Source organism: Rhinolophus ferrumequinum, chromosome 18 (assembly GCF_004115265.2).
Source record: "Rhinolophus ferrumequinum isolate MPI-CBG mRhiFer1 chromosome 18, mRhiFer1_v1.p, whole genome shotgun sequence".
NCBI classification, from domain to species: domain Eukaryota; kingdom Metazoa; phylum Chordata; class Mammalia; order Chiroptera; family Rhinolophidae; genus Rhinolophus; species Rhinolophus ferrumequinum.
The window spans coordinates 42,024,468-42,096,556 of NC_046301.1; the positions used below are offsets into that span (position 1 = coordinate 42,024,468).

General features: G+C 41.6%; 2 protein-coding genes across 2 annotated transcripts; one reads left to right on the plus strand and one right to left on the minus strand.

The window, feature by feature from the left end:
- The first annotated feature begins 36,153 nt into the window (after positions 1–36,153).
- Positions 36,154–40,242, plus strand: NEFL (neurofilament light chain). The gene is made up of 4 exons (XM_033134887.1): positions 36,154–37,325; positions 38,274–38,398; positions 38,814–39,112; positions 39,675–40,242. The coding sequence occupies exons 1-4, from the start codon at positions 36,279–36,281 to the stop codon at positions 39,809–39,811; spliced, it is 1,608 nt and encodes a 535-aa protein (XP_032990778.1). The 5' UTR covers positions 36,154–36,278; the 3' UTR covers positions 39,812–40,242.
- A 25,167-nt stretch (positions 40,243–65,409) lies between these two features.
- NEFM (neurofilament medium chain) lies at positions 65,410–70,715 on the minus strand. Its single transcript, XM_033134391.1, has 3 exons — positions 69,527–70,715; positions 68,668–68,792; positions 65,410–67,250 (listed from the first exon to the last, which is right to left on the minus strand). The coding sequence occupies exons 1-3, from the start codon at positions 70,604–70,606 to the stop codon at positions 65,909–65,911; spliced, it is 2,547 nt and encodes an 848-aa protein (XP_032990282.1). The 5' UTR covers positions 70,607–70,715; the 3' UTR covers positions 65,410–65,908.
- Positions 70,716–72,089: the final 1,374 nt, after the last annotated feature.

Below are 72,089 nucleotides of genomic sequence, written 5' to 3' on the forward strand. Positions count from 1 at the left end.
TTAGTTTCTTAAAAGCCAAACCATTAAGAGGTTCAAAAAGGTGTGTGTGTGTGTGTGTGTGTATTGGGGGGGGGTGCATGCCAACAGCATTCTGGGCTGGTTGATGCAGCATTTTGCACAAAACTGGACACGTTTTCCAGGGTGTTGTTGGTGCCCATGGCAGTAATCCAGGGCCTGAACTGGTGTGGTGAAAGGTGGGGTGCCCTGAAGAAAAGAGAGGAACTCAGAATGGGCAACGGAATTCTCTATGGGGAAATCGCAAAATTAAGCTTTAAAAATCGACAGAGATCCAAGATGGCAGAGTAGATAAACACTGTGCTTGCTTTCTTCTATGAACACATTAAAATTACAACTAAATTATAGAACAATCAACCTGGAGAACCATCTGAAGTCTAGCTGAACAGAAGTTTTAAAACCAAGGATATAAAGAAGCCACATTGAGACTGGTAGGAGGAGCAAAGATGTGAAATGGGCTGGCCTCAAACTTCCATGTGGCTGTTGAGAACTGGGAGGGATATCTCAGCCACAGAGGTTCCCTGCAGAGGAGCAAGAGACCCCAGCTCCACACTGGCCTCCCACACCCAGAGTACCGGTGCCAGGAAGAGGAGCCCCAGCAACACCTGGCTGTAAACAACAGTGGGAATTTTGACCATCCAGATGGAACTGAGGCCTGTGGGAAACCCAGATACCCTCTTAAATGGCCTCGCTCACTCGCAGGCATTCATCTTGGGCTGCAGTGGAGGGTAACTCTGGGAGCATCGGAGGCATATGGGGGACAGACTGAAGTGTGTGGCTTCAAAGTGAAGGCTGAAGGACATTTGCCATTTTCCCTGTGTGGGGTCCTGTGCAGCCGGCAGGAGGACGCCATCTTTCCTGTGTTGAGCCTTCCCCAACAGGCCAAATCTAAATCTGATTGGCCTGGTGCGTTCTGCTGCTTCAATCTGCTGACTCTTTGAGACCTTGCCCCACTCAAGTTGCCCAACACCAGAGGCACTTTTTTCCACGAGCATCCAACCCTGCCTGCCTTACAGTCTTTCTTGAAAAACTATTGGAGTCCACAGTATCCAGGTGGTTGGCAGCTGGCCTCAGTGTGCTCTCAGACTTTTGCTGAGTAGCTCCAGGCTCAGCACTGACACCAAACCAGAGTCTATATTAATTTGTTGACCACAATTCTTCCACTCTAGTGACCCCCTGAGACCCTGCCTCACCCAACTTGTGTACTACACAAGGCTTTATCAGGGGCTGAACCTTAGGCAAGCCAGCAAGTGGCAGCAGGACTCTGAGTGTCCTGGCTTTTTGTGGCACTACCCCAGGCCTGGTACTGGTAGTAGCTCTCCTCCAGTACCAGTTCACAGATGGCCTCTCCCACACATCTCCAGGTTTAGCAAAGGTAGTGAACAACTGTGGATCACTTTGTAGCTCCTACCAAGTAGCCCCCAGCCAGTCACAGGCAGTGGGTGACCTGGACCTGCACTGGAGCCCTCTCTAGAGGCCCCAGAACCAACATACTTGGATGTTGGCTTTAAATCACAGCAGAGCACAACCCAATTAGCCCCATAAGTGGCACACACAAAGGGCGGTCTCAATAGGTCCCAGAGTCCACTGAGATGAATCCCATTCAGTAGGGTAAGCCTCCTGCACAGCAGCCTGTAAGCTGTTGACATGGCCAAACCCCACAGCCAATCAGCCCAAGGGTCAATCTCACAACTGACATGCCAAAAGTAATTAAGGCTCAACTATATCAAGAGGGGACACACAACCCACACAAGGGACACTCCTGGAACACCTGGAACAGGTAACCAGGGAGACTGTGCCAGGGCCCAACAGGGCACCTACTATATAAAGCCATTCAGCCAAGACTGGGAGACATAGCAAATATACCTAATACACAGAAACAAACACAGTGAGGCAGCCAAAATTAGAAAACAAAGAAATATGTCCCAAATGAAAGAACAGGAGAAAAGTTCAGAAAACAAAAAATAAAACAAAACAAAAAAACTAAATGAAATGGAGGCAAGCAACCTATGAGACACAGAGTTCAAAAGAATGGTTATAAGGATGTTCAAGGAACTTGTGAAAATTCCAACAACAAAAAGCAAGCACAGAAAAAGACATAGAAACCATAAAAAAGAATCAGTCAGAAGTGAAGAAACGATAACTTAAATGAAGAATGCACTAGAAGGAATCACCAGCAGCCTAGATGAAGCAGAAGATCAAGTTGGTGATTTGGAAGACAAGGTAGGATAAAACACCCAAACGGAACAGCAAAAAGGAAAAAACATCCAAAAAATGAGGAAAGCTTAAGAGACCTCTGGGACAACATCAAGCATAACAACATTTGCATCATAGGGGTACCAGAAGGAAAAGAGAAAGCAAGGCATTGAGAACCTATTTGAAGAAATAATGACTGAAAGCTTTCCTGACCTGGTGAAGAAAATAGACCGACAAGTCCAGGAAGCACAGAGTCCCAAACAAGATGAACCCAAACAGGCCCACACCAAGACACATTATAATTAGAAATGGCAAAGATTAAAGACAAAGAGAAAATAATAAAAGCTGCAAGAGAAAGGGAACTAGCAACTTATAAGGGAGCTCCCATATTATTGTCAGCTGATTTCTCAATAGCAACTTTGCAGGCCAGAAGGGATTGGCAGGAAATAGTCAAAGTGACGAAGGAGTACTCTACTCAGCAAAGCTATCATTTAGAATCGAAGGACAGATAAAGCGCTTCCCAGACAAGGAAAAGTTAAGGGAGTTCCTCACAACCAAGCCAGTATTACAAAGAATGTTAGAGGGCCTCGTATAAGATGGGAAAAAAAGATGAAAATTCTGAATAAAATGGCAATAACTACATATCTATCAACAATTACTTTCAATGTAAATGTATCAAATGCTCCACTAAAAAGACATAGGAGGGATGAATGAATAAGAAAAGAAAACGGTTACATATGCTGCCTAGAAGAAAATCACTTCAGATTGAAAGACACACACAGAGTATAAATGGATGGAAAAAGTTATTTCATGAAAAAGGAAATAAAAACAATTTTATACCAGACAAAATAGACTTCAAAACAAAGGCTATAACAAGATATAAAGAAGGATCTGGCAATCCCACTTCAGGGCATTTATCTGAAGAAACCCAAATGATACTGTGATGCTGCAATGCTTCATTGGCCAAGATGTGGAGGCAGCCTTGGTGTCCATCGATGGATGAATGGATAAAGAGGAGGTGATACATACATACAGTGGAATATTGCTCAGCCATGGAAGGGAATGGGTTCTTGCCTTCTGCAGAGTCATGGATGGACCTGGAGGGTATTGTGCTGAGTGGAGTATGTCAGACAGAGAAAGACATATGAGTATGCAATGTGATTTTGGTTATATGTGGACACTAAAGAACAAAATAAACAAACAAAATAGAAACAAACTCATAGATACAGAGAACGTATGAGAAGGGGTTTGGGGGTGAGTAAAAGAGGGGAAGGGATTAGGAAGTACACATTTGTTGTTACACAGTAATCATGGGGATATAGGATAGACCATAAGGAATACAGTCAATAGTACTGTAATAACTACGTATGGTGACAGATGGGTACTAGATTTGTTGAGATGATAGATGGGAGGGGGTTGGTGGGCAGGGTGAAACAGGTGAAGGGATTAAGAAGTACAAACTGGTGGTTACAAAATAATCACTGGGATTTAATGTAAAGCATAGTCAACAATATTGTAATAACTGTGTATTGTGCCAGGAGAGTACTAGACTAGTCAGGGGTATCATTTCTTAAATTATATAAATATCTAACCACTTTGCTGTACACCTGAAATAATATTGACTGGCAACTGTAATTGAAAAATATTTAAAAAGGGAGGGAACTGTGAAAGGGAATAAGAGGTTCAAATTTCCAGGTGCAAAGCAAATAAGTCATGGGGGTTGTAACGTACAGAATAGGGAATATAATCAGTAATATTGTGACAGCGTGGTACAGCATCAAACGGTTGCTAGACATACCATGGTGATCACTTCTTTAGGTCTATAAATGTTGACTGACTATGGTGTGCAGCTGAAACTTATATAATATTGTACGTTAGCTATATTTTAATAAAAATCTTTAAAAAATAAAGTACTGATACAGGGAAGGGCATGGATGAATCTTGAACATTAGGCTAACTGAAAGAAGCTTGTCATAAAAGACCACATATGAGTTCATTCATATGAAAGTCTACAATAGGGAAATGTATAGAGACACAAAATAGATTAACGGTTACTCAGGGCTGGAGTTGGGGGCTAGAAAGTGGCTAAAGGATAAAGTGTTTCTTACTGAGGTGGTGAAAATGTTCTACAATTGACTGTGGTGATGGTTGTTCTGTGACTAGACTAAAATCCACTGAATTATACATTTTAAATGGGTGAACTGTACGGTATGTGAATTATAGCTCAACCAAGCTTGAAAAAAAACTTTAAAATGAACAGGGAAGGTGCTTCTGACACACAGTGGAGGGGAGTAATTAGATGGGAAGATGGACAGAAGCTCAGGGACCATCTCGATGTTAACATTCAAAAGCTAGAGTACAAAAGTGAGCTAGCCTAAGGTGTCCGAGAGGCCATGGACTCGGGAAACCCTTTCCCCTCTGCACACCCTTTCCCAACTGTAAAACAGAGGGGCAAGTCTGAATCCAGATTTGAGTCAATAGCACCTTTAGAATGCGATGAAAGTTTGGTGTCCTTTCCCTGGAAAAACGCGCCCGCGCACGAATACACATCAAGTACCGAGCCTTTTCAGGGGGTTCCCGCCCAGACCCCAGGCTGGCCTAAGGTGCATAGTTGGGGCCCGGACTGCTAGCTGGGGCTCCTTCCCTCTTCCAGCAGAAGAGAAGCCCGACAACCATGCTGCGGAGGGGACGGAATGACTTAACATCTTCCTGCGGCAGGGAACGGGGAGGGGACCGGCACCGCCCCGAGCCAGCGCTCCCTGAGCGTGGCGTTTTGGGATGTCACCCTCACCCAGTGTCTCCTTTGACCAAGAAACTTCCCTTCTCTCTCTGACCCTCCATGCCGCCGGCTTTGAGTGCAGGGTCGTCCTCGCAGCGCCCCTGGATCTGGGCAGGTCCAGGGCACCCTTTCACCCCAGCAGCTGCCTTGCCCCACCGGCAGCAGCCCCAACAGCCTGAATCACGGGGAGGCAGAAAGTACAGCTGCCCCTCCTGTCCGCCGCATTGCCCTTCATCCCTTTGCGGTGACTTATGGCTTGCTCTCCATTCCACCCGTTCAGTATCATCTCTCTTTTTTCCCCCAGAAAACTTGCAGCAAGCAGTATCTAACTTCTGCCAGACAGAATGCTGCAGTGGCCACTCCCAGGACTTGGCGCAGGGGGAGAAGGCTTGCGGGCTAGCGCAGCCTCCCACCACCAGGGGAGGGAGAGATGATGTAAAACAAAGATTTTATCTATCTATCTATCTATCTATCTATCTATCTATCTATCTATCTATCTATAAGTATCTATCTATCTCTGTCTCTATAAGAGACAGAGATAGAGATAGAGACAGAGATAGAGATAGAGATATATACGGTCAAATAGAACAGTTATGGTGACTCCAACTCTGCACAAACCGAAGGCAACGCCCTGATGGCCAGTCCGGGCTCTGGCCCTTACTCTCTCACTGCGCAGTACTGCGTCTCACCTACAGAGGTGCTGTCGGAGCGCGCAAAGTGCGGTCCTACCCAGCAGGGGGCTGTGGCGATTCTTCCAAAGAACCCAGGCGCCTGGCCTTTTACAATGGAGGCAGTGCCCAGCCCAGAACGTTCTTTGTTTGCACAGCTGCAGGAGTTCAGGGAAGAGGGAACTCGATAAGCTTAACTCTCTCTTGGTCTCCCTTTGGTTGTCAGGCTGTACGTCCAATTATCAGCTTAGTTAATAGACGGTATTATATATAAGTAAGAGCCACTTCTTTCCTTCTAACTAATGTCACTTTCTAGCCAAGCTGCTTCCATTTTTCCTCAGGGCCTGCTTTGGTGCAGCCAAGAATTCATAGAAAAAAATCGACGACCATCTTTCCTATCCTGATCCTCGTCCCCACAGATTCCTGACTTGTTCTTCCTTTGTTTTAGGGTGGGGTCCCAAGCTTCATAACCCACCCCCGACTTGTCTTTTAATGTTTTGTATTGCTTCTTTTCCCCTACACTTTGCTCAGAAAGGGCAATTCATTTATTCATTCTTACACACACCAGCATCCCTTTGCAACCCGTATCCTCAAGCTGCCTTTCAACATAGAAGTTTGGATCTTTCCATTTCTGTCCCTAACTTGGACCTTCTATAGTTCTATGATTCTTTTCATTCCTTTCTGTCTTGAATGTTTAATCGCAGCCTCTTCTTTCTTGTGTCCCAACGAAAAGGTTGCCTAATGACATAGCAGAACTATAAACTAAATGGGTGTCAATGACAAAGCAGAATCTCAGAGCCTGAGAGACTCTTAATGAGACATAACTTCAGCCTCTGGCGAGACCTGCGGATGAGATCATGTCTCTGGAGGAAAAGATGAACTCCGGCTGTAAGCTGTTAATGGCCAGACCAATCTCAGATCGCTCTGTGGACTCTCCCTGGCACAACTTTGAAGCACGCTGGTGTCTGCTTTCTTCTGCTGCATTTCTGATCAAAACGTGTCATTTCAGGACAGCACAGTCAGGTTGCAAATTCAACCCACTAGGTATGCACAGGTCAAGAGAGAAAGGCAAAGACACTGCTGAAAGGACTCTGTGCTTCTGACGCTCTTCCTGTTAACCTGAAATATGCCCGAAGACCTTGGAGACTGGTCCAGCTGTCTCTTTTCCTGAATAGGAAACTGGCCTTTTAGAGCCCCAGGGAAGTTAGGGCGCTTGCTAACTTTATTTATTTATTGATGTCTAACTGACATATGTATGACATTATATTAGTTTCAGGTGTATAACATAATGGTTCAATATTTGTATATCTTGCCAAGTTAAGAGGCTTGCTAACTTTAGAAACCAAGACTTGATTCTCTGTGTTGTGTCCTTTCTACTATTCAATTTTTTCTTTCCCAATTATGGCCTGGGATATTCTTTTATCACACACACACACACACACACACACACACACACACCCCTTTGGGAGGACTGATGCACTAATATCTTTGAGTACTATCTTTTAATACATTTAATAGCAAAAGAATGTGAATTTTTTTTAGCATTACAGGTTAGTAAGTTAATCATGGGGAAATGTTTTATTTTGGGAGGGAGTCAGTGCATGTAAAAATTTATTTTAGGAAAGTATAGTTGGCATGCAATGTTATATTCATTTCAGGTGTACAACATAGTGACTCGATATTTATATAACTTACAATGTGATCACCACAATAAGTCTAGTACCCATCTGTCACTATGCAAAGTTATTATGATATTATTAACTATTTTCCCTGTGCTGTATATTACATCATGGAGAAATGTCTTGAAGGAAGGAAAGAGTTGGATGGAGAAATGGGTGGTGAAAAAGTTGGTACAGTGGAGTGTCTTGCGTATTCAGTTGGCACATGGGGGCAGCTGAGGTTCGCAGGTAGGCTGAGAAGCAGGAAAGCAAGAGAATATGAAAAACAGCACCCTGCCGATCATGCAGATTGACGGAAAACAGACACAAAGCAGTCGTCCTTCCAGTCTGTGTATGGCTCAATTGCTTTCAACAGGCTGAGATGTATTGTTTAGGATCCTTCAGCTACTTTGTCTCCCTTCTTGCTGCTGAGGAGTGGAGTGGTGGGGGGTTGGGGGTGTGTCGTTATGCAGCAGGGAGCTACGCACTTAGGAAGACACCCCTGGCTCTCAATTTAAACTGACTGAGTGTCTGACATTTTAATCCATCTAAAAGCTTTCTTCATAAATGAGCTGGCTGCAGGCGGTCACTTGTCAGCATTAAGAAGGTGAGCTCAGCTAAGAGGCACCACAGGAATAAAAGCAGTGGCGTCTCGATTTGCTAAGTGGGAGCTATGCAGAGCAGCTGCAGTGGGCTGTTGGGGAACATGGTAGTTGGGCTTCAAGGCTAAATTTTCTTGCTGACTTTTTCCTCAGAAATTTACCTACTCCTTTGTGTATTCTTACATTGCTTCAATGAATTGGAATTTTATGGGCAATGATGCTCTGCTCCTCTCAGCCAGCAGGCCTTATGGAATCAAAAAGGGACTGGAAGAGGCATGTATGTAATTTCAGAAATATGGGCGCCCTGACCACCACTTACTTTTTTGATAATAAACATAAAGACAGCACACCAATCATTCAAAGATATTTATCCCGTAATCAGTGCTTCTGCTGTCCCCTTGGGTATTGTAATGTCATCCCTTTGACTAAAAGCATACATTTGCCTCTGCAGGATGTCTTAAATTTTACTATAATTCCATGCTCTGTGATACACATATGTATTACAGGGTAAAGGGGGCGTATTAATGTACAATATGGCCATTGAGGTAGTTCAGACTTTGTTTTGGCTAGGAATGTGGTTAAACATAAAGGCCATTTGATGATTTTGTGTTTTCAAACATAGAATGAGGTCTTAATATACTTAATCATGACAGTTTCAGAAAGAACATTAAGAAATGAAGAGTATGCGGGATCAGTAGCAGTACAAAGAGGAGAGAGTATTCAAATAACAAAATCCTTTTTCTGTATGTTTCCATTTTCGTAAAAACACCAAAAAGAAGAAACAAAAAAATTTAACTAAACAATTTGGATATCCTATTAGGAGGAAAAATGAAAGCCATTCAAGTAAGCTCGACATAAGTTTTCACTTCCCTATTAATTCTTATACAGTAAATTGCTAATTTGGTTCTGATAATTCTAAAAAATGATGTATCCTACTCAGTTTAAAACAAGCTCGTGGAATCTTCAAAATTTTTTATTTTTGGAGTTCCGTGGCGCCTCCAATCTGTCCTTCTGCTGCCCTTCATTCCCTCACATTCTCTTCCTCTCACTCAGCCAAACCTTTTCTCAGGAAACAATCTGATATACACCTTCATGGGAACATACAGCAAAGTAGAAACTCGAACAGAGCCAATAATGTTTCAAGACGTATCTAAGTTTGAAATAAAAAGGTTTGGATTCCCGGATATAAAATATTTTGAATCATAAGAGGAAATGGAGAAGGTATTTGGGAGGCAGAAGTTCCTTCCGGAACATCTTGGAAATCATCCTGCTGCGGATCAGCTCACGGATGGCTGGACATGTTATGGAGGTGTGGTCTTGTCTGATCACGGCTCACACGCCCCTTCAGGATGCACAGCTATATTGGCATGGCTGTCAGGCGCCTGGATACTGGTGTCAGAACTGCACAGACTCCCCATTCTATCACTTACTAGTTGTTTGCCTTTGGGAAGGACTCCATCTTCTCACTGTAATACAGTGTTTGTAACCCAACTGACCCCACCCAGGCTGGGGGAGGCTGATAAAGTATCCTGTGTGCTTAGCCCAGTGTCTAACACACGCTTAGCCCTTGATGAATCTTGACCATCATTATTTTTCTGTGACAAGTGAGCACACGTCTTGGTGTTAGGAGACCAGGCTTCCTGGTAATATACTGATATTGCCTGGTTTTTATTTCTCTAAGAATCTTCTTCTTAAAAAGTTTTCAAGTCATTTGGTAAACATATTATTCCAGGACCCCCAGTTCTTGTGCCAGTGAATTACACTCTAGGGAAGGACCTTAAGACTCAGAAGGAGCAAAAGGCCTCCATTTTGCCAGAATATAAAGGTGCCATTACTTTTATTCCCTCTCTCTTAAATTCAAATCCAACATACATTTATTGGGTGCTTATTTACTGAGGCCCTGGGCTAGGAACATTATCTGGTTTAACCATCAAGGCAGTCATGCAAAGTAAGGTTTATTGTCTGGATTTTATGAATGAGGAAACTGAAGCTTAAAGAGGTGAGGGCCTTGTCTAAAAATCACACTGTAGTATTTGGTTAAGACAGAGAATTTAGGCATAGTTTTCTTGAGATTTAAATTTGGGTTTTAATTTTTTAGGGTTCTCTTGGAAGACCAGTTCTGAGTTTAGACTAAATGAGTTTCCCTTCATCTCTTAGTTCTCAAAAGAATAAAAATGATGTCCCCTTCTATCATAGCTCAACCAAGCGCAAGGGAGAATAGATGGCAAAATGAGGCATCCTATTAGGTTGGCCCCAGATGGTTTAATAGAATGGACATGCCCGCTGACTGAGCTGCACAGTTAACAGTGGGGAGGGAAAACACGTGTCCATTTATAAGTTAATTATTTGCCACACATGTAAGAGAAACATTTGATTAGAAATTTAAAGACCTAAAACTGCCAATCCAAAAGAAAAGAAGGGAAAGGACATACACAAATTTCCAGAAAAAAAAGGTACAATGGCCCTTAAGCAAATTAAACAAAATTAAAACAAAGCAAATTAAAACAGAATAAAACAAAACACAACTGTTTAGCTCCCTAGTAATCAGACAACAATATGTATTTTGCCTACCAAATAACAACGATTAAATAATGATTATGTTCACGATATTAGTGAGAATTTGGAGAATTGGGTGTTTTTATACTTTGCTGGAGGGAACGTGAGCTTAAAAATTGATCAAAATAAGGTCTAGGGACATACCCTAAGGAAATAGTACAATATGGGACAAAAATGTATGTTGTTAAAATCAAAAGCAAATGGAGGCCAACCTTAAAGTTTCCCTGAGCAGATAAAACAGTTGTCATTAATTTAGTTTAATTGCCAACTGCTGTGAAGACACTGCTTTCTCACTACTGTATATAAACTGCTTTGTGAGGTTATACCCCTGAGCCTCAGTCCATGTTTTGGCTTGAATGCTCCCAGTTTGCAACCTGTCTTTTTGGTGTGTGCACAATACATTTTTACCAATTACTTCTCCAGTGGTTCATTGGTTTTACTTAGGCTATTTCTGAACCTTTGACAATGTATAGGAATATTTATTGCCACATTATTATTATCAATATTAGTAAGAAAAGTGGAATTTATTTGCATGTCCAACAAGAGGAGATACGTTAAACACATTATGATTCATACATGTGGAAGATATTAAGAAGCTTTTCAAATGAATCGTGGAGTACTTAATGACTTGAAAGTATGCTTTTAAAATATGTAATATTAAAAATTTAAAAAGCAGGGTATATTATAGAGACCATGATCCCAATTTAGGTAACATTTCATTTAAACACGTATGTATGTGTTGAAAAATCTGGAAGGAAATATGCTGAGATAATTAACAGTGATTTTCTGTAGGCAGTACGATTTTTCACTTGTATTCATTTTGAATTTTCTACACTACGCACGTGTGATTCTTAAACTACCTCCTTACTCATTCCTCACCTCCCACCCATTATAAATTTAAAAGAGTCTGGAAAGATCATCATGATCGTTTACTTAGTTAGTATTTATGAATCATGTGTCTGTGTGTGACATCAAAACTAGCTTCTGCTCCAGGGCTTTTTCTCTGTCAGAGAGCTGGCTGCCTGTCTTTTGTTGTTGCTGGTGTTGGTGGTGGTTTTGTTGGTTTTCTTAGTTTTGTGCCTCAGTGGGGCATTTATGTGTTCCAGATTTTTAATATTGGGCTTCCTAGACAAGAGGCCTGATGAAATCTTCAGTTACTGGGGTTGTCTGTGGGTTATGTATTTCCTTTGTCCAGAGTCTCTGCTGACAGAAAATAAATGGTAATTTGAGCTACAGCACATACAACTAAATGTCTGCCATCACTGAACGCTTCCCTAATATCGTCCTGTGATTAGAAGTGTTGTGATCTGCTTGCTTTCAGCCCCAGTTGTTCTGTATATTTTGCTGCATTGACTGTGGATTTAAAGACATTCTTGGGACATTATAGAATATCAGAAACTGCAGCAAAGTACATGCGATGAAACAGTCTATACAAAACACATCTATATAAAAGGTATACAAATCTAGAGTGAGATCTTTACTGAGAACCATTCTCAGCCTAGAAAAAATTACTTTGATGGAAAGATAAAAATATAATATCTACCTCCTCCTTCTCCTCTCACCCCCAGTTTTAGCACCCTTTGAATAGATGGAAACAGGAGGGGCTCAAATATAATTACTTTATAAATAATTAATAAGGTACTATTATTACTTTAAAAAATCCTATTTTGGAATGAGTCTCTTGATAGTTGCTGAAGTTTAATTTGGCCAAATAACTGTTCTGCGTTAGCTAATGTGGCCCATTATTTTTAGGTTCAGAAGATATTTCTAGATGTACTGAGACAGTGGTGATCTATCACTCTTTCTGAAGGCCACTTTCTTGGCATGCCAGTTAATGTATCTAGGTGTATTACTTTCCACTGGTAGTACTGGTAAAATTGGTTTCATACTGCTTTATCCAAGTATCTATACTAGAGCCTATGTAATTAATTTCAGTGCTATCTGCTCTTTATAGAGTTCAAGTTCAAAATATAAACACTTTTTAATACTTTTGATATGAAGGTAAGTGAAAAGACCACATACAGATAAATAGTATAGACTTAGTTATATAAATATCTCTAGCTGATAATAATGTACATGTATTTAAAGAAAATCAACCAAAATAACTGATTATTTGAGTGAAGATTTATTAACTGTACTATTTATTTTCTTCTATATACATTTCTGCAACTTCTACAATAGGCGTATATAATTTTTATAACCAGAAAACAAGAGTTGGTTAAAAAATAGTACGTCTTTTTGAGGCCTTTGCCTTGATCACAGAATGTATTATGAGACATTTCCATTGTGTCCAGAGGGATTTCAATTTGATGACCTGGTTCCTAGCATATCATCAAAAATAATTGACTGAAAATGCAATCCTTGGAGCTTTATTACCTCTATCCTGGCATCTGTGGTTCACAGCAGGAAAACTGGTCGTAGGTAATTAGAGGGCACCCAATACTCTGATCCCAGGTACTCGATAAGACTCATTACGCTGTAAGCAAGAGCCTATATAATAATACCAACGCAGCCAGAAGACGTAAGATTTACTTGAGTCTAAATAAATAACACCCTTTTTAATTTTTCTCAGAAGTATCTTTAGTATTTAGTATTTACCGGAGATAGTAAACCCTATGCTGAAAAATACCAAGACTCTGCTTCCATATTGCCCATCAATTCAGAAGCAGACGCCCTAGAAGTGGCCCACCACCATCCACTAATGTGGTCTGCAGCCACAGAGCAGTGACGTGGTTTCGATTAAAATGTCACCTTTCCCCTAAGCCAGATTGTTTTGTTCCTGGGCACTTATGGTGTGAGGACTCTTAGATGTCAGAAGCCCTTAGGACCAGGAGCAAATCCCTTAGGATCTGGTCTGGAAGATTTCCTGGACTTTCTCTGTACCTCCCCTTGCACCATTCCCATCACTGGCACTGATGCCCAGGCAGTATTTTTCTCCCAGTTGGAAACATGGACTCTGTTCTTTCTAGTCACTTTGTTAACTGATGGAATTCCAGCAAGGCCTGATACTTCCAATGCGTTTTTACTCTAGCCCTCCAAAGCTCCACCCCCAAGCTCCTACATAACCCTCTTAGTGTTAGAAAGCCTATCTAGAACTGGCCTCCTCTGTGGCCTTGATCTCTGACACTCAGGGCCGTGGCTTCTGCTCTCGTTTTGACTCATGATCCTGTTAGATTCAACCTCCAAGAGTGATCTCTTTTATTTTACTTTTAAAAAGCATTCTTTCTGGCACTCTTCCTAAAAATAACATCTAGTACAACCTTGCCTGCCTTTTTACTATTCATTCACTTAAAAGGTGAAAACCTATCACCTCTAAAGCTAGCACAGATGTTCAATATAATGCGAGAATCCGGCAGGATGAGGAAACAGATGGGTCAGGTACTCATGTCTGCCTTGCTCTTTCATTGTGCCACACTGTATAAAGTGCTCCTTGACACTGATGCTAATCTCGAAATGTGACTATCAAAAATAGAATTATTGGTGCAACAGAAAGCAGCTGCAGTGAAGAGCACAGCACACCCTTGAGCTACTGAACTCAGCATATAATAGACTGATTGTAGCTGGGGTTGGGGAGAGTGACAGTTATGCTGTCTCTTCTCCCCAGAGAAGTGCCTTGTGATGCAGGTTTGGGGCTGGGGCCATTTTTTGGAGCTGATATTCTCTATGGAGCTGCTATTTCACAGTCATGGTATGTTCTGTGGGGTTTGGGAATCCAGACTGTAACTGAGGCCTCATGGTTTCGTCATCATTATATTTGTCATTAATTACAACGGGTACTGTGCTGGGTGTTCTGTGCACAGTGGGCTCTCCCAGCCACCCTCTGAGGGAGGCATTACAGTGAGCTCCGGTTGTGGACCAGGAAACAAAGGCTGATGGCTGTTAAGCGACCCGGACTGGGTCACAGCGAGGGCAGTGGGAGAGGCCAACTGTGAGCCAGGCTGGCTGCCTCCAAAGCCCAGGCTTCTTTCTCATCAGCATGCTATACTCCCGGCCATGAAAAGCCCTAGACTGAGGGTCAGGACACTGGCGTCTACCAGCTTGGCTGAGGAGTGGAAAAACGCATTAACAGAGAAACCTGTCAAAAGTTCTGTTCTCAAAACTAATGTTTCAGTAATCCAATATTTCATTTTATTATTATGCCTGCAATTTCGCAACTTGTATGTTTGGCTCCGATTGATCTTTCATACCATAATTGGTTCAAGTGACTGCTTTAATATTCTAAGGCCCTGGAGGAGAGAAATAGACCGGGAGTCCTGCTAATTCTCTTCTGTTCAGGGATACCAGCACCTTTTTGTGAGCAAAGTCTGTTGACTTATCTACCAAAAGTACTGAGTCATCTACTTCATCTCATTTCTTCTTGAGAACCCAGCATATTCTAAATGAGCCCTCAGAAAGGCTGGGGTTCATAGCTTTAAAGGGGGCTTTCACAGTCAGGCGTCCACTTAATCTTCACTCCCCACCTTTCCCAAACACATCTCATGCTGCTGCCACACTGAGTTTCAAATCCTCCCTACTTTTAGGTCCATGCTTTGGTGCATGCTGTTCTTTCTATCCACCCTCAAGCTGAAGAAGCTGCCCCTCATTTGTGATCTAATTGCATGTGTGTTGCCTCTGGTATAGCCATTACTGTGCTGGTTATTGTCAGTTTGTCTTTCTCTTTCTTTACACTCTTCAAGGACAGGGATTGTGAACCTAAATTCTTCACTTCAAACGCCTGGTACGGTACCTACCAAACAGGCATTTAATAAATACAGGAATGATTGAAATTTTATAGTTCACTTATTCCTTTATTTTATGACCCTTTATTTACTGTGATCTCAATTGAATGTCTCATGAGATAGGCATGGCAGAAAACCAGTTTTTATAGCTAATGAACTAAAATGAGCTTTCAGGGGACAAGAGCAAATCAGTGGCAGTTTGGGCTTAATTGCAGGTGCCCCGACTCTGCCTGGTGTATCTTCGGGAAGGGCTAAGGAGTGCACCGATTAAGAGCGTAAGCTTTGGAAGAAGCCAGACTTGATTTCAAAATCTACTTCTCCTACTCAAAGCTGTGACATGGGCCAAGTTATTTCATGCCCCAAAGATCCATTTCCTAGTCCTTAAATGCTGGTGACCACTGTAGCTATTTCATGGAACAGCCCAGAACCAGACTTGCAGTGAGAGCTCAGTACATCGTAGCCGTTATTATGCAGATACAATTGTAGTCTCCCATTACAATACAGCCGCCAAATCCTACAGAATGCATCTAATCCTAAAAGAGCCAATCTAATAGAGCAAGGTAAGTCTCAAGTGGGTGCCAGACCTGTCCCCTAATCTGCATCTCGGGGTGCTTGGCTGTGGAGAAAGAAAAGGACAGTCTGTGATACTCTCCACTGCCTTCCCGCTCTCTCTCATCAGTCTATTGCTGAGCTCACTGACACAAGAGTTCTGTTCATCTGCAGTGCAGCATCTTTCACTGTCCTAACAATTGAATGTATGCCAGCCACAGACTGTTTCACCAAAAGATCTCAAGTTCGGCTCTTACTGTTACATTTTAACTTGGAAAGGGAGTGGATGGTGGGAATCATTTGTCAAGACAGAGGAGAATGAGACATCATACATTCTCCAATGAAGAGGATGAAGCACTCTGTTTTGCTTCCATACTGCAGACAAGGATTCAAAGTGGACATATGCCCTGTAAGAGGTTCCAAAAATTAAAGTCGATGGACCTCTGCATTTTTTAAAAGATGTGTGGCTCATTGAGTCAACATTTGTTCAGCTCCTAGTAAGTACCAGGCTTGGTGGGGAATCAGAGGCGAAAAGGGTAAACTATATATAACCCTAAAGCAAAGAGCTCTAGGAAAGGAAAATCCGACATGTAAGAAAATTATTCTAAGACAATAGAAGCTGTGGGAGCTGAGTTAGTGTGGCTCAGAGGAAAGAAAGGAGCAGACGTTTGAATTCAGTCTTGAAGGATGGGGAAAAGGCATCCCAGGGAAAGGGGATGGTGTTGGTGACAGCACAGGACAGAGAAAGCTGGAGCACAAAGCTAATCTGGGTGGGGCAAAGGGAGGTTTGGGGCAGCTAATGAATGGGGGTGAGACAGGCAATGAAGAGCTAAGAACTATGCTGATTAGGGACTGATGACAATGTCAGATCTGTGCTCCAGGGAGTTCTGCAACAGCGGGTAGGTGGACTGAGGCACAGAGACCTTTGGACAAGTGTTTTTGCTTTAAGAATCAAGGACCATAGACGCCTGTTCTCTCATTAGTAGTTTGTACTCAGTTATGGAGCTGGCTTCGTAACTCCACCGTCGGTTCTTTCATTGGACAATCCTGAATTCTGGTGCTAATTTTAACATCCAAATACAACAGTTTCTCGAATAACATTGTTTTGTTTAATGTCATTTTGTTAATGAGATGCTGTAGGAACTTGACTCTTGTCTATATCAATTAGCCTATGGTCAAATTGGTTTCATGACACATCGTTTTGCTTAAAGTCGCAGAACCTATAGACGACATTAAGGGAAGACTTACTGCACAGAACATTATTAGAGAAGTGGCGCCAAACCATGTGATGGCTAGATCACTGCTCGTCTGCTCTTGAGTAATCAAAGCCAAAGGTATCAAGCCAATAAATCACATAACCTCGTGTAAAGAGCCATTTGTTTAAAATGCCCCCATTTCTTTCTTGATATATGAGCTGAACAAGGCACATGTAAAAAAAAAAAAAGGCACATGTAATGAAGGCTGAAGAGGTCTCACTAAACAGCAACCCTTGAACATTACCCAGCACTCTTGGATAAGGAGTGTCACATTCTTATTCTTGATTTTGAGAAGGGCACTTTGAGACAGGGCAATGGAGGCAACCTGCTCAGGTCAGAGGCAACATCAGGACCAGAGCCTAGAACCCCACTGAGTGTACTTAGTGGATGCTTTTAGCCTGTTCCTGGGATGACTGGGCAGAAATATACATCTGGAGGAAATGATGCTTTCTTCACAGGAAACCAGCTACAGCAGACCAAGTGGAAGATGAAGCTCATGTTTTATAAGGCAAGAAGAGATGGTCTGACATCCCAGTGCTATTTAAAGTGGCTTGGGATCATGTGAAAGTCTAGCTCTGACTGTTTTTGTCTATATTTATGGCCATGAGAGAATGGGGCCTCAGGCAGCCCAGCAAAAAGAAGGAGTCTGAAAATCCAGGTGAAAGAGGAATGAGAAGGTAGCCAGAGATCACAGAGAACATTCTGGCATGACTGGGCTCCTTCAGATGGCTTCAGAGTTATTGTCTTTAGCCTAACCTTCCATGGCCCCCCTAGAGCAATTTCATGCATCAGAATAATAATGATCCTGAGATATAAATTATAAAGAATACACTGCATAGTGCTTCTAATGAATTTTATGGGTTCGGTAGAAACAGATTTATTTACTATGGCAGTCTGGTTGTAAAAATAATATATGAAGCAATTAACTACCTGATTAGAAGCTAACTTTTACATTAGGACTTTATTTAAAGCATTAACGATTCTACTGCATGCTAGGAGCATCAGTACACATTATAAATGATATCCAAACTGTACCTTCTACCCTGGATATAAAATTCCTCTAAAATTTGGTAGAGCAACTTTCACTCTGGAGAACTCTTAAAAATAAGCTGGCTAATCATTTGTTTTACCATATAAATTAAGTGGCACTAAAAGACCACCCTTATTATGTCCCCCTAAATTTCCCCTGTTTAACAGTCAAATATCTGGAAATCTACCACTAACAATTCAGTCTTTTGGGGTGACTCTCTAAGAATCTTGGGCTTTGAAAACAAATACCTCTTTCAGGAAGAATTGGGTATATTCATATTGCTAATATTTACAAGCCAGAATTCATCCTGCAGTGTACTTATTTCACCACTAGATGTTGGTCTTGCTGTTTTCTTTACTTTAAAAAGTTGTTTTGCCCTTTAGAAATAATGTTCAACGTACTTTTTAAGATATATAAGACTTCTTTAAAAGATTCAAAAAATCTGACTAGTTCTTCATAAAATAGCATATAGAATATAAACAAATAGAAAACTGTATAAAAATCAACCCAACAATTTCAAGCCAAGGCTCTTCTGTTTAGTGCTTATGAAAGCTGTACTTAGATCTTCAATCAGAATCCTGTACCTAAGTTCCTTGGATGACGTACTGTGGGTTTAACAGAATCTGGGCTTCTGATTTTAAAATCCTACTGAGTCTTTCCAGTTTGCTCTGAAGCTAATGTCTTCTGATTTATCAGCTTGGGGTTTGCAATGAGCTAATTGGTATTTATTATCTGTCTTAAATTGTTCTCAATTTATTCATTTAATAAGCCTGCCTTTTGAATGTTTTACTACTTCCCTCCAGCAACCAAGTTGAACTATTTGCGGTTGAATAATTGCGGTTTTTGCAATTATTTTTAACCTTTTAAACCACAATTACTTTTGCACCAACCTAATAAAAATAATAATAATAATAATAATGCAAACTAGAAAATGGATCAGTCTCTTGCTTATAATTTGGCCTGAATGTTTAGCCCATCAGGATCATGACTGAGCAATTACTTCTGTGTAACTCCAGGAAAACGTAACAAGCTGAGGGAAAGCTGAGGAAAAGTTTAGCAGTGTAGTTTAGAAGAAGAGAGCATTGATTAAGCATAAACCTCCATTCCTTTAGAAGATAACAGACAAGTTTGTAGCTTGGACTAGGACTGATTTCTTAAAACCATAATAAAGATAAATGATATGGAGTACACAAAATAAGCAACATGTACTCTTGCTTACAAAGGAATCAAAACATAAAGTCATTTAGACCTAAAGGCTCTTTTGGAAACCAAGATCAGGACTTTGAAAAGAAAACAAACCGACAGAGAAACTGCCAAATATTAATGATTGGCTTATTACTACCCAAGTAATGTAACTGATACTTTACATACATTATCTTATAACCCCACCCTACATATCTATAGACATACTTGACTCTGTGTACAGATAATAAATTAAAACTAAGAAAAATTATTTGTTCGAGACCTTCCGTTTAGTAAGCCACAGAACTTGGATATGAATGCAAGGTTTTGGACTTAAAATCCAAGGTCCTTTCCCCACATCACAACTGATTACATGGGAATTTTTATTGAGGAAATGATGCAAATGGGAACACAAATGGGTGGGATGGTGGAAAGTGTGCATTGATGAGCGACACTGGGGATTTTGCAGTGACTAAATTTAGACATTACTAACTCTCCTGTCTGTTAGGTCTTAGCCACCAAATGATAGAAATATGCATACAACATTTAAATTTTTCAAAATGAAAGAGATAATAAAAGGAAATAAAGAAAACTTGACCAATCTGAATAAAGCCAGAGAGAGAGAGAAAAAAGAGTATGGAAAAAGCAGGGTAAACAGAAAGCATAAAACAAGATGGTAGAAATAAATCAAGTATATTAGCAATTGTTACAACTGTGAATAGATTTAACTTCCCAATTAAAAGGCAAAGATTGTTAGGCTGGATAAAAGGAACAAAATCCAGCTATCTGCTGTTTACTAGAGATTTCCAAGGAGTAAAGATTATAAATACACAATGAAAAAAGCAACTGTTTACCAGAAAGATGTAACAATTTTACACCTACATGCACTTATTAACATAGGTTGAAATACATATAAGCAGAAGTTGGAAATCGATAAAAAGAAAGTAGCAATCCCAATCTTTAACACTTACTTGTCTCTTTCTTATTGGTTTGATTTGAAAATCCAATTACCAAGCTTGGCCCAATCGATATATACCCAACGGAGGTATACTCACCAAATAGAGGATAGACAACCTTTCCAAGGGTCATTGCAACATTTATAGCCAAATTTATTGACCAAATACCAGTTCATAATGAAATTCTTAACAACAACAAAAAAAATCACACACACCACATTTTCTGGCCACAATGTAAGGAAGTTAGAAATCACTGACCAAAAGGTAAATTAAAAAACCTATATGTTCAGAAACTTAAAGATATAGTTCTAACTTATTTTGGAGTCAAAGAATAAATTACACTGGCCCTTAGAATGCATTTGAACTGAATGATAATGAAAATTCCACAAAACTCACCTTGAATAATGCAGCTAAGGGGTACCTAAAAGGAAATTTGTAGTAATAATTTCTTACATTAGAAAAGATAAAAGGTGGAAAATCAACAAGCTAAAAATTCAGTTCAAGAGGGTAGAAAAAGAATAAAAGTAAAATTTCCAAAAATAGAGGAAATGAAATAATAATAAACAGATTCATGAAATAAAAAGTCCAAGAAAAAAATTAGATCACAAAGTGAAAATTCATTTCATTGAAAAGAATAACATTAAAGATAAACCTTCCATAGAAGTCCAGAAAAAAGAGAAACTGTATGGCCAACAAGCATATGAAAAGATGTTCAATGTCACTAATTATTACAGAAATGCAAATCAAAATCACAATAAGGTATCACCTCACACTCACTAGGATGATCACTATTAAGAAAAGAGAAAAGAAGTAGTATTGGAGAGAATATGGAGAAGTTGGAACCCTGTGCACTGTTGGTGGGAATGCAAAATGGTGCAGCTGCTATGGAAAACAATTTGAAAATACCTTTAAAAATTAAAAATAGAATTACCATTTGACCCAGCAATCTGACTCCTGGGTATACCCAAAACTATTGAAAGCAAGGTCTTGAAGAGATATTTACACACCCATGTTTATTGCAGCATTATTCACAATTACCAAGAGGTGAAAGCATTACATGTATTCATCTATGGATGAATAAACAAAATGTGGCATACCCATACAATGGAATATTATTCAGCTTTAGAAAAGAAGAAAATGCTGTCATGTGTTACAGCATAGAAAAATCTGGAGGACATTGTGCTAAGTGAAATAAACCAGTCAGAAAAAGACAAATATTGTACGATTCCACTTATATGAGGTATCTAAAGTTGTCAAACTCACAGAAACAGAAAGTAGAATGGTGACTGCCAGAGGATAGGGAGAGGAGGAAATGGGGAGTTATTGTTTCATGGGTATAGAGTTTCAGTTTTGCAAGGTGAAAAAGTTCTAGAGATTGATTCTACAGCAATATGAATATATTTAACACCAGTAAACTCTACACTTAAAAATGGTTAAGATGGTAAATTTTATGTTATGTAATTTTTCACCACAATTTAAAAAAAGAGAAGACACAAATAAATAATACGAGTAATGAAAGAGGAGACATACAAAAACATAATATTGAGGTGATCATTTTGCAATGTATACAAATATCAAGTCATTGTGTTGTACGCCTGAAACTAATATAATGTTACATGGCAATTATAAAAAAATAAAAAAAAATAAAGCAAAATGGGACCTGAAGAACAGAAATAACCATCTATGAAAAGAGTTGGAGGAGAAGCATTTCAGGCAGAGAGAACAGAACATGCTAAGGTTATATAAATAGAATGTGAGGCCAAGAGAGGTGTACAGGCTTCTTTCTTTTTTTAAATGGGTTCATAGAGCTTTATAACTTCAAAAAACCTACAAAGATGTGAAAATAATAAGGGAATATTACCAACACCAATAATTTTATGTTAAAATAATCGAAAATTTACAATGTACAATTTTTTGTAAAGGTATAGAATTCTAATATTTACTCAAGAAGAAATGGAGAGAGATCCAAGATGGCAGAGTAAATAAACACCGTGCCTACCTCCTTCCATGAACACATTAAAATTACAACTAAATTGTATAACAATCAACCTGGAGAACCATCTGAAGTCTAGCTGAACAGAAGTCCTATAACTGAAAATGTAAAGAAGAAGCCACGTCGAGACTGGTAGGAAGGGTGGAGATGCGGAACAGGCCCCAAACCGCCCTGTGGTGGTTGAGAATCAGGAGGGATATCTCAGCCCCAGGGGCTTCCCCTGGGGGAGCGAAGCTTGACAGCCCAGAGTACTGGTGCCTGGAAGACGAGCCCCCACAACTGGCTGTGAAAAACAGTGGGGATTTCAACTGTTCGGGTGAGCAGAAGGCTGTGGGAAACCCAGACGTCCTCTTACACGGCTTTTACACAGACTCACTCGCTCACAGGCACTTACCTTGGGATCCAGCGGAGGACGGTGACTCAGGGAGCCTTGGTGACAAACAGGGGCAGACTGAAGTGTGTGGTTCACTCTGCCACACACTGGAGGACAGTCAACATTTTCCCTGTGAAGAGTCCTCTTCCGGTGCAGCCAGCAGGCAGGCACCATCTTTCCTATGTTGGGCCCACCCCCACAGGCCAAATCTGAATCTGATTGGCCTGTTGCTTCTCCCTGCTGACTCTGCTGGGACCCACCCCACATGAGCAGTCAGCCCCTCCCACACTGCACTCTTTCTAGGAAAACTATCACAGTCCATTGGTAACAGGCAGGTGGTGATTGGCCTCGGTAGGCGCTGAGACTTATGCTGAGTAGCTCCAGGCTCAGCACTGGCACCACACCAGAGTGTACATTAACTTTTTGACCACAACTCTTCGCACTCTACAAGACCAGTGCTCTAACCCCTGAGCTATAGGGCCAGCTCTAGTGACTCCCTGAGACCCTGCTTCACCCAACTTGAGTACCGCACGAGGCTTTATCAGGAGCTGAAGCTTAAAGGAGCTGGCAGGTGGCAGCAGGCATCCAGGTGTCTTGGCGTTTTGTGAAGCTACTCCAGGCCTGGTATTGATGGCAGCTGTTTGCGGTTTGCAGTGTGGCCTCTCCTATGTGCCTCCAGGTTTAGCATAGGAAGTGAAAAACTGTGGATCACTTTGTAGCTCCTACCAGGTAGCCCCTGGCCAGTCACAGGCAGTGGCTGACCTGGGCCTGCACCAGAGACCCACCCAAGAGGCTCAAGAACCAACATACTTGGAAGTTGTCTTCAGACCACAGCAGAGCACCACCCAATTAGCTCCACAAGGTCAGTCTCCACAGGCACCAGAGCCCACTGGGGTGAATCCGGCTCCACAGGGTAAGCACCCTACAGAGCAGCCCATAAGCTGTGGACGTTGCCAAACCCCCCAGCCAGTCACCCTGAGGGTCAATCCCCCTACTTATGAGCCAATAGAAATCAAGACTAAACTATAACAGGGGTCACTCCTGGAGCACCTGGTACAGGTGAACAGGGAGACTGTGCTAGGGGTAGCTCTCCTTCCTACCGCTGATAACCTGGTAGTCTATTGATGGAGGGAAACAGAAAGAAATTGTACAAATTCCTTCATACACAAGGGACTGTGCAAATCTTTGTGTGGAGGCAGGTTTTCATTTCATTTGAGTAGATTCCTAGGAGTAGAATTGCTCTATCATATAGTAACTGTTTAATATTTTGAGAAACAACCAAACTTTTCCAAGTTAGCTGCACTATTTAACACTCCTACGAACTGTTTCAAGGTTCCAATTTCTCCACATCTTTGCCAACACTTGTTATTGTTTTTCTTTTTCATTATATCCATTCGAATGGGTATGGATTGATATCTCATTGTGGTTTTGATTTACATTTTGCTAATGAGCAATGTTGTTGAGCATCTTTTCATGTGCTTATCAGCCACATATATCTTCTTTGGGGAAATGTTTATTCAAATCTTTTGATCAAGTGAGTGTTCTTTAAATATTATTTTGCTTACACATGCCCTAGAAGAATTTTGGAAATCTATGTAATTTTTATTTTTCTTTTAAATTGATATCTAAATCTGTCATCATAAGTTTAAATAGTTGCTAGTTGTAAAAGATGTAATTTTCAGTTTTTTAAAATATAGACATTTAAAAATAAAATTGTTACTCTTTTAAATATATCAAGTAGATTCTAAATACAAAACCAACATGTCACCCATTATCATTCATTTAAAAAAAAACGCACGAACAAGCTCTTCTTTACGCTTCACCAATTTTATAGTTCCTTTTCCCCCTTTGAACTCTTATATCCATTACTCTTTCCCACATTAGTTGATCCCTAGTATGATATATCTTAAGCTTGTAATTCTTGTATTATAATTCTATAATTCTTCTCTGCAACAAAAACAAGTACAACAATTATAACTTAAATATTTTATTTCATGTAACTATAAGCATGTAAGTAATACAAAGTTATTTGGATTGAATTATGATTACAAGCAATATTAGTAGACAATAGCTCAAAGTATGCTCATCTCATAAGTTTTAATAAGTAATCATTAAAATAAAAAATAAACTTTTATTTGCAATGCATCTGTTAATTAATCCATACATCTATGAATGAATAGTACTGATTGCTAGACTAAATAATAAAACAACTTTATTTCTTCTTGTTTAAAAAAATACACATGCACAAGCGTGCGCACATACACACACACACACACAAATGTAAAATTGCTGAGAAATCTTGTTTACCTAAATAAGTATAACATATACATGTAAGTATACAAGTAGTTAGTATATAAGTGTACATGAAAGAAGTTTTTAATGTTGTTTTATATTGTTTTAGCAATATCACTCAATAACTGAAATCTTTCCAAATTTTAAGCCAGAAAGCACATATTAACCTGTCATAAAAATATTTTAGTGATCTAGCAGTTAATCAACCTATTAAGTACTCCTTTAGTTTTGTTAAAAGCAAAGATTTGGAAAGCACCTAGCTTGTATAAGGGTGTATCTCTGGATGATTAAAGTTAATTTACCTATTTCATTCCTGGGAAGTGTACCAAAAGAGGCTTCACCAAGTCTTACCAAATAACTATAAATCATACCTGTTTATTTTTTACCCAGAGGCACCTTGATTTATAACTCACTATATTTGGAAAGAGTTGGGATAGGAGTACTGTTAATTTCAGTACATCTTTATCAATACAATGTTAAGAACAAAATTAGCTTTCTATGTGATCTAGATGCATTTTGGTCAAAACCCTGTTGTCGCAGATCTAGCTTATTCAATTTATGGTGAAGGTGGGAAAAGAGCATTAGCACAAGTTCTCAAGCAGACAGATTTTACAAAAGACTACATACGGCCATTGGGGATCTGGAAATAGAGTCCCTTGGCACTGCCTATGGCTGTGAGCCCCTTGGAAAGTCCTCCCACCCCTCCAGGGGAACATGTGGCCCAGATTGAAACATTTGCACTCAGTGAATGGCAGCGTTAAACATTGGATCAGACACCTTGAACTCAATCCCAGTGCTTTCCCTGCTCTTTTATGTTGTTCCCCCAAACTCTATGGACTCTCAAAATTATCTGTAGAACAACATCTTATCCAGAAATTTTGTTATCTGGCAAAGATGATACTTGCTACATTTTGCTGACTTAGATACACCCACCCTCTCAACCCTCTCCCCACTTCCCCCACTCCCCAGTTTTGGTTTTTGAAGTAGAGCAGGCTCCACCCACCAACCAGGATTGTTACCACAGTGATGCCTGTTTGCATGTCCTCTCTCTAATCTCTCTAGCTCTAGACTGCAGCTATTCTTCTCTTCCCTGGGCACTGAGTTCAAATTCTTAGGTTCCCTTCTTCAAAGGGAAACCAACAATACACACATTTTAGAAGGAGATAAAGAACCAAAGACAGGAGGGAGTGGGGAGAATTTGATTCTTCATGCTGGGGTGTGAGTATTAGGAGAAAAATGTAAATAGACCTAATCCCTGCTCTGTTTCAACACTTAATTCTGAAGAGCCAGTAAGAGAAGAATCTGCTTTTCTTTTTCTTTCACAATCACTCCATGAAAAGAAAAACAGAACTGGAAGAGAGAAAATGAACTATTGTGTTAGGTGAATTTTCCAATTCAACTGGAAAAAAAAATATCGAGCTATTCAGCTGTTTATTATTTTCTCTATTCTGCAAGAATGATACGTTTAATGCAAATAAGAAAATATCTATTTTGTGAAAACTTCAATTAGTAACTCTTCCTTTCTTCCCTCAAAAATCTCTTTCTGCTGGCTTTTGCTTATATTCTTTCTGTCTTTGGCTCACATGTGAACTAAGATATTAGCAAGTCCCAGTTTGGGGAGTAATGTTATGCATTTGAACTCTCATTCACAGTCACTGTAAGATGCATGTGCTCCCTGGTCCTAGCTTAGCCAGTGCTTTTCACCTTTTCAATGCTTTTGAAACAGAGAATCTCAGGTTGGCAGAGGACCCGAGAATCCATCTAAGGTCAAGGCCAACTCAGAGGTGGAATGATTCCCTTCTGAACTGCTATTGCTTTGCTTCTGGACCAGTCTCTTTTACCTTTGGACAGCTCTGAATTTTATATGGAGCCAAGCTTTCCACCCCTCTATACGTTTCAGTGTTAGGACAGAGCTGTGTGCTTTACTTAAGTAATCTTTCTAAATTTGGGAACTAATTGGGAAGAAAACGTTAATTTGGTTAACTTCTGTAAGTATTAGTCCATGTAATGGGCACAAACATTTTTGGCAGTAGAAAAAGAAAACAAACACTTTGCCAATTGAAATATCTCAGGCTTATTCAATAGCACATCTGTTATTCTAATGCAATTTGGTAGTGTAGTTTATTAAATTTGTAGGATAAAGTGATACTGAAAGGTGTGGGGAATCTTTTTCAGTGTGCCTTTGTCTCTTCCAGATAATATAATAATAAAAGGAATTGCTTTCTAGTTAGCACAAAGGCATACAGCCTGTATCTGGAGAGAGATGGTCAAATGCAATTTGGTTTTTATCAAATTTTGTAGTGATGGATGTCTATGTTTGGAGACTGCTAATAAAGCAGAATGTTGACTTATTTGGTTTGCGTCTGCGGTGCTCTGCCTAATAGACCATTATGTGGATTACTTTATTTGTACGTGACTTGAGCACCCTTGACTCTGATTATTGCAGCATTTCCTTGCATCATTACAAATTTAAACTTTGTAGGTAAAAAAAAAAAAAAGAGTGAGAGCTCTTATTTGCATAGCACCTCTCAACAACGTTCTTGCACTTTGGTTATAACAGGAACAGTGAGAATTCAGACAGACAGACCCTGACCCAGCTGTGTGACCTTGACCGATATTCTTAATTTCTCTGAACCTCATTTTCCTCCTCCTAGAATGAAAATAATACCTCATTAGAGTTGTGCTGTGAGGATCCAATGACATAATATAGCTGAGTTCTTTAGGCATATGGTTTAGGCTCCAGGCTAAACTTCAGTTTCCACATCTTTAAAACGAGGATGACTTTAAAAGACAACTCACCAGACTTTTGTGATGATTAAATGAAATTCTCCAAGTAAATGACTTAGCACAGTGCCTAACACGAAACTATTATTAATATTATTGCACACAATTATGCTTAATAAATGCAAATCTTCCTTTCCCTTAAACCCTTAAATTATAGGATTATGATTTCATTTCCCATCAGGTCTTTTCAGGTTTGATTATCTGGTATGTGGGTTATTCTGCCATTTTGCTTCTCTATTTCCTACTTAGTTTGGCCTTTTCCCATTTGGTTGGCACCTTCCTAGAGTATGTAAGAGCTGAGACACTCAGATGAATGCCTGTCAATGCACAGAATTACGTTGGCCAAAATCCAGTTGGAGGAAGATTCCCCAAAATAAAGCATTGAGGATTTTCCCTGATTTAAATACATATTGGCCATACCCAGATTAATTGGTTATAACTACCCAATTAATGTGAGAGTGGATTCTCTCACACTTAAAATCACACCTTAAAAATAGAGGCCTTTGCTTCAGGTATGGCGAACTTGAAGTCTACAGGAAATATTTTGCTTCCAGCCCTGACACCATTCTGGCTTATTCTCTGACCACCTACTTCACCCCAGTGGCACTTACTGCCCTTTTCCTTTTCAGAACCTATGCTCATTGCTCAAGGTCCTCAGGCTTTCTCTCTGTTTTATTTCAAAGCCTATCATTAACCTCATATTCAATCTTAGGTATAAAGGACTGATATAGTCTTTAACCCTTACTTCTTCCATTGACATTTGCATTTTAACAGTGATTGAAGTAAAGAAATGACACTCTAGTTTGAGTAGTTATGCATCAAGAATCGAATCTGAAAGTGAGAAGCAACTGGTGCTTTCTTAGGCCTGGTAAATATAACATGGAAGATTTAGAGAAAAACAGCCCAGTGAATTTGATGACAGGAAATCTGGGTGACAGCCCCGGCCTCACTGTTATAGGAGACGTGGTTTGGGGTAAATCCTTTTACCTCTGCAGACCTCTCAGCATCTTTGTCTAGGAAGTGAGGAGGGTAACAGCTGCAGATCTGTTCTGCCTCACAGTTGCCACAGTTGACATAAAGCAGAAATGCTTGGGAAATTTCAGTTTTCCATGAACATGTCACTACTATATGGATCACATGGAAAATAAATCTGAGTATAGTGAGAATCAGAAAGTGAAAAACCAAAGCTGATGTTTGGGCACTAATGTCCCTACCTCTCTAGGGATTTGTGTTCTGGTTGGAAGTGATGTCCAAAGGCTACAGGGTGGAGGGACAGTAAGAAAGGAGATTCCACTCTGGAAAAGGAAGAACCAAAGCAAAGGTTAAGAGCTGCTGAAGATGAAGAAGCAAGTGGGGGACTTGAGTGGAAGACGCATATATATTATTTTCCAATCCCAAGAGTCTGTGAAGCATAACATATAAAACCCATTTCTGATGGAGTTAATTTTTTTAAAAACTTGGTTCATTCATTCATTATTGAATTTGACGTAGAGTGGGAAGGTTTTAAAGGTATTACAGCAGATTTGGACAATGGACCAAAAGAATTTATACTAAGGGTTAGCTTTAAAGGGAATAAAAGAAAGTTAGGTTTTTCAAAAAGCCACAGTATAAATTAATAACCTTAGCTTTCAAAGTTTTCTTTTTATTAGTTGATACAAATTCAATATGAGGCAGCAATGTAGGATTGCTAAAAAAATTTTAATGCAGTATTGGAATAGACTGATAGAAATACAATATCTGCTCATCTTTCGAACAATAAGAACAGCCACTTCGTAGAGCTGCTGTGAAGAATAAACGCTGTACTTGTGAGAGCATCTGGCATAGTCACCAGCCACAGAAATGTTGATTCCCTTAATGATTTGACCCCTTCCGTTTCTTTTTTTTTTTTTTATTTATTTATTTATTTTTTTTAATTTATTGGGGTGACAATTGTTAGTAGAATTACATAGATTTCAGTTGTGCAATTCTGAATCACATCATCCATAAATCACACTGTGTGTTCACCACCCAGAGTCAGCTCCCCTTCCATCACCGTACATTTGATCCCCCTCACCCTCATCCCCCACCCCCCAACCCCCTTACGCTCTGGTAACCACCAAATTACGTTCCCCAGATTAATTTTCAAACCCCGTGGCCATCCTGTGGTCACCGACTGCCCTCCAATCCCCTCACCCTCCCCCCCACCCCCCACTCCCCCCGCCCATCTAGCAACCCTCAGTTTTTCCTCATTGTCTCCCAAACAGTTTCTGATTAGTTCATTCACTTATTCTTTTCTTTAGAATCCGCAAATAAGTGAGATCATATGGAACTTATCTTTCTCTGTCTGACTTATTTCACTTAACATAATGTTCTCTAGATCCATCCATGTTGTTGCAAATGGTAAGATTTCTTTCTTCCTTATGGCATAGCAATTATTGCTTTGACCATTCTTCTCTGAGATATCTCACAGGGTTTTGCCTTTTATTATTGACGTTTTGCATAGTTCTTTGAAATATCACTCATGTGGGCTTTGTCTGCTTAGCTATTTTTAAAGAGATTTGTTATACACGTTTTTGTTCTCATAGCAGTTTATTATTTTTTTAAAAAACTGATCTCTTATAAAATTTCCTAGAAGTCAATGACCAATACTAAAACTCAATCGTTGCCTAGCATTGTGATAATCATGGTGAAAATCATAGTGATAGCTAGAATGAATTGACATATGTAAAGGATCTCTGTGCTCCAATAAGCATTTTAGTACACATTTTTATTTTCTGTAACATATTATTTGTATATTGTTAGTTTATTTTTATAATTATATATGTGTATGTGTGTCTATGGTTTATAGTTTCTTCTCTTGATGTAAAATGTACATTCAATGAAATACATAACTCCTGCTACATTCTGATTTTGACAAATGCATACAATTACACAATCCAGACTTCTTCAGAGCTAGAATGAAACCATCACCCCAGAAAGTTCCCTTGGGCTGCCTCCCATCATTCCCCGCCTCACACGGATTAATTCATCTGTTCTAGAATTTCATATAAAGGGAATTATACAGTATGCATCTTTTATTGAAGATTTCTCTCACTCAGTAACAGTATCCTAGGGTTGAGCTCCATCCATGCTGTTATGCGTATCACTAGCTGGTCTTTTTATTGTGCTCAGGTGTTTTTCTAGTCCTCCGGAGTCAGGGGCTGTGCTATGACTTCCTGCACTGCCCGTCCCCACTCCCTCTTCCTTCCTGCCCCCACGTCCATGGTACTTGTACAGAACTGTGCACTTTAGAAGGGGCTCCTCTGACATGTGGTGACTCCGTGGTACGAATGAATGAGTTATTTCATCAATTAACGAGCCATTTAGACACAAGTTTTGCTTTTCTAATCCAGACAGTTTCTTACATGTTCTACTTACCAAACGCCAACATTCTATACATCCTGGTGTCAGAAGCCTGCCTGCTCTACGGTAGGAATCCAGGGATCTGCCCATTTACAATTCTGCAGCAGCATTTGAAGTACTACTGGAGAGACAGCGAACGGGCTGTCTCAGATGGGCTGCTGCATGGCTGTGAAACAGCCAACCTCTGGGCTTTGTCGCTTGTAGACAGACAGAAATGCTTTTCCTCTCTCTTTGCAAACAATCAGCCTTGCACTCCTCTGATTGATTTATTAAACCGTTGTAAAGGTCAGCAAAGAAACCCAGGTGCCACATGGAATGTTTTTGAGGCTGGTCAGCCCCCAAATTGCAGAAGCAGCATGTATTTCCTTGCAGTCAGGAAAGCACAATTCAACACACAAGTTTAGCCCTGTTGGTTCTGCCCAGTAGAGCTGTGACCTGCCTGAAATGACTGCCAATTGAGCCCGTCTATGTCCCCAGCATACCCTCTTACCTCTGGGTCTTGTGACGGTGATTAAGGGCAATGCACTGTGGAGCAGGCCTCTGGAGAAAACTCAGTGCAGTGGCTGGTTTCACGGAGCAAGCATTTAGGGGTTTGAACCTGTCACCATCACTTCTGCTTGGTCAGCAGCAAGTTCCAGTCAGACCGCATGTGTTCTGAACGTCAACGTGCTCTTCATTTTTAATCAATTCAAATGACATTCTTGTTCCTCTTGCAATCTAAATTTATATAGCTGCATAGCACACTTCACGATGCATTGCTTCACACTGTGATGCTGTAAAATTAGGCATATTTTGTGTTACAATGGGGAAAGCTTTCTTTTAAACATATTACCCAAGAGATGGGAGATTCATGTATGATGATATCTATGGTGATATCTATATATTTATAAAGAAATAAACTGGTTACAAGAAACAGAGAGGAACTGTATTTGTGGCTTCCACACATTATACATTTTTCCTTGATTGTACTCATGTTTCTTTCTTTAAAGTTTTGCAGAAAGCGTGACAAACTCCAGTAACGACACAGTGAGTGCCAGCATTTTTCTTTTATTCTTTACGGCAATTTTTAAGGCCACTGTTTCAAAGAAAACCTATTTACAGGACTGAAAAATGAAGGTATTTTAGTTAGCAAAAAGGTGGAAGTCATGATGTAGTTATTTTAAAGAGTTTAGGTCAGCTAAGTTGCATTTGAGCTCATTAATTCCAGAAAAAGTGTTTTATAAACTGATGTTTAGAGTAATGTCTAAAACGTGGCATCACCAGTTATGCGTCATGTTCCACTGGTACCCTCCATTTTATTTTACATTAGGGTCTTTTAAGAAACAACATAGTACAACAATCAGAAAGCATATTGCCACCGCTAGCTGTCCGACTGAAACATGCTCATGAACAATTTCCTCATGGTGTAAATCAGTTCACACTGGTGTCCCCAACAGGTGAGAGGTTGACTACACACACACACACTAGACTGCAGACTAGTCTAGGAATTTGATGCAATTATCAAATTCCACAGACATATGGAAGCAGCAAATGCCCGTGGCTGCAGTGTGTGTAATGGGTAGAGTACTGCCCAGACTGGAAGCAGATAGAGCTTAGGTTTGAAGTAGCTGTGTGAGTTGGCAAATTACTTCAGCTCTCTGGGCCTCAGCTGTTGGCTCTGAATAACAATAACCATCACGGGGATTTTGTAATTCTTAAATAATAGATTTCAAATGCCTTTCACAGGATATGGGTCCTGCACGTGTTTATTTCCTTCATCCCTTGCATCCACCCACTGATGCCAGCTTTGCTGACGCTGATGCATCCAGCCACCTGACGGTGAGGTGAATGGAGACCATCTATTGTTCTGGAGCAGGACTAGTCCCACAGCTCACTGGTGGCAGGTGAACTCTGCTCCCTTCACCCCCAGACTGATGCCTTTCCAATACTGCCTCATAAGAATTTCAGCCTGAAGCTGAGCTTTTCCAAACAATATAGCACTTCCTGCTGTGCCAAAGCATTTTAGAATAATGAAAAGTCACCAGGCCCTGTCTGTCCATCTGAAGCTTTCTGACTCTATTGGCACTGGAGAAGAGTAAAACTTTTTCAGTGGTTCTAAGAATTATATTTGATGAGCTTTGTGGTAATGTTAATATATTTTACCTTTAAACTAAACCATGTCAAACAGTCCCTTAGGGGATTACAGAGATATGGGAGGTAACCAGTGTGGGAGAAATTTTATTAGTGCATTTCATCAACAGACTTCTCTGTTTGTTTTCTAAATAGTTTTTATCTCCTAGGAGTATGTTTTGTTGGCAGCCCTCAACCAATTTCTTGTTGGTGGAGAATATTCTTAAAAGGGAATAAATACACAAATGTGTAGCAAGCCCCAAAGCTTTCTTCTAAAGAAATAATGACACCACTGCAAACAATATTAATGCAGAAAGGTTCAAGGTAAGGGGAAGAAAAAGTCGAGGTTTTTTTTTTTTTTCCCTAACAGATTGTTTTAAAGTTGCTCATTTTACCTTTGCTTTGACACACAGAAAAATGTGGTGTGGACATTCAGAGCAAAATGCTGGGAAGAGAATTGAAAAAGGAGGAGGACTGGACAGAACGTTTTGTAAAACAGGCAGACACCTAACAAGGAAGGCTGAAAGTAGTGTAGACACAGGCTGGGTGCAGGAGCCCTACTAAAGCACAACTGTAGTGGAGAAGGAGGTGGCTGTGCCAGGAGCTATCTTAAAAGACTCGAGCTCTGCATTGGTAAATACAGTTCCCCCTCCCTCTCCTCACTCCCTGTTCGCCAGGTTCAGCAAACGCCAAGGGCCCTGCCTTCTTCTTCCCATCCTTCCCCACTCCCGTGTGCCTCCCTGTTCAGCTACCCAGCAGGTGCCCCACAGGTTTCTCTCTCTGCAGCATCTCACCACCCCTGCAGCATCCATCAACCTCTCCCTCTTCCTGGGCAGCCTCCTCTGCAGTCAAAGACTTCAGCCAGGAGTGTGGGGAAAAAAAAAAAGAAAAAGTAAACCACACACACAATAAAACAAACAAAAAGAAACGCTGATGGACTTCATATCGCTGAGGGTGACCTGAAACGTGGAGGGAAGGGCGCTGACACACAGGAAATGAATTCGTGATTATCTAAGAGTGGTGGAGGCAGACTCACACAACGCGAGTGTGAAACCATGTGGTTTATATGGGGCAGGTTAAAAAAAAAAGAAAAATTCACTCTGCCAGTTTTCATCCACATATGGGTAAATGGGAGCAGACAAAAATATGGCTTATCTTGGTTCTCTCCCACTCCCCTTATTCTCCTGAGAGAAGCCCTCCCTCCTGGAATCACTGATGAATGGTGGAGACCAAGGACACGTGGGTTATAAAATGTCATCAGAATAAGTGTTGTACCATGTCTGCCAGGGCCAAGCGAAATTAAGGACAGCCTAATGGCTTAGGCTTGAAACGCTAGAATGATGGAGGGTGGATGAACCTCTTGACAGATTTTAAACCAGCAGAGTTAATGTTTCTAAAGTTGCATGATTTGAAACCATAGAGATTATTTAGAAACCCCAGGAAAGTTCTTTGTTGCACAGTCTTTCCCTCTACTATGAAGAGGGTGGGGGGTCCGAATCGCAGGTATTTTAGAGTTGCAAAGCAAACCTCAGAGATTAAGCTCCCGGCCCTCCGGTCGGGAGAGGACAGTACCTCCGGGAGCAGCTGTGGTGCTGGCTCCAAATACTTCACCCTCGCTCGCGGCATCAACCGGAAAGCGATTCCGGCTTCTCTATATGAAAACTATTATCACGTTTCCCCTTACTTTGCCTTATTAAACAAAAAATCAGTAAGTTGCAGTCAAATGCTACTCTTATACAAATAAAACAAAAATGAAATGCTTGTTTAGAAGAATCTTAGGTATCTCATGCCAATGTCTGCTGTCCGCTCAAGAAAGCGGAGGGACTCCCTCACGTAATGTGTAGTGTGCGCTGCAAACCGCAGGACCTCACCCCTGTGCCTGACGACGTGCGCAGTTTCTGGTATCTGGGTGTTTCCTAAAGGAAACCCATGGATTTCTGACTGTATGTTACCTACTTATTAGAGTGAATCCGGGGAAAGAATCACGCGGCTATTTTTTGTCCGCCCCGAAACGAGATGTCTCGGGTCTGAATTCTCCTCCTGGGAGACCGCCCTCGGGCTCCGGGCTTGCAGCAGCCGCTTCCCTGAGTCAGCCACCTGCGCGGCTTGTTGAAATCATCAGGTTGGGTGCTACACAAGCGTAAAAAGAGGGAAAGGGGCTTTTAATGTAATGGGGTTGTGGGTGTCAAACAGGAATTTAGCTTGATGGAGATGCAGGTAGCATTTACAGTGTGACGTATCCGTCGCGGACCTCACAGCTGCCTTTACAGTCGGTTTTCTCCCGGGTTAGTTTCAGACTCATTATCCCTCCACCTGCACGCTTGACCACGCTACAGGCGACAGGCATCGGAGGCTTCCTTCCCCAGAAAGAAATGAGAAAATCTGGGGACACTAAAAGGCTGATATTATTTGCTCTAAAGGTTTAGAAATGCTAAAATCAACACCTGCAGTGCTGCAGTTTCACATGTGCACGGCTGTGTAGAAGCAGCGCATTAAAGAAAAAAAAAATAGCCCGGAGAAAGGGAGAAGAATTAAAGAAAGTGCCAGAAACAGCCTCAAAGAAATATAAAACTTTCCTCCATATAGGCCGCTGACACGCAGCCTTAGATTATCAGTGTCCTACAGGAACTGCATTGTCACCATAAACACCATGGGGGATGATGAGCGGGACCCCTGGCGGGGAAGGGGCGAGTGAGGGAGAAGAGTGTCTCCAAGGTACCGGGATCTGGAAAGCTAAGGTGTCAGGAGGCAGTGAGAACCTATTATTGGGGACATTTTTAGATTGCTAGTGATACGAGGTCAAGTTGTAAGTAGGATGGGGAGAGAGAACGTATGCTAAGGAAATGAGTGAGAGGGTATGGGGGTCTCAGAGAAACAGGGAGCCTCGGAAAAAGTGGAATGGACGAGAGCCGCAGCACCCCAGCAGCCTGTCGCTCGCCCCCGCCTTCCTTTTGCGCAGAATCTTCCCCCAGCTGCAGCAGCGCTGCCCCCACCGGCCGGCGCGCAGTGATGGATCGCAGGCTGCGTCAGAACACTCCCTGCGTATAAATAGGGGTGGCAGAACCGCGCCGAGCCGCACACAGCCATCCATCCTTCCCTCTCCCTCTCCCTCTCTTCCCCGTTTTTCTTTCTGTGTAGGCCCCTGTCTCCGCCGCCAGCCAGAGAGGCACCGATCGCCACCATGAGTTCCTTCAGCTACGAGCCGTATTACTCGACCTCCTACAAGCGGCGCTACGTGGAGACGCCCCGGGTGCACATTTCCAGCGTGCGCAGCGGCTACAGCACCGCGCGCTCCGCTTACTCCAGCTACTCGGCGCCCGTCTCCTCCTCGTTGTCGGTGCGCCGCAGCTACTCGTCCAGCTCGGGGTCCTTGATGCCCAGTCTCGAGAACCTTGACCTGAGCCAGGTAGCCGCCATCAGCAACGACCTTAAGTCGATCCGCACCCAGGAGAAGGCGCAGCTGCAGGACCTCAACGACCGCTTCGCCAGCTTCATCGAGCGCGTGCACGAGCTGGAGCAGCAGAACAAGGTCTTGGAAGCCGAGCTGCTGGTGCTGCGCCAGAAGCACTCCGAGCCGTCGCGCTTCCGGGCGCTGTACGAGCAGGAGATCCGCGACCTGCGCCTGGCGGCGGAAGACGCCACCAACGAGAAGCAAGCGCTGCAGGGCGAGCGCGAGGGGCTGGAGGAGACTCTGCGCAACCTGCAGGCGCGCTACGAAGAGGAGGTGCTGAGCCGCGAGGACGCCGAGGGCCGGCTGATGGAAGCGCGCAAAGGCGCCGACGAGGCGGCTCTCGCCCGCGCAGAGCTCGAAAAGCGCATCGACAGCCTGATGGACGAAATCGCCTTCCTAAAGAAGGTGCACGAAGAGGAGATCGCCGAACTGCAGGCACAGATCCAGTACGCGCAGATCTCGGTGGAGATGGACGTGTCCTCCAAGCCCGACCTCTCCGCCGCGCTCAAGGACATCCGCGCCCAGTACGAGAAGCTGGCTGCTAAGAACATGCAGAACGCTGAAGAGTGGTTCAAGAGCCGCTTCACCGTGCTGACAGAGAGCGCTGCCAAGAACACCGACGCGGTGCGCGCTGCCAAGGACGAGGTGTCCGAGAGCCGTCGCCTGCTCAAGGCCAAGACCCTGGAAATCGAAGCGTGCCGGGGCATGAACGAAGCGCTGGAGAAGCAGCTGCAGGAGCTGGAGGACAAGCAGAACGCTGACATTAGTGCTATGCAGGTATGGCACCAGGCAAACCACAGTGGGGGGTGGAGGGGGCTGCAGAATCGAGTAGGGTGGGGTTGAGGTCGCCCAGAAAGTGGAGGCCAGAGATGAGGCCTCTGCCTGCAGCTATTAGGGGGGTAGGGCTCTACTCCTTGGACTGTGTGGGAGGGGTGGGACACTTGGAGGGCTGGGGCGGGGGCGGGACTGCAGTCTGGGAAGTCGTTCTACCAATGTAATAGTTCCCCATTAAAGCTGCCCTGCCCTGCAGGGGGTTGAGTGGGTGGGAGAAGGGGTGGGGGTGGGAGCTGGGCGTTGCCTGCTGCCTGCTTCAGCCTCTAGTTGCTCTGCGGCAAAGATTGGACCACATTGTTAATAAAGTCAACGGTGAGCTCTCCTTACCGGTGGTTCAGAAGGATACCTGTGACCAGCAAGCTTTCTGACTTGTTTTATCAACCACTCCTTTCTCTTAGCAGGTAGACAGGAATACAGTCAAAATTGTAGTAGGTAATGATGTTCACAGTAAGACATTCCTTTTTTAAGGATTTCCATTTTCTGGGGAGGAAAAAGAATTATACAGATAAATAGAAAATATTTTAGATAAAATAAAATTTTCAAAAAATCTAGCTACTTCCTTCACCTATAAAGAAATGGATTTCTTGAATGTGACTTAGATAAAGCTAACCAATGAATGAGAAGCAAAGTTAAAAAAAAAAATCAGTTCAGTTCCTTGTAGGCATTTTATGATGATCGTTGGACTATTAAACAAAAAAGAATTTGTTGTTAAGGCAAGGAAGGGAGAGGTTAACAAAGAAAAGGCAGTTGATTTGGGGAGATTTTATTTAAGGTATGCACTTTCATTTTAATTAAACCAAGGCCTTTTACTATTATATACTACAGTAAAATGACAGCAGTAGTTATATATACCTGGATATCTTCTCTATCTCTTTTTTTTTTCCCCAACAGGACACAATCAACAAATTAGAAAATGAGTTGAGAACCACAAAGAGTGAAATGGCACGGTACTTAAAAGAATACCAAGATCTCCTCAATGTGAAGATGGCTTTGGACATTGAGATCGCAGCTTACAGGTAAACATGGACGGGTCAAGGCCTCAGCCATTCAGCCTCAGGAAGCAGATCAGGTTTCATTTATGTGGAATCAGAAACCTTCAAGAGTAGTCTGTGGAAATAATTGTTTGCTTTTTGGCTTTTTCCAAGTAGGTATTTAGACAAACATTAGAATTTAACCCTAATAATGAATCCTGTTCTTAGCTTCCCATTTTAAATCTAGTAGGACCCCATTTAAAGTTGTTTGTTGTTGTTGTTTTGGTCTCAGTCACCACATCCGCAGCATTAGATTTTGATGGTTGCCACCCCTGCTCCTGCTTGCAGATACCTTTAAGGCTGGCATTAGGAAAAGACAATGAGTGGTGGGCTCAGAACAAGTCATTCAACACACTTCCTGTGTTCATGTTTGGTAACCACCATGTCCCTGCCTCCCCAGGAAACTCTTGGAAGGTGAGGAGACCCGACTCAGTTTCACCAGCGTGGGAAGCATCACCAGCGGCTACTCCCAGAGTTCTCAGGTCTTTGGCCGATCTGCCTATGGTGGTTTACAGACCAGCTCCTACTTGATGTCGGCACGCTCCTTCCCTTCTTACTATACCAGCCACGTCCAGGAGGAGCAGATCGAGGTAGAGGAGACCTTGGCTTCAAAAACTGAGGAAGCCAAAGATGAAGAAGAAGCTGAAGAAGAGAAGGAGAAGGAAGAGGGAGAGGAAGAGGACGGGGAAGAGGAAGAAGGTATGATAAAAAGACAAACCCCTACAACTTCAAGTGCAAACTCACTGTGGATATTTGTTAGGAGATGGGTAAGATACATGAAGACTTGTCTATGCCAAGAAAGTTCCATTCGTATATGTGTTTAGAATGTTAAACGATACATTTCTCCTTTAGGAAGCACCCAATTTCTCAAATTGGCTATCCTCCCAGAGATGCACATGTCTACTGAGCTTGGTAGTGTTTTTGAAAATAGCTGTTTTCATTCTTACTAAACATTTTAAAATATATTCACTGAACACAGCAGTTTGGTGTCCTAAAGAGTAAAAATAAATACCAGGCACATAATAAAAGAAATACTGAGGTCCTGGAGAGGAGTAGAGCTTCCAGTATTTAGAAACAATTTCATTCTATTTAAATATGTAGAATGGGCAGATTATTCCTGGCTAGCATTGTCTGTTGCATGTGTTTGGGGAGAGTAGAGTCGTGAGGTGTTTGGGAAGATTTCCCCCAAAGTCTGAGCAGAAATGTTTGGACTCGACTTACTCTGGATTTGGAGTTTGTACATTTTCTTTTTCTGTTAAAGCTCCCAAGGAAGAATCTGAGGACGCGAAAGAGGAAGAAGGAGGTGAAGGTGAAGAAGAAGACACCAAAGAAGCCGAGGAGGATGAGAAAAAAGATGAAGGTGCCGGGGAGGAGCAAGCAACCAAGAAGAAAGATTGAGCCCCCCTTTCCTTAATTATTCCAGGAATAATCCTTCCGAAATCAGATCTGCCCCATCACCAAACATGCAGTTGAGTTCCAGATACTATATGAATTAAGAAGTCAATATATGTATAATTCTGAGATGACTCAGGTTGGACATTAAATGTTGTGCTATGACTTTTCTCCTTATGCAGAGTATCTGTTTGCTTGCAGAGTGGCTTCCTGGCTTGCTGCCAGCCTGTGCATGGTCCATGCTTATGAGTTCAGGATCTATGGCAATGTGAATAATCCAGATGTTTACAATTAAAAACACATGAATAAATGAATTCACTAATGTTGATGTTAAACTTCATGGAAAAAAATAGTCGTTTGAACCTTTGGTGGTTAGAAATTAAAGACCTCGAATTATGTGCAATAAACAGTAAATAAAGTTACACTGAGTGACATTCCTTGCTGTGGTTGTTGACTTAATTAAACTACCTTAAAGAAGGCACCAGTATAAGCCATATACAAGTGGACTATTGACCTCCAAATTTTTAAAGCCAAAATATTAACAATCACAATGCATCTTCCTCCTTAATTGGTAATTATGAGGGATGGAGTTAGGTCATAACCATTCATGAAATCTCTCCCTTCAAAAATTTGACTGATAATAAACTTCAGTAAATGAGAGTCTCTGGGGTTTTCTTTTTCTTTTTTAAGTAGTAATATACTTTGCCCCATAAAATGTACTATATAATATTGGGAATGACTTGGAGGCAATTCTGAAATTATGTGATAAATATACCCTTAATAGAAAACAAGTAATGTTTAAACTAGTTTATACTAATAAATGCAATTTGGATAGATGGTGAGTCCCACCTGATCATCATTATAACCACATTAAAATATATAGTCTAAATATCATGGGCAGAAATTGAAACCCAAGCAAATGATATAATCAGAAGGAACCATTTTTATCAATGTATAATAATGGATAGAGAAAAGAAAAAGTTATTTGTCAATTGCAAACATGTTGCCTGCAACCCTGAGCTCATGATTTAATGTGTTGTTAGCTTTTTCTGTTGCCTAGAGTAAATACTATTTAATGCCACCCATTTTAAACCTTTTTAAGAACTACAGATACAGGTAATGAAATTGTAATAAGTCACTAAAGGGGGAAGACTCTATATGTGTATGTTACGGTGCCATTGCTCTGCATGTCTATTGGGAAATACGTGAATTTCAATGATAGCTCTAACTGGTTGGACATTGCATCAACTACCACCCCATTTGTCCTCTGTGTCCGCTGTAAAGTTATGACAGCTCTTGCATTTGCACTTGATGTGGAATGTTGATGAAATTATTGACGATCTGCTGTTCTGCTACTGTTCTTACACAATTGCTTTGTCAGCTAATTTCGTTCGATATTTTTTCTTTAGTTAACTTTTAAAAGTCATGAATTTAACCTGAAAGCAAAGTGGTCTCTATTTAAAGTTACCTGATCCCTTCACATTACCTATTTCTAGTTAAGTATACATCACCATGCAAATAGGTAAAATATTGCTTTACCTACCATGATGCTATGAATTTGAATTATGAAGATTATCAGTACATCGGCTTCTGTAAAGACTAGCAGTCACCTCAGAAACCAAGCTTTTCACATTTACGTTCATTAAACATGGGATGCTGCATGTGGTAAAACTCAGAGAGATGCAAATTACATGTAAAAAAGTAACTTGAGCCAAATGGAAACAGCTGGTTGGTTTGAGAATTATCTTGAAGTGAGAACATTGTACCATACTCTATCCTGTGTGCCATAATAAAATACTGAAAAACCTAAACTAAATGGATTTGAAGTCTTTAAAAAAAATCTCTTCAAATTTGGTACCTTGGTCAGTACCCCTCTCCCTTCTGTTTGGCTCCCTACCCCCACCCCCAAACTTCAGTTCTCTTTCCCAGTTAATGGCATTAACTCCCAGTTAATGACAGCACTCCCCAGTCATCCAATTCTGCAAACCAGACTGGGCATGACATCATACCTCCCATTTCCTCTCCCCATCCCTCTAGTCTAATCGATCACTGCCTACATATCCTGAATCACCACCCTCAGGAACCTCCCAGTGTCTACACTTACCCTTCAATCAGCACACAACAATTAGCTAATCTTTGGGAAAGGAAAATTTGATCGTGCCCTCCCATTGATTAAAACCTTCCGGTAGTTTTCCAGTTTTGTAAATACAAAACCCAAAATCTTAAAGGTTATCTTCAATGCTTGCAAAGACCTGACCCTGCACTATTTCTTCTGATCTTATCCTATGAGTATCCCTGTGCTCCTCCCTTCTGGTGCTCCCGCACCCTGGCCCGCTGTTCTCCCACCTAACATAGGGTTTTGGCTGATGTATCTATCTGGAGCACCCCTCTTTTCTTTCCTTCCCTCAGCCTCACCCAGGTTGAGGCTTAGTTGTCATATCCTTGGGGAAACCCTTCTTGGCTAAGCCAAGTTCCTCTATTAAATGTGTCTTAAAGATCATGTAGACTTTATAGACTTTTACACACTCATAATCAGCATCTATTTCCATGGTCATTTGATAGATGTCTGCATCCCCTGCTATAGTTTGATCTTCAGAAGCATGGCAATCTGACCTCTTGCTCACCACTTAACCTCCTAGCATCCAGCATAGTTCCTACCATAGGAGAGCACAATAAATAGTGATTGAATTTAAAAATTCTCAATAGATTAGATGACTGGAAAGCCAAGAGGAGTCAATTATTAGTCCCAGCCGAGTCAACACCTTGTGGAAAGAGCAGAGAACAACGAATTAAGTGTCTATTCTGAATTCGAACATTGTTTCTGATGGAGCCCTGGCCATTCCCACTCCACCCTCACTCTGGCCTCAGCCTTCTTAGCTGCATAAGGGTTCCACGGTTGATGCCTCAGAATCTTTTTAGATCCGTGTTTCAAAATTTCCTGAAAGACTTTTAGTAGCTCAGGTTAAATGTCTGAAAGGGAAACATAACTATTAAGTTCACACTGAAATCCATCACTTAAAGGGAATTATTAAACTTAGTGTCAAGTTTCATTCCTAGCATTAAGTTGGTAAACAATTAATTTGATTCCCCCTTCAGCCCCCCCAACATGGAGATTCTAGTGCTGTAACAATAGTTGCTGTGTCCCAGGCACTGATCTAAGTGTATTATATGTGTATGAATTAATCAATTCCTTTCTTACAACGTCATCAGTCCAGTATGATTATCATCCCCACTTGAAGAAGAGGAATTATGATTAGGTGACTTGACCAAAGTCACATAGGCAGTTTGTGGCAGGGCTGACATTCAAACCTCACAGTCCTGCTCCAAAGTCCACGCCACTGGTGCACCCCACTATCTCCTTTGCAGTTAGTCCACCTTCAGAGGCATCCTTGTGAAATTAGGTCATGTTTTCACAGACATGTGTTGTGACAGTGGCCACAATTATTTCACACAGTTATTGGAATTCTTACAATGCAGTCCTTGTACCATTCAAGGAGTTTCACACAATTATTGGAATTTTCACACCATTATTGGAATGCTTACAATGCAGTTCTGTACCATTCAAGGGGTACATTTACATCCACAGTGTTCTGCTGTAGTTACTTAGGATGCTCAAGCTTTTCATTATCCCTCTGGTTATCTATGTCCATACCTTATTTCTTCTGTTTAATTTTAAGCTGTTGGAAGGCAGGAACCAGGTTATATGAACAGAGATGAATTTAAACTTTGTCTTCAATGATCATCAATTTCCAGCATGTTTGTTCCCATGGTGTTAGTCTTCTATCTGGTCACAATTTTCTAGTTCCATTTACATTTAAGTGGTCCACAAATTGTTTTTCTTTCTCCTTTTCCTACTTCTGTTCTTTCTTTTCTTCTTCCTTCTTCTTCCTCCTCTTCCTTATTGTATGACTTCTTGTTGTAAGCCATTTCAAATTATTTTGGGAAAGGAGTAAAGGTACACCAAACAAATGTCTTTGTTTCCTTCCCCTTCCACAACACCCATCAAAGTGCCTTGTGTTTAGGGGGCATCTTAATAAATGTTTCTAGAATGGCAAAGGTGAGATATTTATGAGGACCCTTCATAAACATGGACAGGATGGAGAATTTCTTCTTTCTCCCTTGGGGACAGAGTGTGAGATGCCAGAATTGGCCCAGCCAGGATTCATACAGGCATATCTCATTTTACTGCACTTCAATTTATTATGCTTTGCAGATATTCCATTTTTCACAAAGTGAAGGTAAGACCTTCTACCAGCAAAGAGATTACCATTCACTAAAGGCTCTGGCAATTGCTAGCATTTTTTAGCAATAAAGTATTTTTTAATTAATGCATGTACATCCTTCTAGACATAATGTTATTGCACACTTAATAGGCTATAGTGTAGTGTAAACATAACTTTTATATGAACAGGGAAACCAAAAAATTTGTGTGACTTGTTTTATTGATATATTCGCTTTATCATGGTGGTTGGACCCAGACCCACAATATCTCTGAGATATACCTGTATTCAAAAGGGGTTTCCAGTAGAGAATTCAGGATGGTTTCGTCTTGGGAAAATGTCCAACAGGATGGACTGCAGTGAATTATACAAGCTCTACAGCGGGGGCCATTTTCAGTTTGAAGTCCTCCAGAAAATTCCTACTGAAGAGTCTTATAGGAGAGCCAGAAAGCCAAAAGGTAAAGCATCATGAGAAGAAAGAAATTTTCAGCAGCCCCAGAAAGTAACTATCCATAGCTTTTTAATTTTACTTCAACGTAGAGGATTATTTGGATATGAAGTTTTTCAAAAAATAATAAAACAATAATATTAACAGAATTAAAAAGGAAAAATATCACATTTCCCCCATTCAACCACCATTATTTTCATTTGCATATTCTTTAGTCCTTGCTTCTGTTTATGTATATTTTCACATAGCTCATCCATTCATTATTAATCGTGCACTACATGCCAGGCACTGTGCTTAGGCATGAGGAGTAAAGCAGACAATCATCTCTACTTTCAGGGAGCACATTTTGTGTGTGAGTGAGTGGGTGTGTGTGTGTGTGTGTAAACAGGCAAAAAATGAATAAATAAGTTAATAGGTAGGTGACATTGGATCTGAGCCAGACATGCAATGATCTAGGGAGAGAGTGTTTCAGGTAGAGGGAAAAACAAGTGCAAAAGCTTGGATTGTTTGAAGCCAGAAAAATGCCTTAAGCAGCTTGGTAAATGTTAAGAATAAATCAGAGGAGGAGATAGGGCTGAGGAAGGCCAAGGCCAGCTTCTGCAGGGGCTTGTAGATGAAGGGGTTTAGATTTTATTCCTTGTGCAATTAAAAACTGTTGACAGGCTTAAGCATAGAAGGTGAAATGATCTCATTTCTGTTCTATAAAGCTCGCTCCAACTCTTGTGTGGAGAATGGAGTTTTGGGAAGCAAGAATCAAAGGACGGAGACTAACTAAATGGCTGTTTTAGTCCAAGTACGAGAAGATGGTATGGTGACTTAGGAGAGGGCAGTAGCAGTATAGGTGGCATGGGTGTGGTGTGATTTAGGAGATTTTTGAGGGTTCTGTTTTCTTTTTTTTCCCCTGACATAATGAATGCACGAAGAGGGAAAGTTGTAAACAGTATCTTATTTTTGATAACCACATACTATTTCAACCAATTAATATGCAGTATGTATTAGCCATCTATTGCTACATAACAAATCACTTCGAAGCTTAGCGACGTAAAACAACCCAGTCACTCATGGCTTCTTGGTCTCTGCATACCAGAAATGTAGGAGTGGCTCAGTTGGGATGTTCTGGCTCTGGGTCTCGAAGGGGGTTGCAGTCAGATGTTGGCTGAGGTTACTGTTATCTGAAGGCTCGATTCTGTTATCCGCAGACTCTCCTTCAAGGTGGCTCTTCTCCATATGGGCCTTTCTACAGAGCTGCTTGAGGATCCTTCCAACATGGCAGCTGGCCGCCTCCAGAGCAAAGCCTCCAAGAACCGAGGCAGAAGTTGCAATGTCATTTATGAGCCAGCCTTGAAAGTCACACATCTTCACTACTGCATTCTCTTGGTCACAGAGACCAGCCAGCCTGTCTGATTCAGTGTGAGAGGGAATTACAAAAGTACATAAACATCTAAAGGTCCCTGGTGGCTACCATAAGATAGTGGGCATGTGATTCTTTCTTTTATGAACGGCAATCATCCATTCAGGAGATTCTGAAACAATTCCAGATTCAAATATTTTCCTTGTTGTTCTCCTCATTGTACTCAGTCTCATTTGATCAGGTGTCCCAATTTAAGTTTAAAAATATGTTCATGAAAATTACAGACAGTTTGGCAATGCATATCTTCATCAATGGATAGCTTCATTTTTGTCCTTCTGTGGAGGTATTTCTTTAGCAATTCTCCCAATGAAATTACATGTTCAAAGGGTATTACGGACATTTTAATAGCTCCTGCTATGTATCCCCATAATTTTTGTTCTATAAAGCTTCACAGCTTTACTTAAAGGCTTTAGCTTTCTTGCATTAATTCATTTGAAATGAAATATGTATTATTTTAGTTAATTGGGATAAGTATTATGGCAGCTAATACATGACTTAGGGTAAGCAGTGACAGAAAAATACGTGTTTATTATTTTGTATGGTGGTCAACCTCATCTCAGTTGACACCTTAGAAGTTTTTTGTAATATTTAGGTTCTGATACAGGGCGTGACTTTAAATGAGACACTCTTAATTTTAAGAAAAAGCTATGTTGATTACAAGTAGTCTTAAACATGAAGTGGCTTTATAAAAAACAACAACTGAGATGCTGTAGAGGCTCAAGTTTCTTGTTGCTATTAAAGACAATTTCATTTGTGTATTGATGGCCATTAATCCCTTTGCTCTTAGCTAAATGTCATTCTTTCAATCTATAACCACTCTACATCCTTATATTTTCATATGAAGTATAGGCCATTTCCTGATGTGACCATTAAAAAAAAAAACTAGCAGGATGCTTTGATGCAGCAAAACTAATTCCCTTTTACTCTCAATCTAGCCCACAAGCAAAAATAGAAAACTTGTTATATTAAAAACTCTGTCTGCATTTTACCTAATCATCTTCTGGTTTGAGAGGAAGGAATAATCTCCTCATGCTGACTGGATTTGTTTCTAATCATTTATTCACCCGAGAACCCCGACTTTTTACTGCAGAGGTACACACACACACACACACACACACACACACAAAAGAGAATATGTGTGAGAGAAAATCTCAACTGTAAGCCCCAAATCAGTCACATAGTTTAAGACAGAAAGATTGGTGTCAGACATGTGAAATCAGAGGGCAATTCTAAGGTGAGAAGAAACGTACCACCTTCCCCAGGCACAGACACAGTGTGTTTGTCAGTTGGCCTCCGTAGTTGGCCGGGTTCTGAGGACTAAGAGCTGTGGTAAGGCTATAATTAATGGGAGGACAAAGCGTCAGCAGGAGTGACCTGAGAGTGTGAACCAAGTCTCCAAAGGGACACTTTGGTGACTTAGTAGGAGCACCTGAGAAAGAAAAAGGAGCCAGAAACCTAGATTGTTCTGTTTCCCCTCTGTTGGGACTTCTGGCCTTTGCCTAGTTCTTCCAGTCCCATCTGAATAGTGGAAATTAGAAAATGACAAGTGTGGCTTCTGAAAATGCTGTAAGGCCCCCACCCCAACTCAGCCCAACTCTCCAGACACTATGGAGTGGAAGCTAATTTCAGCTTCAGGGCCCTTTTCCTGGGGTGAACCACCCCCCTTAAACAAATGGCCCCTCCTCAGGCAAAGCCATCAACTTGGGGTATATTTTTTGGGGGGATACTATCTGGACACCCTACCCTCAGCTTGTTATTCTGAGAGAAGGAAAGACAGGCATCTTGCTGATCCAGTCACAGAAGCCAGGGGTCTTTGCAGACCTGCACCTCTCCCCTGCCCACTTACAAAACACTTGGCTCAAACTCAGGGAATAATTTAAGCGAAATGAGTAGAAAAATGCTTCCTTTCACTCACGGACAGAGCACATTTCGTGAGGAGATGAAGGTCTATTTGTAGATTAAGTCACCTTTCTTGTCTTCTAGGACGACCCCCTTGCAGCAAGATTCTCCGGGACTCACTCTTCCCTCCCACCGCCCATGGTGTGGCGGGAAGAAGAAAGGACGGCAGGACCCGGGCCCCCATTTCTTCCTTGCCAAGAACACCTGATAGGGGACACAGTAGCCCCTCTGTGAAGAGCTGGGATGTGTTTCCACAAAGGACACATTTGGTGGTGTCTTACGAGTACACTGGAAAGACGTATCCTTCTAATATATATTTTTTAAAAAAGTAATTTAAACAACAAACCTCCCAAACCTGTGGGAATCTAATAAGCTGAGACGAAAGTCTTTGAAAAACCAAAATGCTCCAGAAAGGCCTGATGTCGACCCCCTTTTTTTTCTACAGCAGAGACTCCGGTGCTGGATCTTTCTCCAGGTCGTCTTGCGGGGAACGCCTCATCCCTGCGCCCTTGGCGGTCGCCGGGTGGATGCAACCCCGCGTCCTGCCAGAAACAAAGCGCCAGGCTTGGGGCTCTGGCAACCGCCGCGGAAAGGCGGGGGGCGCTGGTTGGGGACTCTATCGGGGAAACTCCTGTCGCTGGTCCTTTTCTGTAAACCAAGAGGCCTCTCATCCAGGGTGGGGGCGGCCTCGGGAGCCCAGGCTGGAACAGGAAGGGGTGGGGAGACACCCACTGTCATTCTATGCATCCCACATTAGGCCTGGTCGGGAGCTCAGGCCTCTACGGAATACGATTTTAAAGAGACGAAGCGGGACTCAGGCTGTGGCGATATTTCGGTGGGAGTGGCAGCTGGGGAGAGGGGACAGGGAGAGGGCAGGCTGCACCGGGCAGGCCAGCGGCCTCCTGCTGCTGATTCTTTAATGGAGTGGAGCAGCTGCATTTGCCTCACCTGAGTGCTTGCTGGAAATGCAGAATCCTGGCCCCACCCCAGACTTACTGAACTAGAATCTGCATTTTCACTGGAACTCAGGTGACTCAAGTGGACATTAATAGTGCGAAGCCCTAGAGAGTAAAGCATCAATTCAGACCTGCAGCTCACTCCCACAAGCTGGTATGGAGAGAGGACGCAGAGAGAGGGACGGGCCAGTTTTCTTCACACAAGGGAGGCAAGGAGAGGCTCACTGTTCTTCCTTTGGATATTAGCTAAGGACTGGCCAAGGACAAGAGATTCGTCTCATGTCCTAGAAATCTAAACATCCACTAACTATCTGAGAGAGTTTAGGCAGAGGGGCTTGTGTAGAATCTTGGAGGCCAACACTCATTTCCACATTTGGAGGCCTGCTGAGGTGAGGCCACCTGGCACCTCCCTTGGGAATGTTCTGGGGCCCTCCTCCTCTTGACTCACTGAGGTCTCTCAGGCCCCTCTGGTGAAGAGATGCAAACTCCTATGGGGGAACCCAAGGAAGATTACCAGCATAATATTCTGTCACTCTCTCCCTGGGATGGGGTGGTGGTGATTAGAAAACATGCACTAGAAATTTCTCTGGACCCCATGCATATCTGTCCCAGCCAGGGTTTTGGCTGGGCCTGGGGCCAAGCAGAGTCAGCAGCCCTGGTGCATGAGAGTCTTTGACTGGAGCTGGATGCCAGGATTAGAGCTTACTGCGGGCTGTATCTGCTAGCAAGGATTCCAGGAAGTTTATTTCATTCATTCATTCAACAAATACTTTCTAAATACCTATTATGGACCAGCTACTGTCCTTAGGCCCTAGAGATGCAGCATTTACCATAAAACATGTTCTATTTTCACAGAGACAGATGCTTCTTTGTTTTTTGTTTTAGTACTGTATATGCTTGTAGGGACAGAGCCCCAAAAAGCAGTTTCCAGTTCTCTCGGCCTCACATAGAAAGGTGCTGGCTCAGGTAGTAAATGGCCATCGACTGTGATCAAATGGCCATCAGCTGTGGCTAGTTGGCCGTCAGCTGTAACCAGTGAGCCATTGGGCACTAATATAACTGCTGTGGCTACGCTAGCAGAAAATGGGGGCTAGCAAGAAGATGGGGGCTGAGTCTGCAAGCGGCGCAGTGAGGGTTGCGAACAGTGTGGCTCCTGCTTCCTGTGTCTCCAACCCAGCCGCCAGCGAGAGTATAGTGGTGTGACTCCCCTACCTATGGCTCCGTGGGTGTTCCTTTTTGGCCTCACCATGTCCTGCGTTCTTGTGTGGGGAGTGGGACCAGAGACCCCGCAGGACGCCCCGCATGACACATGTCGAAGTCGGCAGGATCCCCGCACGACAATTCTATGTTAGGTGATATGGGTTATAATGAAAAATGGAGTAGGGATACAGTTTGACTGGTGGGTGCGATTTTATATTGGTTGGTTGAGGAAGGTTTCTCTGTGGAAGGTGGCATTTGAGAACTGTAGTAAGTGAGGGGAAAAGCCATACAGACAATGGGTACGGCCATTCCAGGGACCCTGAGGTGGGAACACTCTCAGTGGATTGGAATAAGAATAAAGAGTGGCTGGTGTGGCTAGAACAATGAGGGCCAGGTGGAAAGTGGTGGGAGATGAGGTCAGAGAGGTGAAGTGGGTCCTTACAGACTTGATGAGATCTTACTGTTTTACGGTGTGGTTGATGGAAGAAGCCTTTGCAGGACCTCCGGCTAAGTAGTGACATGTGTGACTTGGGTTGTACAAGAATCACTCCGGCTGTTGTACTGAAGAAACTTAAAAGGGGCATGTATGAAGGTTAGTGACATAAGGTAAGTGGGTAGTGATGGTGATTTGTTCTTGAGTGATTGTGCTGGGCATGGTGGATTGGAGTAAAGTTCTGTATATATTTTGAAGGTAGAGCTGATGGAATTTGCTGGGAGACTGGATGTGGGAGAAAGAGTGAGGTCAAGTATGACTCCGAAGTTGTAAATCTGAGAAATGGGGAGAATGGAGTTTTCATTTAATAAAATGGGAGAAGATTGAAGATGCAACAGGTTTTGGAACTGGGTCAGCATCAAGGGTAGGTTTTGTCATGATATGTTTGTGGCAGTAGTCAAATCTGTGGGTCTGAAGTTCAATGCTCAAGATACAAATCTTGCTGGTGTTTTCAAGTTCTCTCTTCAGTACTGTAAGCCCTTCTAAGAAAGGTCTTCATGAGTGCAAAATATCATAGGATGATAGAATTCCACAGCAAGAAGCTACCTAAGAAGACTTTTCTTATTTTACATTCAAGGAAACTGAGATTCAGAGGGATAAAGGGACTCGCCAAACATGATGTAATTGATTATAGCAGAGCTGGAACTAGATTCTTAGATTCCAGTGCATTTTCCCTGCACTATACAGCACTGTCTCCTCAGAAATAATGTTATTATTATTCCTGCTCTTTTTTTGATGGTCCAGATTTTAGTAGACCATGGAAGTCAGTGAACAAATAATCTTGACCCATTACAGCAATATCGGTACAACAATGGATAGATCAGTACCCTTTACCATGGAATTTTCTCTCCCTCTCTCCTATTCTTCTTCTCTTTCTGCGATTTTCCGCTCTGTTACTGATGATTTAATAGCTAATACGTGAAATGGTTCTATCAGGGGTCCCCTATTGCCTTGGAAGGAAGTGTGTACACCAGGCAAGCACCAAGTATTATGAACCTCATCTGTCTTCTTTTACTCTTTAGATGCACAATACATTGTTCATATAAGGAAATCCACAGTTCGAGAAACCATTTGAAATGTTCTTCCTCTAAACAGATACTGGCGCTTGAAATAAGCAAGCTGAATTTAACTGTTCAAGTCAGTGAACTAGTTGAGTCAATCAGGCTTTACGCACTTGAGAATTCACTTTGTTGTCTTTCCCCCAGAGGGGAAGTCGGCGTTCCAGCATGGCCAGTCTGCTGATGGCCACGTACTGCTGTCGTCTGGGGAGGATGAGCTCTCACTCCTGCAACATAGAGTCTGGAGCTCTGTCTGTTGTAAGAGTCCCCTTCTCCCAAGACACACATGTAGGACATGGATTTGAAGCAGGAGGCTAAAGGACCATGAAATAAAGCCAGCCATTTCCTTTTAGAGTAATCAAATTACTGATCAGGCCTCCTGAGGAATAACAGCAGATTTTTCCAGCCAGGAATTACATGATTGTGAAGCATCAGAATAAGAAAATAGCTTTGAAAGACTTGAAAAATCTCATGGGGATTGCAAGCAGCCCAAGAGTATTGTCATCTCAAGGCCACATTACACTGCTAAAGCCAACACATTCGTTTTACATCATTTTACATGATCAGGTTTATTTTCTCCTCTGTCATCAACCTACTATCCATATGGGGACAAATTCCCCATCTGTGCATTCCTTTCATTCTTTGCAGTTGATTTTGTAATTTCAATGAGTATAAAATTTGGTAGTGTGTTTTACTCTTGAAAGCACTTTCACCTTTTCTCACAATGCCGAGAGCTATTTTAGAGGTAAAATAAGAGCACAGGTTTTATAGCAACTGGTTTCCCTTGAGATGCCATGTCCTCTTCACTGTCTCGTGGGCAGTCAATTTCCCTATCTCTTCCTTAAACCTGCCCTCTTCTGAAGTCTTCCCCAGTTGTTCCCATATCAATAGATGGAGCTCCATCCTCCCTGGTTCCCAGACCAAACACTCTGGAGTTACCTTCAATTTCTCTTTCCTCCTACTCTCTGCAGTTCTCCATCAAAAAATCTAACGGACTTTATTTTCAAAATATGGTCAGTGGCCAAGCACTTCTCACCATCATCAATGCTGCCTTTTGGATTCTAGAAACCCAAATCTCATGTCTAGATCATCGCAATAGTTTCTAACTGGCCCTTTTGTCCTCACTGTCTCCTGTTCCCCGGTCAATATTCAACAACAAGAGCCAGAGTGATTCTTTCTAATTCTATCTGTGTCACTCCTTTGCTCAAAACCCTCCCAAGCTTTGCACTTACTGTGGCCTACAAAGGCCTTCATTCAGGTCCCACCTTTCCCTGACCCTTGCCTCCCGCTTGCCCATTCTATTCCCACTACCCTGGCCTTGTTATTCCACAAACATGCCAAACAAGGTTTTGCCTTAGAATTTACCTGGAACGGATTCTTTCATATATATCTGCATATCTCTCACAAGTATCTGCATACATGTCTCATAAATACCACACATATTTATTAGAGAGACCATCCAAAACCAATCTATATGAAATAACAACCTCTTTCTTCCCATTCAACACCGTCTAACTTCCTTACCCTATTTTATTTTTTCCAAAGCAGTTATCACTCTCTAAATCCTTTATTTTTAGTTTTTTAAGTAATTATTTTTTATTTTAAATTACAGTTGACATATAATATTATATTAGTTTCAAGTGTACAAAATACTGATTAGATATTTATATAGCTTACAAGGTAATAAACCCAATAATCTACTACCCATCCTACACCATACATAATTATTACAATATTATTGACTATATTCCTTATGCTGTACTTTACATCCCCATGACTATTTTATAATTACCAGTTTGTCCTTCTTAATCCCTTCCTCTTTTTCACACTCGCCAACCTTTCTCTCATCTGGCAACCATCAAAGTATTCTCCATCTATGAGTTTGTTTCTAGTTGTTTATTTTGTTCTTTAGATTCCACGTATAAGTGAAATTATATGGTATTTGTCTTTCTCTGTCTTTCTCTGTCTGACTTCACTCAGCACAATACCTTGTAGTTCCATCCATGTTTTTGCAGATGGCAAGATTTCATTCGTTTTTATGGCTGAGTGATATTCCATTGTATATGTGTGCCACCTTTTTTTAAATCTATTCATCCACGGATGGACACGCAAGTTACTTTCATATCTTGGCTATTGTAGATAATGCTGCAATGAACATACGGATGCATATGTCTTTTCAACTTAGTGTTTGGGGTTTCTTTGGATAAATACCTAGCAGTATTTGGAATTTGGAATTGCTGGGTCTTCTTTGTCTCTTGTTATAACCTTTATTTTAAAATCTGTAAGTATAGCTACCCCAGCTTTTTTTTAATTCCTATTTTCATGAAATATCTTTAGCCATCCCTTTACTTTCAGCCCGTGTGTGTCTTTTGATCTGAAGTGAGTCTTTTGTAGGCAGCATATGTAAGGATATTGTTTTCTTATCCATTCTGCCACCCTATGTCTTTTGGTTGAAGCATTTAATTCATTTACATTCAAAGTGATTGTTGATAGATATGTAGTTATTGCCATTTTATTATTCATATTTTAAAAAATCTTTTCCCCTCTTCTTAAAGAAGTCCATTTAACATGTCTAGTAATACTGGTTTGGTGATGATGAATTCCTTTAGATTTTTCTTGTCTGGGAAGCTCTTTATTTGTCCTTCGATTCTAAATAGCTTTGCTGGATAGAGTAATCTTGGTTGAAGTTTCTTGCATTTAATCTTTTTGAATATTTCATGTCAATCCTTCTGGCCTGCAAAGTTTCTGTTTAGAAATCATCTGACAGTCTTATGGGAGCTCCTGCTTTTCTCTTGCTGCTTTTAAGATTCTTTCTTTGCCTTTAACTTTTGGCATTTTAATTATGATATGTCTTGGAGTGGGCCTGTTTGGGTTCATTTTGTCTGGGACTCTCTGTACTTTCTGGCTTCTATGTCTATTTTCTTCATCAGGTTACGGGAGTTTTCCATCCTTATTTCTTCAAATGGGTTTTCAATTTCTTGCTTTCTCTCGCTTCTCCTTTTGATACCTCATGATGTGAATGTTGGTATGTTTGATATTGTCCCAGTGGCCCCTTAAACTGTCCTCATTGTTTTTGATTCTTTTTTCTTTTTGCTGTTCTGACTTGGTGTTTTCTGCTACCTTATCTTCTAAATCACTGATTCGATTCTCTGCCTCAACTAATCTACTGTTGATTCCCTCCAATGTATTCTTTATTTCAGTTATTATACTTTTCATTTCTGACTGGTTCTTTTCTATATTTTCTATTTCCATTTTTATGTTTCCTGTCTCTTTGTTGAAGTTCTCACTGAGACCATTGAGCATCCTTATAACCAGTGTTTTGAACTCTGCGTCTGATAGATTGCTTGTCTCCATTTTATTTAGTTCTTTTTCTGGAGTTTGCTCTGTTCTTTCATTTAAAACACGTTTCTTTGTCTCCCCATTTTGGCTGCCTCTCTGTGTTTGTTTATATATATTAGGTTGGGCAGCTATGTCTCTTGGTGTTTGTAGAATGGCCTTTGTAGTAGGTATTGTGTGGGGCCCAGTGGTTCAGTCTCCCTGGTCACCTGAGTCAGGCGCTGCAGTTGTGTCCCTTGTGTGATCTGTGGGTGCCCTCCTGTTATAGTTGAGCCTTAGTTGCTGTTTTCATGTCAGTGGGAGGGATTGACCCTCAGGCTGATTAGTAGAAGACTGGCCATGACTACAGTGGAGCTGCTGTTGTGCAGGGGCTGATCCTATGGAGAAGGATTTGCTTTAGTAGGGCTCTGGTGTCTGACCAGTCTGCCCTTTGGGTGTGTCATCTGCAGAGGCAGCTGGGTGGTGTTCTGGCTTAGTCTGAAGCCAGCCACCAAGTGTGCTGACCCAGAGCCTCCTGGGAGGGACCCCACCTAATGCCAAGTTGCCAATTTTAGCCTCTGCCTATGCCCTGCCCAGGGCCATCTGGAATAAACCACAAAGAAATTCACAGATGGCTGCCATGTGCACAGAGATTGGAGGTGCCTAGGAGAAGATAAGCTGTAAACCAAGGCCAGCTGCCACTAGTGCTAGCTTGGTGCTGCTCGGTGCAAGGTATGGGGGGCATGCTGAGGCCAGATGCTGCTTGTTTGGGGTTTGTGAACCTTTGATAGATTTTAGGAAAATCTGCAGTATGAGCCAAGACAGGCCAGTTGTATGGAAAAACCACTGGAAGCAGCGTGGGTGGGTCCGAAAGTTGGATGGGGTGGGGTTTCGTGGAATCAACAGGGCGAGGTGAAGGGTGTTAGTCAGGTTGATATGGAGCCCACTGTGTCTGCACACTAGGTTGGGGGAGGCTTAACAAAGGAATAATGGCTTTTGCTAGCACTTCTGTCTGGGAGGAAGCTGCCCCTCCAGCCTTCACCCCAGTCAGACAATTCACTTCCTCCCCATATGTCCCTGGCACTTTTCAAGCTGCTGCCCAAACACTGGAGCTCAAAGCAAGTGAGTCCTTCAGAGAATAAGTCTGTATGTGAGTCCTTTAAGAGAAACAACTGAGACTCCAGGAGCCCTCAATCTCATTCAACTGAAGTCTCCGCTGTTTTTCACAGCCAGTCATTGTAGAGATTTCTCTTCCAAGCACTGGAACCCTGGGCTCGGGAGCTTGGTGTGGGAGTGGTATCCCTGGCTCCTTAGGGGGAACCTGTATGGCCAAGATATCCCTCCTGATTTTTAAATGGCACGTGTGTGTGTGGGGGGGGCCAGACCAGTTTGCATCTCTGCCCCTTCTACCAGTGTCAATGGGGCTTCTTCTATATGTCCTTCATTGTAGGACTTCTGTTCATCTAGACTTCAGGCAATTCTCAATGATAGTTGTTCTGTAGTTTAGTTGTCATTTTGATATGATCATGAGAGGATGCAAGCGAATGTTTACCTACTCCACCATTTTTACTGGAAATCCTCTGAATCCTTTATATTTTCTCTTTGTTTGTTCCTTTATTATTCCAATAGGAATATAAACTCCATGAAGGCAGGGATTGAGTTTGTTCACTGCTATATTTGCAGGGGCTGTCCCATAAAATATTTGTGCTTATTAACATTTGTTGAATGAATGAATGAATGAATGAATGAATGAATTCAGAGCTGTTCAAAAATGGAGTGGGCTGCTATGGTAAACAGTAGATTCCATCACTGGATGTTTTCCAATATTGGCAGATTGTCATAAAATGGACTTAAGGATCATAGGAGTTGAATGAAACGAGGTATCCTTTAAGGAAAGCATTATAGTGCAGGGTCAAGAGCATATGTCAGAGAACACTGGCTTGATTCTTTTCTCTGACACTTACTGGTTTTGGGACATTGGATAATTGACTTAACTTCCTGTAACCTCAGTTTTCTTGTCAGAGATTTTATACTTTCTATTTTATAAGCTGGTTATCATAATGAAATTAAACAAGGTAATCCATGTAAAGCATTAGCCTGGTTGCTGACAATTAATAAATGTATAGCAAACATAACTATGGTGATAATCATGTGCCTTCCAGCCTCAGGATTCTGAGAATCTGTGAAGGCATGTGCCCGAGGCCACCCAAGGAGTGAGTGTACCTTTAGACTATTAGTAAGTTCATGCTTTTCCCACCAAACTCCATTGTCAGTTCTTTCTCTTCAGCATTCCTTCTTTAGTTTTGGTAAGATTCCTGCCTCTTCTGATCCTCTCTTGGTCTCTTGGATTGCTTTCTATTTTGAACTTTTTTTCTCAAACCTATCTCGCCTACATCATGACCTTTGCGGCGGATATTTATTTTGCCTAATGCCAATTTTTAAACTCTAAACAACTTCAATCACAGATTGCTTATGCTGACTCAGATTTAAGTGGGAAGAATCAAATATCAACTCACTCACTCGTATAGCTGATATGTCTCCTACATGAACGGATGCTCAAAAAGTATCTGTTGATTATGTTTTGGTAGCTTGGTCTTCAAGAAAGGGTGAAGTGTAATAATAATAATAATAATAATAATAACAACAACAAAGATTATTATTGTCAACATAATATGTTTATTTTCATAATCTAAATAGTTTGGGGCTGTAATATTATGGTTTTGAAGCCATTGAATCAACTGGAATAAATGGATTATGATAACCATAGATGGGTGGAGCTGTTTGAAGAAGAAGGGAGGGATATGAAAAATGCCACTGTCCATATTATATCTAGCCATCGTGATGAATTCAAAATAAAAATGGGAAAACATTTATCATATACTGTTAATGAAAAAGTGAGTTACTAAATGATATTTTCAAAATGATCACAGCCATACCAAATTTGTGCATAGAAAAAGCTGGAAACATAATAATTATCTAAGAGAGTGGGAATATGGGTAAACATTCTACAATGAATATTTGTTCTACTTAGAATTTAAAAATTAAAATTTCTTTTAAAGTCCTAGTAATGCATACCTTTCCTCTATGTAGATAAATCACTTCTCTGTGCTTCTATTTCTGCAAATTGAAAAGAGAAATCATAATATCTCTCCTATATATTGTGAGGCTTAAGTAGGATGATGTATCTGAAGCTACTTTCTAAACTGCAGAGAAATATACGAGTTTTAGGTGTTTTAATTATGGACATTGCTGTAGGGCAGATGTTGCCATTGCCATGGAGACTCATGTGACCAGCTTCACATGACCAGTGGCTCTTTCTCAGCACATCTTCTGACTTTCTGCCTTTGGGGGCACAAACACTCAGTCAGGCCTCCCTTGCCTTGTGGGCATTTCCTTTTGGCTCTTTAGCTTTTCCTTAACTTTGTGGTAACATTTCCCTCCATTAAATTCCATTCTGTTGGAAACCTCTAGAATGATTTTTTATCTAGAATAAGGCTTTTTCTTTCTCCTGACTGGCCCCTGATTTAGTAATTCAGCTTAAAAACTTTGGAACTGAGGTTCAAACCAAGGTCTGATCAGACATCAAAAGCTGTCTTCTAAAAAGCTATATTGTACTTCCTAGGTTGTTGTGGTTATCTGCAGAGATTTGGGGAAAGGGCCAAGTAAATTCTATGAATTCAAGGCTCTGTCTGACCAGTGCCACCCAAAGGGATGGAAATGGAAAGAAGTTTCAAGTTTTCAGAGAGTGTCATTGTGGGCCAGGTACAAGTCTTTAATCCTATTAACTGTTCTCGTTCTTTGACAAGTCTTCTCTCCCCAGTAAGAATTCATTTCTTTCCACCAAATTCAAGGAGGAGGTAGATACTTTGGAACATCTCTTTCACTTTCCCTATCTGGGCCTTATTTTTTGCATCTCTTAATGAGGTTATTGAGATCCATGTGTCTTCCTGAGAACTAAAAGCAAAGAATACGAGGCAAAACAATTTTCTAATTGCCAATGAGAAAATGATAACTTTAGAAAGATTGGTGATTATTTTATGGGTGGCTGATGAAGAATGGAGATATGTACCAACTCTCCAAATAATTTGGAGCCACATAATTAGCCACACACTTTTCTTCTGTTTATAATGCTCATTCTGTATGCCAAGGAGTGAATTCAGTGGGTAGACATTGATCACTGCTTTCATTGGGGCATGGTGATTATTAAGTTGGGCAATAACACCCACCGAAGGAAATTTCCTCTCAAGCTATGATAGTAACAGATTACAGTGGGTGGGATGTAGAAGTGACATATCCAAATTTCTCCAGATTTTTATTACGTGAAGTTCAAGGCATGCTTATTTAGAACTATCCAAATCTGTCTAATTGCTGATGCTTAGAAATAACTTCACTCAATACTTAATCACTTTAACCCAATTGAGATATCTTCCTTGTTGCTGTTGCTATTGACAAGGAACAAATAGTTGGTCAAAGATGATAGGCAGATACCTGTTACTGTACCAAAAAGAACCAGTTATGTATTATAGGTGACTCAATAATAGAAGAAATTTTTTTTTTTTTTTTGCTCAGTGACTTCTTAAGAGTCTGAGAAATGGAAAAGTAGAGACACGGAATGTTTCATACACCAACTAGAATCTTAATATATTTTATTTGGTAAAAGGGATTCTACAAAATAAAATTATGTATTCAGGCACAGGATGATGGAAACTAGATTATAACTGAGGGAACTGATAATGAACATGATTTTTTTCACTTATATAACAGCGAGTTTTAAGGTAATGCTCTTGGAAGATCAGTTAATTCCTCCACAAACCAAAAAATGGATAATGGGAACTGCTTAGGCCAGGCCAGGCCCAATAGGTGGAAGGTTTATTTCAGAAGCAAACAAATACAGACTACATATTTGCTATCTTTTCTATAAAAATATGTAGTGGAAAAGGCATGGATCTGATAAGAGAAAGGCCTAAGTTCTAATTCTTATGCCCAGCTTCTGCAAATAAAATGGCAATAAAAATAATTCCTGCACACGGGCTTATTAGGAAGATAAAATGATTTATTACGAGATAAATTGGTATGTAGTAAACTGAACAACTGTTATTGAGCTATTTGGATTAGAGCACAAGCGTTTATCTTTCTGAAGGTACATCCTGGGGAAAAAGGAATGAAGATGTATGGGACTCCTCAGAACTTGCTCCAGTGGATAAAAGTTATAAGGGATCAGATATTGGAGCAGTAAAAAGAAGGCTTTGCCAACAGCCATAGATGTTTGATGGATGCCCTGTAACAAACCAACTTCCTGTCCCTGGAGATACTCCGTTAAAGGACAGGCAACTACTTTTCAGGCCTGAATAAGGCGAGTTCAATAGCAGAAGCTAACCCAGCCGTTAGGATTCTGTGATTCCAACTAGCAAATATTAAATAAAGTGTAATTGGAAGGTATCTAACTCTTCTACTTCTTGGTTTGCTATAGATTGGATTTTTGTGTGTATCTCATACAGACACGGTAATTTAATATATGCTACTATTTTAATTAATACTTTTAAAATTGATTATAATCATGGCAAGGGGAATTTTCCATTTATTAGGCACCTACTACTTGTCAGACATTGTTATGCATTGTTATTCTTACATCTGTAATTTTATTTAGGCCACTCAGAAGTTCAGTTCAGAAACAACTAAGCAGCCTTGGTTAGAAAGAAATCTGGAGAAAAGGATGGACAGCTTCCTCTTTTTCTTTGAGATATTCACATATTATATATTTACATGGCTGTAAGTTAATAACTCTTAACTTTCTATTCTTCCAAATATAAGCATATGCTATTTCAAGCGCAAAGTTCCCTTTAGCTGAAATACTCTTTCTGGCTCTGAGTACATTTTTTTACATCTAAATTGAGAAATATTTAAAAGCATTATCTCAGGATTCAAACCGTCTTCGAGTTTTCCAAGTTGAAATGGGAGGTATAGGGGTGTTGTGAGTTGTACTGAGGTTCAAGCTTCCCAAGCTCAAGGACATAGAAAGTACTTTGTGAAATACACTACTCTGTGTTTCCAACCAATCTGTGGTTTTCTGGAGATCATGAACAATTAAAATTGAGGACATTCAGAAGCCCTAATGAGAACTGGTAATGTTACTCTGCTCACCAAAGTTCCTTTAAGAGATGAGAACCAATTAGACAAGGAGACTAATTTTATTGGCATCTCTTTTAGCTGTCATAGCCTATACTCTCTTTTGAATGTGAAAATGACGAAAGATAGAACCTATGTGATATTTGCAGTCGACCTCTGACTGGAGATCCTGTGATCTTAATTGAGAATCAGGACTTTCCCCATGTCTGCCTTCTGGAGACAATATTTTCACTCAAGTTCTTGGATCCATGATTCTGTGCTCTCCTCCCTTCATCCTCCCCTGTCTTCCTGCAACACGCCCACATAACAAGACTGTAGGTATAAGTGGTCTAACTTCCTACTTAGGTTTTTAGAACAATTACCCTCCCCTTAAATATTACAGGGCGAAAAAGAAAGGACTTTTGATCTGATCAACTGTTACCTTTTTCTCCCCCAATTATGTTCTATTGTAAGACAAGAATGCTAACCAGATCTACAGAAATTATTTAAGGAGAATTACCTTAAAAACTAATAACTTATTGAAGATATGATGTGGTAATGTCAAAATACCTCAGTTAAGAAGTTGAAGAAGACTCTGTAAGCCTTGCATTGTGGTGTTGAGAGCAATCAATATGGATTTGAGGATTTAAAGTTGTTTTCATAGGCCTAACACAAAACTGTTTTTCTCTCTTATTCTCAATATTGCCTTAAATGATTTGCATCAAGAAACTCTTATGTAGATGGATGATTGGATTTCTAAGCAGTTCCTATAGTGGATTGCGGTGAAAAATACAATTATTTTCTATACAAAGTCGTTATATGAGTAATGAATTATAGTGTGTTATTATACAATATATTACCTGTGCACTGGTGAAGAAACGCATGTGTACATGTATATTTATATTGTATCCTTATTCTGGTAAACTCATTGTAATTTGCAATCTGTATTGAAATCATGTATAAGGAAGTTAATGTTCCAATGAATTTCTTACCTTCAAATTAAGTAAATTCTGTATCTATAGCTTTGGTCCAATTGAAAATTCAATACATTCAAGAAATGGCTTTGATCAGCTAGTCTGTGCCTGTCTAGGCACTTTCACAGATGTCATCTCATTTAATGACCTCAGAAACCCTTTGAAGAGTATGTTAGCACGCCTATTTTACAGATAAGGAAGTGGAAGCTGCCTTAGTCAGTCTGGGCTGCTGTAACAAAATATCATAGAGTGGGTGGCTTATAAACAACGGAAATTTATTTCTCACAGTTCTGGAGGCTGGAAGTCCAAGATCAAGGGAACATGTTTCGGTGTCTGGTGACAGCCCACTTCCTGGTTCATAGATGGATGTCTTCTCAATGTCGTTACATGGTGAAAGGAGCAAGGGAGATCTCTGGGGTCTTTTTTTTTAAAGGGAGTAATCCCATTCATGAGGTGTTACCCTCATAACCTAAGCACCTCCTAAAAGCCCTGCATCCAAATACTGTCACATTGGGCGTTAAGGTTTAATATATGAATTTGAAGAACACAAACATGAAGTCTATTGCAGAAGCTTAGAAGAATAATATAATGAACTCAAGACACACACTTTTACTATCTATAGACCTGGGACTTGGGACATGAACTCAAATCCAGTGCTTTTGCCAAAGCTCTACATGTCTAAGGGCAGAGGAATCCTGGAATTGGATGAATCTTGTGTAGACTCAATAAAATAATTCACTTAAAAATAGCTCCTGTTTCCCTTTGGGTGAATTACATAAACCACCAGGAAAAATTAACTTGCTTCAAACTGGAAGGACCAATCTATTTGTTTTGGAAACAAATGTCCCTATGTTTTACTACTGTCTCTGCACTGACTGGAAATAGAAGGCAGTGTGCTTGAAATAACTTTCCTTTTCTGTTGAATATTAAAGTTATCATGAGAAAAGTCTGCCAGATTTTTGTGTACTGCAAGCTGTTGTGGTGGAAGGAATCGCCATTTATTTTGTATCTGGTTGTTTGTCTTGTCATGATGCAAACAGTGCTATTCCATCATTTTTAACATGTGAAGAGATTTGTAAGCATATTAAGTGAGAGATTCATGGCCTAGATCTATTTTCTTTCTTTCAATCTGGAAAGAAAGAAGGGAACACAGCAGACTTTGCTTATAAACTCGGATGGCCACAATGGATTGAACTGAGGGGCAGTGTTGTACAAAGGTTAAGATTATGTGCTCTAGAGCTGGACTACCAAGGATAAATCCCAGCTCCATTATCTACAAGCTATGTGATCCAGAAAAAGTTTTTTAAAAACGTTCTGTGCCTCAGTTTCCTTATATTTGAAAACTGAGGACTAATTAGCTTTGGTACCTCTTACAATATTTAGGACAAAATAGTGTCTCTAAGGCAATCTAAGGGAAAAGTAGAAATTCTGTTTTGCAATGGCTTAATGTCATTTTAACAAGGAACAGATTATAGTCAGACAAAAAGTATTCTAATTTCCTAAACACTTGGAGGTTTGTGCTTAGTTTTAAATAGTCTCTCGCTGTCACTCAACATATTTGGAAACATGAATTTCAAATTTCCTCCTCTTTAAATAGTAGTATAACAATTTGCACTGACAACAGACTTAGTGAATCCCAGAAGAAAAGAGCATTGTATTCCAAGGCCCTAGTCTATGATAAATATTTGAGTTAATATATAACCAAGCAATCTGATACATTTATAAATGTCTGCCTGGCTTATCAAAGTATGTTGTTCTATTATTTGCAAAGAGGGGGAAACAGTGGCCGGTCTTTTGGAATATGTGCAAGTTTTATCAAGTTCTTTCTCTCTCAGGAAAAGAAAGTTGGGAGCAAAGTTAGTGCTGGCCTTGGGGAGGGTTGTTGATTGATCCTTTTAAAATTGATCCTTTTAAAATTTTAAAACAGTGTGTGCTACAAAATGGGGTTTCTAAATTGTGGTAGACTCGGGAGCCAGCACTGGTAAATGAGATGATTTTAGGAGTAGAAAGATAGATATTTTTACAGTAATGGCTATATATTGAGTAGGTATTTAAAAATTCAAGTAGCTTATCATATAGAGCCAGTTTGTATTTCCACTTCAGATAATAGCTCCCAGACTTTTCTCTGGGGAAATACCGCTGCCGTCATTGGTGTCAGTCTTGGCAGGACTGTCAATCAAAGTGCTTCTTCCTTTGCTGGTCCAGATGTCAGGCAAATGTATGCTATTTCTGAACTTTCAGAAAAGTGATACAAAGTTTTGAGTTCAGTCACCTCTGACTACATGCTCATTCCTACTGTCTCAGCTCCTGGGGCTATCCCAGCTGGTCTTTCTCAACACCTGTCTCTTTAGCTCATCCTTCCATCCTAGGAGTTATCCTGTCTCCTTCCAATAGTCTCTTTTTTTTTTAATTTTTAAATTCTATATAACTAGAGCAAATTTTTGTTGATTATATTTAAAAATCCTGTTTCCCCTTGGGTGGCATGGATATTATTGCTTTAGAAAAATTGGTGTTTTAACGCAAGGCAGAAGTTGTTTTAAGGAGAAAAATGTATAATTGTAGAAATGATATGCAGATGTAGCACCAATTGTGAGGTTGGGCAAATGGCTAAGTATTGGGAAACATTTGTTACAAATTACTCGCATTAGCAACAAGGTTCGTGGGTACATTTAGAAATTAAAATAGAAGTATTTTGAAAAGCCATTGAAAAGAGGATCCAGGATTATATTATTGGGATGATCCTATTGGTAAGAAAAAAATATGGACTTGGAACAAATAAGGTATTAATTAATATATTATTAATGGTCTTAAAAGTCCAGAACAGATATATTTTGAAAGGGACTTGTATAATTTCCTTGGTTAAGATCAGGCCTTTTTAAAAAAAATGTAAAATTTAGAGTGCTTATTTCAGAGAATCTGTTTTTCTTTCTCTAAGTGAAGTTATTTATTTGTTTTTGACATTATTTTCACCAAATTAGTAAAACATTAAAAGTATGAATGTCCATCAACCATATCAAGAAAGTGCTGCAGATAAGTGTGTGTATGTGTGTGTGTTCACCAGACCATGCATCTGAGACTGGCTATTTCTTGTCAGGACTGTTAGTGATTTCAGTCCTGCTTCTTCTGGACACATTGTTATAAATGCCAAGTGGTCCTTTGTGTTTTAACTCCAAGGAGCAAGTTATGACTCCTTTATTATCCCTTTCACTTTGAGGTTCTCTGAGTTCTGATTTGGAATGGAAACACCTAGAGGTTGAAGACTTCTGTCCCACCAATTTTACCTTTTTATTGGATGCTTTCATTTTCATTTCCAAAACATAACTTTTAAATTTTGGGATGAAGGTTGGGTTAAGTAAAGATTTTGACACCTGAAAAAGTTTTCGGTGATTATATTTTCCCAGGATTTGCTCTCAGGGAAATGGTGATAAGAAATGCAGGTGGCTTATAATCTCCTAAATAATCTACTCTTGGGAAAGAGAGGGTCAGGTAGTTGAAATTTCCCTTTAAAATGACATTAACAAGCAATTGACTATGTTTCCAATATGACCTTTATTGAGCAAGTACTGCTGTGACGTTTAACATCAATCAATGAAAGGTTGCAAACTGTGCATGTCAACGAGGTTCTCCCACGAACGAAAGTCCATTTTAAATGCACCAGTGAGGTAAACATAATTATTCATATATAGCTTTCTTAAGGCTAAGAGAGTTCTGTGTTTCATTTATTATTTTTGGCTCAGTTGGTTCTTTGCATAATACATCTCAAGACATCCCCCCCGCTGAGTGCCCCCCTTCCAACAGCTTAGGAAATTGGCCAATTCCCCAGGTACATACAATATCATGCATTTGAACCCCCCAAAGACTGGGGAGGGAGCATCCTGAGCTTGCATGCAGTTCCCTCATATTGCACAAAGTAAAATACAATGTCTGGAGCCCCCATGGGAGAACCCGTTCTGTTTTGAAGCTGTCAATCACATGCATTTTGAAATTGTCGTATGGCTTAACCTTTTGCAATGGACTCAGATTATTAGTCATTCTGGGAGACTTCCTTTACTACGGCGTGTGAAGTGACCTTCTCTACCTTTTTAGTAGACACTAGTTTCTCCTCAAAGGTCTCCTCATGCTCTTCGACCTTTTGAGTGACAGTGACAGATTTAGTGATGTATTTGGTAGCACCATCGCCCCCCTCACTGGTGATTTTTTCTATCTTTTTGGTCACCATCACTTTTTCCTCACTTCTATCGCCCCCCTTCTTTTCATCTGCTGGGCTCAAGTCTAGCCCATTGGTGACGACACCTTTCTCCTCTTCTCCCCCACTGCCTTTCTCCTTTGTTTCCTGCTCTTCCTCCTTTCCTTCTACCTCCCCATTGATGGCTATGTCTTCCTTCGTGGATTCCTTTGAACCTTGATCACTGCCTTCCTCCTCGCTCCCTCCCTCCTCTTCCGCTTTCTCTTTCTCCGGATGCCGAGGCTTCTCCTCTTTGGTACCTTTCTCCAAGCTCACCTTTACTGATTTGGTGATGGATATCACCTCCGACATGACTTCGTCCTTCACTGGGGATGCAGCTTTCTTCTTCTCCGGCATGTCTTTCAGCTTCTCCTCCTTTTTCTCTACCTTCTCCTCCTTGGGAGCTTCCTTTGCTGCTTCTTTCTTTCCTTCCTCTACTTTCCCGTCTTCCTCTTTCTGCTCACCTTTCCCAGCTCCAGCTGCTGCTTTTGGCTTCACCTCCTCCACTGGTGATTTTGGCATGGGAGACTTGGCTTTCTCTGGCTTTTCCACCTTGGCTTCTGTCACCAGCTCCACCTTTGTGACCACCTCTTCCCTCTTTTCCTCAGTTTTCTTCTCATCCTTAGCTTCAGCTTCCTCTCCTTCACCTTCAGCCTCTGTTTCACCTTCTTCTTCCTGCTCACCTTCCTCTTTTTCACTAGAACCTTCCTTCTCAGATCCCCCTTCTTCAGCTTGGTCTGATTTAGCACCCTCATCTTCTTCCTCTTCTTCTTCCTCTCCTTTAAGTTCAGGTGCAGTAGTTTTCACTGGAGACTTTTTGGTCGCTACAACTTCTTCTTCTGCTCCTTGTTCCTCTTCCTTTTCTTCCGCCTCTTCTTCCTTCTTTCCTTTCATGGAAACTGCCATTTCCTCTGCAATGGCCGTCAGGGCCTCTTCCATTTCTGATTTTTCATCTTCCACTTTGGTTTCCTCTATGATTTCCTCGACAAATTTGTGTTGGACCTTTAGCTTGGGAGCTTCTACCTTGGTTTTCTGAATCTTACTGGATATTGTGACTGAGGGCTGTCGGTGTGTATATAGTGGCCCAGTGATGCTTCCTGAGAATGTGCTAAATCTGGTCTCTTCACCTTCCAGGAGTTTTCTAAGGAGAGAATCAAAGAAGACAAGACATAATTAAAATTTCATTGGGCCTTCTGAGCTTCATTACATTTTGGGGAACACAATAGATAGCTTTGAATAAATCGAATCACATAAATAAAGGATTCCATCAAGCCAGTATAATACCTGCTGTCATTTCATTGGCATATTGTGTCATATTCAGTGACAGACACAGAGTCTTATGGACCCCCAGCCAATCACCTGCTGCAGTAACTAACCACACCCAATAGTCCACGAATCAGAACTAGCCACCAAGTCCCGCCCTGCGGCAGTCCATTTGATGCAACATGAATATGATGAAAATCTCTCTAGTGGCCAAAAAACGCCCCGGTGATCTTCCTGAGCATTTGGACTTTCAGGATGTATACTAAATTTCTTTTTAGCGGATGTAATGTTAAAAAAAATACAAAACTATTTAGCATATATCAGAACTTAGGCTATATAAGTATATATTATAGCTAGATGCTAATATGGGTGCATCAAGTTATAAATTGGTCTGCAATTTTAATCATAAAGTGTCAATTCAACATAATTATTCAGCTTTCCTGAAAAGAGAGATAGGTCTGTGAGTTCACTTTATTATTCTTATAATATTGTAATGACCTTATTGGTAGAAGAAGAGCTGTTTAGTCAATGATTTTCTCCCATGAGCTTAATCGACAGCAAGATGACGTCAGTTAGCAGGCCTATAATCTCTTTTCTCTCTCTCTGGCTGTATATTTACATTTACAGATGTAAATCTATTTACATTAAGATTTATATCTATAGATTTATTTCTCTAGATCTAGATGTATATAGATATATTATACATGACATATGTCTAGACATTTAATCTATATTATACAATCTAAAATAAAATATACTACATCTAAATTATCTGTTAATATATAGCTATAAAAATAAATGTATCTGTATTCTAATATATCAATCTATAGCTCTTCTCAGCCAGATGATGGCAATAGTAAGCTGTAACAGAGACACGGAGCACTTGAACGTCTTGCTGTTTGTCCTTGACGTTGTAAAGTTTAAAGGCTGAAACCACCAGATGAAATATTAACACTAAAACTCCGTTTTTGTTTCCAACATTCGAAAAACACTTTTCACTAAAATAAAAAATTGAAACATAAGGATTGAAGTTAATCAGTGCTCTCCCTCCTTCCACCCCCGTTTAATTCAAAACAATTTCAACTGATTCTTACGCTTATGGCCGTATAAAAAGTGGCAAAACCCCATTTACAATCCTTTAGAATAATTGATTTTTAATTAAGAAAGAAAAAGAGGCACTGATTCACGACTCCTGAAATCTGCTTGCTTTATTTAACTTAAGTGAGGCAGGTGCTGCCACAACAGCTTCCGCAGTGCGGTTAGTATGTCGGTCACGTCCGCAGTGAGCACGGTACCTGTACGCAGCGATCTCAATATCCAAAGCCATCTTGACGTTCAGGAGATCCTGGTATTCTCGCAAATGACGAGCCATTTCCCACTTTGTGCCCCGAAGCTCATTTTCCAACTGCTGGATGGTGTCCTGAAACAGACGCAGAGTCTCCATAAACTCACCCTTCCAAACAGCAACTTCTTTCGAAAACCACTTGCTACCTTCTCCCCCTCTTCCCTTGCCTCCCGACTCCCTCCGCCTCTGCAAACCTCCTGGATATTGCTCGCAGTTCCCCTTTCCCCCTTTAAAAACCTCCAAGGGATTCTCAAATAAGCAAACAGGATCAATAATAAGACAATGAGACATTTTCTGGGCGCATCCCACTCTGAGCCCAGTGGATGTAGAACACGTCTCAGCAGGAAACAAACATTCATGGGGAAACCCCAAGGCTGACCTGGCCATTCCCAGCTGAGCCCTTTAGATTGAAGCCAATTTTGAGAGTTCTTCTGATCAAGGCTGGAAAAGCTGAGAACACGTGAATTTCTGCAGAAGCTATCCTAAAGTAGCTGCCATACACCCGAATGTATACCTCCTATTTAAAACGAGCAAGCGTGCAAAAACGAGACTCTTGAGGACAAGAAGCACGTTTTGAAAAAGATCAGAGATCTTAGGAGCTGGAGATGGTGGGTGGGGGAAGAGTGTGAAAGGAGTGGGTAGGAGCGAGGACGCTTTGCACCTCTAAGTTGGGTGTGCTTCGCGCTCGCGCGCACTAGCCAGAGGCCACCAGGGAGCGCGGTGGAGAGCGCGCCCGGGCGCGTGCCTGAGTGGCGGGGACGCGCGGCGCTGGCGCTGGCGCAGGCTGGCCGCGCAGCCGCGGTGCCTACCTGGTAGCTGCTGAGGTCGTGGTTGTGGCGCTCCTCGATGTCGCTGAGCTGCCGCTCCAGTGACTCCTTGGTGCCACGCACTGACTCGAGCTCGATGCTCTTGGATTGCAGCTGGCGCCGGTACTCGGCAATCTCTTCCTTGGCGGAGCGGATGGCCTCCTTGTTCTGTTCGGCGGCCTCCGTGAGCTTGGCGTAGCGGCATTTAAACCATTCTTCAGCCTGGTGCATATTCTGGTCCGAGTGGCACTCGAGCTGGGAGCGGATCTCCTTCAGCGCGGACGAGATGTCTGTCTTTAGGTAGTCTTTGCGCTCCACCGTTATGTGCGACGCCTGGATCTGGGCCAGCAAGTCGGCCACCTCCTCCTCGTGATTGCTCCGCAGGAAGGCCACTTCATCCTGCAGCGACTGCACCTTCTTGTCCAGTTCCACCTTGACCAGCGACGCCTCCTCGATGTCTTTGCGCAACGCGCGGATGGCCGCCTCGGTGTCGTCGCGCAGCCGCGCCTCCTCCTCGAAGCGCTCCTTGAGCCGGTGGATGTCTTCCTCCAGGTGATCCGAGTCCAGCTGTACCTGAGCTTTCTCGTGATTCACCATCTCTAGTGTAGCGCGCAGCTCACGGATCTCCTGGTCGTAAGCGTCGCCCAGCTGGGCGTGCGAGGCCTGCTTCTGCCGCAGCGCCTGAATCTCCGCCTCGATCTCCTTGTTCTGCTGCTCCAGGTAGTGCACCTTCTCGATGTAGCCCGCGAAGCGGTCGTTCAGCCCCTGCAGCTGCTCCTTCTCGTTGGAGCGGGACAGCTTGTAGTCGCCGCCCGGCGCGGAGCCGCCGTTGAGCAAGGACGAGGACTGGCTAAAGTCCAGGCTGCTCTCAGCCGAGCTGAGCATCGCCGAGCTGTAGGCGAGGCGCGGACCAAGAGCGCTGCGCTTGTAGGAGGAGGACACGGTGCTGGGCGAGCCGCGGGACCACGATTGCGAGCGGAAGCCGCTGGACGGGGAGCCGCTAATGCGGCTGAAGCTGGAGCGGGTGTCGGTTACCCGCCGGTAGGCGGCCGGGTTGCCCAGCGAGTCCAACGTGTAGCTCATCTTGGAGGCCTCGGGGCGTATGGCTGTCACAGCGTTCTGCTGGCCTCGCCGCAGCCCATTTATAGCCGCGGCTGCAGGTCCCGGGCTAGGGCCCCGCCCCGTGGAGGCGGCGGCCTAGGAGGCGGGGACTGCGGGCACCCGGTCTAGGGGGTGCTGGGGGGAGGGTGTAAAGACAGCCCAGCAGTGATTCAGCGCCGGCTCCACGTGGGCCCTCGCCGCATCGGACCCCGGACTTTGCAGCCCTGGTCCAGACCCCTCCCTCAGCTCTCCTTTAATCCCAGACCAATTGTTCCTGAAGCCCCCTCTCCATTTCTTTTCGCCTTCGGATGGCAGTTTTCACCCTCGTTGCGAGTATTCTCACACAACGCCCTTTCTTTGTCTAGTCACTCTCCCGCCGTTCGGGCAGCTTTTCTCCCCACCCCTAGTCACTTTGTTCGTTTCTTGGCCCTCAGCACTCTTCTCCCCACGGCTTTCTCTTCTTTTGCCCTTTCTCCATTACTTTTTTCTTTACCCACCTTCTGTGCCTAATCACTTCTCCCACTCTTTGGCATCTCTTCGCCCTCCCACTTGAAGCCCTCTTTAGTCCCACTCACTCCGCCCTTCTCTCTGAGCCCCGTCCTCCTGGACCTTTTTCTTCCTACCCTTTTCCTTCTTCTCTTCTCCTTATTCCCCTTCCCCCACATTCTCCCCTCCCCTCCCCTCATCTCCACTTCTCCCACTCCTCATCTTAAAGCTGACCAAGATGAGCGAGCTGGGCCTAGAAGAAAAAAACAAAAAGACTTTGAGGAGCGATCGGCCTGAAGTCTTCGGGAAGGGGACAAAGAGGATGGGCCGGGGTAGTTATTTGTATTAAAAGTGGGATATGGCGCTACATTCTGCTTAACATTTGGGGGACGTCCGCAGCTTCCACAGGGGCAGAAGGTAAGGCGCTGGTGCTTGCTATGGCGCCGGCAGCACCAAGGACAGCGCCCAGGCTGGAGAGCCGGGAAACTCAGCGGCTCTGGGGTCCTTTCACCCCGCATTGCCTGTCAAGTTGGCGGGGTTTCCTTCCTCCTCTTTTCCCTGAGCAAAGGCAATTAAAACCTGTTTGTAGTGACTTTGTTTGCAGGGGCCTAGCTGGAATCGCATGCTAAGATTTCTCTGCAATGCAGCGTTGGCACAATGTACAGATTGCAGATTTTGAAAAAAACTAAAATTAATTAAAGTCAGGTAACAGAAATAATATACTTGTAGCCCAGTTTGAGTTTTCTAACGTATGATAGAGGCACGACATCAAGAGATACAGGGCCTGTAATTTGAAGGTCAAATAATCCTTGGAAAGAGGAATTTGAAATTTGCTGGGCTGAAAAGTCCAGGGAAGTATAGTTTATAAGTTTGAACACAAACAATTGCTTTGTCATCTTTCTGTTCAGTACTCCTTGTAGGTAACTGATAATTGCAAAGCACCTGAATTAATTTAAAAGTTGCTAAACAGATTGACCAC

Coding starts and splice junctions, on each gene's coding strand:
- NEFM (XM_033134391.1), bottom strand. CDS start 70,606: ATGAGCTACACGTTGGACTCGCTGGGCAACCCGGCCGCCTACCGGCGG. Junction 68,793..69,526: donor ACGACCTCAGCAGCTACCAG/GTAGGCACCGCG, acceptor CGTCTGTTTCAG/GACACCATCCAGCAGTTGGA. Junction 67,251..68,667: donor ATTGAGATCGCTGCGTACAG/GTACCGTGCTCA, acceptor TTCTCTCCTTAG/AAAACTCCTGGAAGGTGAAG.
- NEFL (XM_033134887.1), top strand. CDS start 36,279: ATGAGTTCCTTCAGCTACGAGCCGTATTACTCGACCTCCTACAAGCGG. Junction 37,326..38,273: donor CTGACATTAGTGCTATGCAG/GTATGGCACCAG, acceptor TTTCCCCAACAG/GACACAATCAACAAATTAGA. Junction 39,113..39,674: donor GGACGGGGAAGAGGAAGAAG/GTATGATAAAAA, acceptor TTTCTGTTAAAG/CTCCCAAGGAAGAATCTGAG.